The sequence below is a fragment of the Heteronotia binoei genome, chromosome 2 (genome assembly GCF_032191835.1).
Source record: "Heteronotia binoei isolate CCM8104 ecotype False Entrance Well chromosome 2, APGP_CSIRO_Hbin_v1, whole genome shotgun sequence".
Taxonomy (NCBI): Eukaryota; Metazoa; Chordata; class Lepidosauria; order Squamata; family Gekkonidae; genus Heteronotia; species Heteronotia binoei.
Window position 1 is genome coordinate 64,638,256 of NC_083224.1, and position 72,089 is coordinate 64,710,344.

Sequence of the window (72,089 nt, forward strand, 5' to 3'; positions counted from 1 at the left end):
ACTGGAAAGAGTTACAAACCTGCTATGAAATGAGGCAAAGTCCTCCTCCTAAATCAGAGTGGGAGAGAATGTTGCTTCTCAAATGAGTTATCTCTTGTCCCCAACTCCAAATTTATTTAAGACAAACGTAACTGTAATTATTTTAGAAATCCAGATTTTTGAAAGCAATAAAGCTGACCTCAGAACGGTCCAGCGTGGTCTTGGCTCAGAGTCCCTGAACCACAGCTTGATCTGCAGAAACCAACTGGTGAAGAAACTTTATGACAGCATGAAAAGAAACAGTATCACTGCTAATGTCTGCAGATCAAGTTGCTGTTAAAGGCATAGGAGCCATATAGGGTTGCCAGCCTCCAGGTGGAGCCTGGAGATCTCCCACTTTTACAACTGATCTCCAGCTGGCAGAGATCAGCTCCTCTGGATAAAATGGCTGATTTGAAGGGTGGACTCTGTGACATTGTTCCATGTTGAAGCCCATCACCTCCTTAAACTCCAGCCTCTCCCAAAGCATTGAGAAGCAAGAATGAATTCCAGTCACATCCAGGTTGCTCAGTCATCCAGAAGAGGAAGGAGACACTATAGAGGCTGGTATTTCATCTCTCCCAAACCAGCAGAGGATAGAAGGAAGAGATGGCACTTGACGGCGCTAAAAAGAAGATGAAGCACTTGCCTTATTGCTCAGCAACGATCAATGAAATGGAGTCCCAGTCCTCCAATTGAAGCCAGCTGGGTGACCTCGGACCAGTTGCTGTTCTCTCAAGAGCAGTTCTCTCAGAGCTCTCTCAGCAGCCCTACTTACTTCCCAAGGTATCTGTTGTGGGGAGAGGAAAGGAAGGAGATTGTAAACCACTGTGAGACTCCAAGTGAAGGATGGGGTATAAATCCAGCTCTATTCTATCATGAGAGTCAGAGTGGTGTAATGGTTAAAGTGTCAGATCTGGGAGAGCCAGGTTCAAATCTCCACTTGTGCCATAGAAGCTTTCTGGGTGACTTTGGACCAGTCACATTACTCTCAGCCTAGCCCTGACCTGGATAGCTCCAGGATAGCCTGATCTTGTCAGATCTCAGAAGTTAAGCAGGGCCAACATGGAGGCAGGCAACAGCAAACCACCTCAGAACATTTCTTGTCTTAAAAACCCTAGAGGGCCACCATAAGTCAGCTGTGACTTGACAGCAAAAAATCCACCACACCACCTGTGTTCTGAGCAGGCACTTGAGAAGACTTCTGTTCTCCATTTTGAAACTCAAGAGCTGACCTTCCCGAACAACTATAAGGCATTTTTGAGAGCTGGGAGTCTGCTTTTGTACTGTGTTTTACTAACTAGCTCTAGCCAAAGCATCATAAAATAGTGATCACGCATTTCAAAAGACTGGATGCTCAGAAACACACATCCCTGCTCTGAGAAGGTGCCCCCCACCCTCCATTGTTTCCAATGGATTAAGCCCAAACCAGAGAATCTCTGCGGTAGAAACTGGGGGGGGGGGCATTTTTGCAAGCCCAACAGAACCAGTGCCCAGCAAACCTAGTGTCTTCTATTCATAATATTAAAAAAGGTTTGCTACTACTCTTAAATACATTGTGTCACCAAGCAGGATAGGGATGAAAAAATGAAAATAAATGGGGGTGGAATGGAAAACTTAGGTGAAGGGAGACAGAAATGAATGAGAAAAATGTGGAAAAGAGAAAGAGAAATTAAGAGAGGGAAATATTATTTTATCTTGCTGCAACACCCTAACTACTGCTTTGCAAGATCTGGCTGAGCTGGGTGCAAGGAAAGGAAAAGAGAAAATGAACTGTAGGCTGGCAATTACTGTAGCAGCTATCAGTGTGCTGGCTTGGTTGTATGACTTGTTCAGCAAGTTTGCTTCAGCCTTGGAGAAGGGAAGCCTAACTGATTCTGGAGTGCTTTTCGCTATACTCAGACTTCCCTCCGCTCCTCATGACTGCAGCCAGAGCTGAATTTTTAAAAATATAATGAAATACATTTGTCTGGATGCAGCATGATGCTGGCTTCAAGCCCCCCCCCCCTTTCAAGGGCCTTCTTCAAGCTGCACCCAGGGCAGAGTGCACCCCCTCCCCTGCCTTTGGTATGACACTGATCAGAAGAGATACTGAGATGCTTTACAGATGTGGCATTCATACTTCCTACAGCTTTACTCTTATAATACTACAATTTCCTGAAATAAGGCATGCATTATGAAGGGTAGGCTGCATTCCTAAATATGCAGTAATCAGCAATGTGTGTGTGAAAACAACTGGAGGGGGGGAAGCTGCAGCAAATGAGGCTAACAGTCCCTTCCTAAGCTCACTAACATCCAGTACTGACCCTAGGGTGCATGCACCCCAGGCAAGCTCCCTACCTGCCCCGCCTCTGCTGCCCCCACTGCTGCTTGCCCACCTGTTCGCCACGGCGCTGCAATGCAGTGCTGCGCTCCATCACCTCCCCCACCCCCGGCGTGATCAGAAGAGTGCCATGATGAGGCTCAGCCCTACCCATTATGACAGGGCCTGGGCTTCTTCTTAGTTCTTTGAAGAGCACGCTGGAGGAGGCTTCTCCCCTCTCACTTCCAGAACCGGAAGTGAGGGGGGGGGAGTGAACCTCCTCCAGCACACTCTTCAATGAACTTAGAAGAAGCCTGGGCCCTGTTGAAGTGTGTAGGGCCAAGTCTTGTCATGGTGCTCCTCTTATTGCACCGGCAAGGGGGGGGGGGGTGAAGCGCAAAACTGCGCTGTGCTGGGGAAGGGAATGGAAGGGGCGGGCAGTGGTGGTGTTGGCTGCAGCAGGGGGGGGGAGACAAACTTAGGCATTTGTCTTGGGCACAGTGGGGAGGCCAACTTGGCGCCCCCCTCCTGGTGCCCTAGGCAAATGCCTAGTTTGCCTAGTGGGCAAGCTGGCCCTGGTAACATCCTTCTAGTCCATTGACTTCAATTGACTTAGAAGAGTTTAGCTCTGCTTAGGGATGACACTGTAAGTTTGGGAATTAGCTTGGCTGTTCTGAAAGCAGCATGTGATGACATTTCCCTCCCTCCCTCCCTCCCTCCCTCCCTCCCACTCACTAGGCAGTTCCAAGCCTCAGTATGATACAGAAGCAGGTTTATGGCACATGCAGCTTTCTGCAAGCCTGGAAGATGGCAGTGTGTACCATAGCCAGCCCAGAAGAGATGGTGGCAGTGTTAGGCACCCCTGAACATAAGCCTGGGAGTGGGATATTGGTAGAGGGTCAGGATGCTATGGGCCCATCGGACATCATAACCAGTCCCTGGTGTGAATATGTCTGAATGCTTTAGAAATAATGCCTATATTTCATGCTTTGCACATTCACTGTAGGAAACAGCTGGTTTTCATGTGAAGTATGGAACGACTTTGAATTAATATTTATCTTGTACCTTGCTGTCTCTGGAGTCCAAGCAGGAGGAAAAAGGAGCAAAGTGCCAGTTATTATTAACATTAGTCATCCTCCCAAATGAGAAAACAATCAAAGGCTTTGCTGCTCTGGGCTAATAGACTGACTTCAGATTAAACAGATTTGATGGGAATCAATCAGTTGTGATGGAGCAACACCAAGAGTATTTTAGTTCCTAATTTTGTTCTATGGAAGGAAAGGAAATGCCGGCAGTCGTCCTTCTTTCCTGACACAGAGCAATTAGAGAGGAAATGTTAACTGCGCCACTTGGGCTTCAGGCTATTTCAATTCCTTCTTTGACTGGGGCAAAGCCCACCCCCCCCACCTTTACCAGATTATAATAGAGGAGATTTACTGAGCAATTGATTATAAAATATTAATAGTGGAGCCTGACAGGAGTGAGAATTGTTTTGCAGCACTAATTATACTGAAAATAACATTCTGAGTATTTCTGAGAAAATGTTCAAACCAACATATGACAATCATAACAGTCACAAATAAATTTTGAAATTGTTAAAGACCCCCAAGCTTAATGGAGAAAATTGGGGGGGGGGGATTGCTTTCCATATACTAAGCTAGACATATACAGGGCCAGCCCTAGACTGTCTGGCACCCTAGGAAAGGTTAACTTCTGGTGCCCCCCCCTGCACTGATAACATCACATCGGGGCACCCAATTCAGTGCCCCCAGAAGGCTGGCACCTAGGCAATTGCCTAGTTTGCCTAGTGGCAAGGTCAGCCCTGGACATGTATTAAACCAAGGAAACTAGAGGTAGTGTCATGAATCAGTGGCAGAGCATCAGTTTGCATGTAGAATGTTCCTGATGCAGTCCCAGGTATTTTTGGGTGAAAACATCAGGCAGCACATGACATGAAATACCACTACCCCAAAGCCTGGAGATCTGCTGATAGTCACAGTAGTCAATACTGGCATTGGTGGATTAGTATAAGGTAGTATAAGCCAGTTTGGTGTAGTGGTTAAGTGTGTGGACTCTTATCTGGGAGAACCGGGTTGGATTCCCTGCTCCTCCACTTGCAGCTGCTGGAGTGGCCTTGGGTTAGCCATAGCTCTGGCAGAGGTTGTCCTTGAAAGGGCAGCTGCTGTGAGAGTCTTCTCAGCCCCACCCACCTTACAGGGTTTCTGTTGTGGGGGGAGGAGATATAGGAGATTGTAAGCCACTCTGAGTCTCTGATTCAGAGAGAAGGGTGGGTATAAATCTGCAATTATCATTCTTTTGTAAGGCAGTTTCAGGAGAGTTCAGTATTGCTCTTTGCCTTCACTGACATGCCTTCACTGAATGAGAAAAAACATGACATGTTCATGTGAAGTCTACACAATTGGATATCACATCAGAAAGATAGTCCATAGTTGTAATATAAATCAGGAGTCCAGTAGCACCCTGAAGATTAACAAAATTTATTCCAGCCTAAACCTTCATGATTCAAAATAAATGCATCATCCAATGTAATGAATGTACACTTTATGCATCTGAAGATGTTAGTGCTACTCATGACTTTTTTCCTGGGGAAATGTGGCAGAATGGAGTTTTGGAACCTCTTTTTGTAAACAAAATTCTCAAAAAAAATGTTTAAAAGTTAACCCATGTGTTTCTCCTTCATTTTTCTCTTGAGAGTTCTGGCACCTCTTTTTCCAGAAAAAGGGTCCTAATGCTACTCAGCTGCAACGGTGTTCTGTCCCCAACCCATCCAGTTATTCAAGCAGGTTACGGTAGTTCATGGCTCTGAGAGCAATTTTAGTGTAGTGGTTAAGTGTGCACTCTTGTCTGGGAGAATCAGGCTTGATTCCCCACTCTTCCACTCCACATGCACCTGCTGATGTGACCTTGAGTCAGATCAGCAGATCTATTCCTCTCAAGAGCAGTTTCTGCCAGAGTTCTCTCAGCTCCACCTATCTCACAAGGTGCCTGTTGTGTGAATGGGAAGCGGAAGGAGATTGTTAGCCACTCTGAGACTCCTTCAGATAGTGAAGGGTGGGGTATAAATCCAATCTCCTCCTCCTCCTCCTCCTTCTAAAACCCCTGGTAATGCCTTGCTAGGGGTGGGCAAAATGGGGACTCTGTTATTGTCACCCAGTAGAAGAATTGCAGATTTATACCCCACCCTTCTTTCTGAATCAGAGACTCAGAGCGGTTTACAATCTCCTATATCTTCTTCCCCCACAACAGACACCCTGTGAGGTGGGTGGGGCTGAGAGATCTCTCACAGCAGCTGCCCTTTCAAGGACAACCTCTGCGAGAGCTATGGCTAACCCAAGGCCATTCTGGCAGGTGCAAGTGGAGGAGTGGGGAATCAAACCTGGTTCTCCCAGATAAGAGTCCACACATTTAACCACTACACCAAACTGGCTCTCTGTAGTGCCTGTTAAACTTTGAAGGGCTCATATTGTTGTTTCCAAGCCTGAAGAATTCCACACACCTTGTTGATCTGACGTTTTGTAAACAGCTTTTTTGGGAATTGGAATGTCGATTGAGCATTTCTTGTCTGTGGACCATTGTTTTGTTTCCCATATTTGTTGACAAATTATTGCTAAAATTTTGCTGGACACTATTTTTTTGATTTGCAATAGTTCTATTGATATCCCTTCTGTTCCTGGTTATTTGTTTCTCCCAATTGCTTTGAATGCAGCTTTCATTTCACTTTCTAAAACTGCAGGTTCTTCTTCAAAAATTCTTTTTTGAAGGAATCTGTAATCTTTTAAATCTCTTTTGCATAGTTCTTCAGCGTATTGTTCCCATCTTTTCTTTATTTTGACTTATTCAGTTAATGTATTTCCATATTGATCTTTTAGTTCAGTTTAGTATTCAGTATTTACTATTAAGTTTTAGCTGAGTTATCTAAGCTTAAATACCAGAAAACAATAATCTACAATCTGGAATCTGGATCATTAGCAGGTATAGCACTAAGGGATTGCTGTCTGCTGGCACTCTTTGAAGGATAAGATTTCATGTACACAGCCCTTTGAAAATCTGCAAAACTTTTTTTGGGGGGTGGAGGGGAAACAGCCTTAATTTGCACTGCTATGATTCTCTGATGTCAGTAGGCACTCTTTATATCATGGAAGAAAAAAGAGCTTTTAGAACAACAACAAAAAAGCACTGCATCAGGGTAATTCTGACATGAAAAAGGATAATTTTGCATAAGTAGATAATGTATTTACATAGTGGACACAACCCAGAAATACCTACATGTACAAGGGGACTGTGGGTGACTACCACATCTGGTGGTAATTGGAAGGTCATGCACATTTGCATCTGTACCCAAAGGCAGATATTTGCATGCTGCTAGACAGTGGCGGACTGGGTCTAAAAATATTGGTTGCCAGGAGATAAAGACCTTCTATTATATTGGAACCAGTGTTCCCTCTTAGCGGATTTAGCGTGAGCTAGCTCACAGATTTTTGGCCTCCAGCTCACACATTTTGGTCTTAGCTCAAGAAAAATGGCCCCAGAACAAACTACGTAATTTATGCAGTAGCTCACAACTTTTAATGCCAGTAGTTCACAAAGTAGAATTTTTGCTCACAAGACTCTGAAGCTTAGAGAGAACATTGATTGGAACTTGTATTTTCAAGCTACTTAAAAGGCCATTAACATTTTAAACATATTGTCTAATGTTTAAGGAGGGCCACTTCATCAGGGGCCCACAGGGCTCACTTGCCATTGGGCAAGCTGACACCCTGGCCAGTCCACCACTGCTGCTAGAAGTGATTAATAATGCACGTTATTATTAGCACTAGGCCCAGCATTTGCCCAACTGCAATGGAATCCAGTGCCAGTTTATTCACATGGATGGATGATCAGTCTATATGCTGATCTCTGGTATAGCTCTTCTGTCAACCTCCCCCCAGCCAAATCCTTCACAGTTGCTCTCAGTGTTGCTTTATGTATATGTTGGCCAGGAGCAAATGTTTCTCAGCATACTATTTGAAACTGTTTACAGAAGGCTGGATTCAAAATGTCCTATCTATGAATGGAAGACACTTTCCAATTATGGAAGAACACCTTTGGATCAAACTCACAAGATTAAGTTTCTGCTCTGAGCAATCATACATTCATCGTTTCACTCAATTCAATGTGGTAAGCAGTGATGTGTGTTCTGGAAAATTTTCCAATTTTTCCCTTGAAAATTTTATACCCCACATATGGAAATATAGCCTGTCTATTATTGTCATGGCCATTGTGCTGCAAATGAATCATTTTCTTTAAACTTCCTGATTTAAATTTTCATGGAAAACCCACTTTACTGGTGATAAAATTACAGTTGCACCACTCAGTTTATACCTACTAAATTTAACTGATTTGGAACCCTGATACAAATTCATTGAAATCTGGTGAAATGTCATGGTTATTGATCATGAATTTATATGCAGGATTGTCTTTAAAATCATACTTACCACTATGAGCCTTCGAAATAGCTGACTGCACTGGTTCCCATCTGATTTGGAGCTATGTGGGAGAGGGAGGGGCAGGGATGAATGGGAATGTGATGTCATGACAACAATGTGATGTCATGTCTAGCAAATACCAGGAGTGATGTCATGTTGCTGGTATGATGTCAACATGATACTGTAGGAATCAGACAAAGGGGCAAAAAGGAAAGGTCCTATGTGCAAGCACCAATCGTTTCCGACTCTGGGGTGGCGTTGCTTTCACAACATTTTAATGGCAGACTTTTTACAGGGTGGTTTGCCAGTGGTTAGTCATCTACACTTTCCCCCCAGCAAGATGGGTACTCATTTTACCGACCTCGGAAGGATGGAAGGCTGAGTCAACCTCAAGCCGGCTACCTGAAAACCCAGCTACCGCCGGGGTTCAAACTCAGGTCGTGAGCAGAGCATAAAACTGCAGTATTGCAGCTTTAACACTCTGCACCATGGGGCTCTTAGAAATCAGACAAAACTGTATTGTAAAATCATAGAATTTTGCCTGAATCCTAGAGTGCCACGTCAGTTTCATGCCAGCGAAGTGATGTCACTTCTAGTATTTGTTGGAAGTAATATTGCACAATTAGCATAATACTACTTTTTAAAACATCCTCCTGCCAAGCCCTGGTGGGCTGGTGAGCATCAACGAGTGTATCCCTATTTGGGGCCCAATTCAAAGGCCTGGTTTGACCTTTAAACCTTTAAAGGTCTGGTTTATTGTGTCATTTGAATGCATCATCTAATAAAGAAAAGCCAGTTCTATTCACTACAATTTCATGTTTCAATGTGAGAGGGAGGATGACATATGGGGAACAAACTTCACAGACAAAATCAAAGACTTGTTCCCAGGGGTGAAAGTGACTTGCATTTCTTACTGGTACAATCTCTCTAAGTGGGCTCACAGCAGAAGGAGGCCATTTTCAAACTGGTATTCCATACTTGCTATTACCACCTTACTGGTGCTTTTGGTTGAATACATTCATGATTAAATTCTTAAGAAGTATATCGCACTTGTTGCTGCTGTTTATGCCTTGAGCTCTTGGAGAATAATCATATATAATTTGAAATGTGGGGTATAAGGTGAACATCTTTTCTGTGCTCCTGGAATGATGACCTTGCCCATCTGTGATCTTGATTTATTCCTGCCTTCCCACACATTTAATGTAATAATTTAGTGTGATTTTTCCTGATATCCAGGGCTTCTTTTTTTGAGCAGGAACGCACAGGAACAAAGTTCCGGCTGGCTTGGTGTCAGGGGGTTTGGCCTAATATGAAAAAAAGCTCCTGCTGGGCTTTTTCTACAAAAAAAGTCGTTTGTGAAACAGTGACATCAGGGTGTGTGGTCTAATATGCAAATAAGTTCCTGCTGGGCTTTTTCTATAAAAAAAACCCTGGTGATATCCTTTGCAAACCAATGAAATTACAATTTGGATAAATATATCTAATATTCTGCTTTGGTCTTCTGAAGGAGATATCTGCCCTTAAAGTCTTCAAGCAGGCATTACCAAGTGTCGTGAACATGAATATTACAAATGGATTCAGTGACATTTTGGTATATGCTGAGGTGAAAAATTGGAGTGTTGTCTCTCACTTATTGCATTTCTGGCCCCATCTATCATAGTCCTTTTAAAATGGCAACTCTACTGGCCTGATTGACATGGGATAGATTTCCTGCCATGAAATTTTGAGGTCAATCCATCACTTACATGTGATTGACCTCCAAGACTTTAAACACGTACACCTGGGAGTATTTGTCAGAAAGCCCTTGGTACTGGGTCTGATCTTTTTGACATGCCACATACAGGGTACAGACTTAGAAAATGTCACCAGTTATAAAAACAAATATCATTAGACTTTTTTTTTACTTTTCTATCATAAAAATTTTGTGATTAAATATATTCAGCCTACTGGGACCCATTGAAGCCTCACCTTTTCTTCTCTAATTGAACTAGGAATTAATGAAGCTGGCATCTTGGTGCTTCACTGTTGGCCCAAATGTTACCTTGAAAAGCACAAATTGTTGGTTTTGAAGTTTTACAGTAACACACTAAATATATGTATGCAGGGCTTTTTTGTAGAAAAAGCCCAGCAGGAATTCATTTGCATATTAGGCCACACACCCCTGATGTCACCAATGTTTTACACAGCATTTTTTGTACAAGAAGCCCAGCAGGAACTCATTTGTATATTAGGCCACACTCCCTGACACAAAGCCAGCCAGAACTGCATTCCTGTGTGTTCCTGCTCAAAAAAGCCCTGAACGTATGCACCATTCCTGTGCTTTCTAGTTAACTGAGAAGCCCCAGGCAATATGGGAGGATCCCACACTATAATTCTTTCCAGGGTTAGCCCCCACCCCCCCACACACACCCTTGGGAAATGAAGCAAATGATCATGAAGAGGAGTTGCCTAGTAGGCTTTTCCTGCACTACCTGAAGCTTCTTGAGTTTTCCAAGAAGCAGAAAAAGGTACCTGCCAACCTGCAGGATCTATTCAACCATTTCCATTTTATATTTGGTTTCTGCTGCAATTAATGCATCAGAAACTTTTTCAAAATGTATGTGGTTGCAAACAGCTTGATATTGTGTTTCCTGGAGATATAGAGAGGCATTGTAATTGAGTGAAGCAAAGTGTTTTCAGGACTCATCATAAAGTCTGTATACCTGATTCCTGACACAGCTATTGTAAGATGTGCTTTTCTGTGTGAGGGCTTGGGGTTTTCAATTGGATTGTATGTCTGGCTTTTCAGCAGACAATGAGGCAGGCAGCAGGTCTCTGAGTGGCAGCTACATTGCTTTTCTGTCATACGTGTCTGATAGCCATTGATCAGTACTGTAAGTCACTAGGGAGAAATCAAGCTGAAAGAATATCTGCAGAATATTATACAACCTACTTTACAAGTGTTGGGTTAAAGTAGATATTGAGCCCAAAGAAGCCGGCAGCCGACATTCCCTTCTGCCTCATTAGCGAGATGCTTCGTATGAATGTACAAGTGGAATTGGATGGTTTGCCAGAGTGAACATTTAAAATTTCTTGTGCTATTTCAGACCCTGTTGGATAACTGTGCTGGGAAGGATAGCTGGCAAATTCTACAGTGAGCAGAGGAAGGAAATATAAATGAAAATGGCATGATGATTGTGGATACAAAGAGGTGTTTCCTTGTTTAATTTTTGCTTTAGTGTTTCACTAAAAAAAAACAAACAGAATAAATTAACTTATGTTCCCATCAATACAAAAACAGAGCAAAGAAACATGGTTACCTTAATGGACAATAAATCAATAAAAATGTTTCTAGATATATTTTGACCACATTTCCTATTCTGAAACTTCACACAGAATATAGCTATCAATAGTGACAATTCAGATTTTTCAAATAAGAAATCTGAAAATCTTGTACTCCATTTTACAATACCCATTGTCTCTTGATTCAAACATCCTATGATGTTTGCACTGATGCATTGATTATTGGTTTGAATTTTAAAAGAGTATGTGTGTGGCTGCACAGTTATCTCAACATGGTAGTCAGCCAGGTAGCTCCTAGTGACACTCTCACTATCGACTGGTTTTCCAGGTGGCCCAGGGTCCTTATGGATAGGTAAAATCATGCATCATTTGAAATCAGCTACATTTTGAGTTTGTGTTGTGTTTGCATCTGGCATTTATCATGTTGCTCATAACTTATTGAACTGAACTGCAGATCCAGGGCCATACTGCAAGAATGCATGAATTATCCTAATCCAGAACACTTGCTTAGTATAGCCATGCTCAGTTTGGTAGTTTAAGACTAAACAGACAAGACTAGAATACTAAAGAGCTGCACTGTTTACTCCCTCACCCCAATCTCTTACCAGGGTTGTGACAACCAAGGAAATCTCTTTTTAATATATATATTTATTGGTGGGTCAGGTGGATAGTGGCCAGGGCAGCTGCAGAAAGCAGTGCAAGGACTTGCATGCACAAAGCACTTAACAATGTCAAGCACTCAAGAAAAGGTGACTTCCCCCCCAGGTATTTGAAGGTGTTCCTTACAATTTGCAATCAAATTGTAATTAGAACAGATAAGTGTCTGCATATCACTGGTTATCAGCAGAGACATTTTGTGGTTTTTTCCTCCACTTCAAATCTTATTAAATGCATACATTTGACCACAAATACGCTATTCTACCTTCTCCCCAGTAGATAAGGCTTCCATTTTCCATGTAAATGCTTTCTCAGCAGAAGCCTCTATAAGCAAATTAGTTACCAGGTCTCTATTTTCCTTTCTTAAATTGTTCTTAATATAACCTTAAAAGACAGCGGGAGCTTTTATCCTTTTCTCACCTTTAACACTGCAATCACCACTATCTAGAAAAATAACACTTTGGGGACAAGCCTATCAACTATTAGAATCATTTGTCTGAACTTGCCTATTGTTCAACAATCATTCTGTACAGTACATTAATCTTCAAATAAATAATGCTGTATACCATCATTTTTCTAAAAAGCACTTTTCTCTTAGGCATTGCACAGTGCTATCCTAAGCATAGTTACATCCTTCTAAGCCCATTGGCTTCAATGTCCTTTAAAAGGTATAATAATGTGAAGGATGGCATTGATAGATCATTTAATTTCTCATATAAAGATTTCTTTCCACATATCTTCAATTATCCTTCAGTTAATAGTACTTTTCCATTCAGAACTATATTTCTGTTATGATACCTGCTCTGTCATATATCTTAACATCAAGAGAGCAGACCTTTCATCTGGACATCTGATTGATGAGTTGTTCAGTTTGTCAGCCTTCTATGTAACTATTTTCTCTCACATTCTCTATGGCAAAATGCCCAATGGGGGGGGGGAGGGGGCTGAAGCAAGGTTTCTACATGCTTTTGTAATTTCAAGAAAGGCAGAAAGTGATGAACACTCTTAGCATACACTACATTTCGTCAATAACAGGAAAATCACTGGGAAAGATGTATAGTGTTCACAGACTCAGGATTTGAGTGTGTTTTTGAAACAGCCTGGATGCCATGTTTGGAAAAGAACACATAGCAACCCCCCTCAGGCCACTATTGTGCTGTGAAAAGAGTCAGACCTGAAATGGGTTAAGCTTATCTGGTAACACTAGCATATCTAAACAAGGGGCAAATGCAAATCAGGGTTGCTAGGTCTCGCACTATAACAGGAGTCTCTCTCCTAGTGCCCCTTCTTCTGTCTTTTGGAGCAGCAGTAGAAGAAAAATTAACAAAAAAATTGCTTTCAGGTCAATGGCATGATGTCATCACCTGGAAGTGATGCCATGCCTCTTTAGAAATCATCACAAACTGTATGGTTTCCAGGCCTTCCTAAAGCAGTATGCCATCACTTATTGGTTTTCCTCTTAAATGGCATCATGCTGTAACTGATGGCACCCTTCATGTCCCCACCTTTCTTGACTCCCACTGCTTGCTAGGCCAACCCTAACCTCAGGTCATTTCACATATCCCTACTAAACAACTGGCTTGCTTTTCATATCAGTGATGCTCAGTGTATATAATCTGGAGAACCATTTTATTTATCTATTTCCTCCATTTGTCGCCTACTGTCTTCCTCTGTGAGGGCTCAGATTTGTTTACGACATTCTCCCCTTCTCCATTTTAGCCTCACAGCATCCTGAGGTTGGTTAGGCTGAGAGTGTTTGATTGGCCGAAAGTCATCTGGCAAGCTTCCCTAGCAGAGTGGGGATTTGAACTTGGGTCTCTCAGATCCTAGTTCTCCAGTCTTTTAACCCCTGTAACAAATTCATACTCATGAAAAAAGATTTTCCTATACTTCAGCATTACATTCAACCTGCTATGCTAATTTTCTATGTTTGGGGAGGTGTATTCAAATACTCCCCACACATCTGTAGCCTGAAATGATATTCTATGTGACACATGCTGGGTCTCAGACAACAATGCATCCTATGACATCTCTCTAACAATTTGGCTATCTCTCTTTATAATATGAAATTACATTATATGATATTTTCAATTGATTAAGCATCATTATAAATCAAAACAGGTGAATTTACTCAAATCCAATCAGATGTGGCCAGACCCTTTAATCTTGATCACAAGGCCTGTATGGATTTAACAGGCTTTGTTTCTTTTTCAAGCATAGATGCTGTCCTTGCACTCCTTGACAGAAGCCAAAAGAAAAGAGTCAGCAAACTATAATGAGGAAAGCTGCACTGCCAGTATTTTAGGCCAATCCCCGTCAGAGGGAGCAAAAAAGAGAGCAAGAATCAACTGAGAAGCAGACTGCTTAGATGGTTAAACAACAAAACAGCAACAACAACATGAAACTGCTCAATGGGATTTTAATCTCCTGCTGCAAGAACTGACGTGCATCAATCAGATAATGGAGGAAGATTATGGAGGAGCTCTGGCAGCTTGCTAACAAGCACAGGTAAGAAGGCAGGCTGGCTGCGTGGAAGCATCACAGTGCCAGTTCTACTAATTGCATCTTTTGCAAATGCTGAACAGTGTGATTTCCCCCCCCCCCAAAAAAAGTCCTTCAGGGGTGGGATTTTAAACGGCTTTATTTTCTCCCAAATGAAAAATGAATGTTCTTTGTTCCCCCCTTGCTCCCATGGCAGCAGGAAGACATCGTAATCTATGCCTTGGAAATGAGTGCAGTGTAATTAACACCTCTCCTTAGTCTCAGACACAAAAGAGGTCCCTAAGATGAACGGCATTCAGAACAGAGCAGAAGCACATCGCTCTGGCAATTAGTGCTTTATTAGAGCTTTGAGCTCACGATTCTCACCCATGCGGCCTCTTAAACTAATGCACAGAACACGTCACACGCACACTAATAACTCTTCCTAAAGAGGATGTTTCAGCCATGCATCTGCTGCTGACACAGAGGGTTTTCTGAACCTGGAAAGCTTCTGTATGGCAATGTTGAGCCTTGCAGGTTACCTCTAAGGCAGTAAAACAGCTGCTAGGTTTTGAAGCCCTAAGTTGTCAACTGCTTGCAGACTTAGGTGCTAAGCCATGTTGGGTGTGTCCACAGGATAGCACTCATCGTAATAAAAGGAGATGCCCTTTTAGGCTTAAGGAATATGAAAACATAAGACCGTTCTATGAGCAGTCAAAAGAAATAGTGAGAGGCTTAACACCAGAGTACTTATATTGCAAAAGGAGGCAGCCCATAACCTCTGGTGGCCATAAGCTGACATTCCACTGCTCAATAAGAACATTACCTGAAACATCCCTTCTATTTCAGTTTATTGACTTTGCAAACAGTATGAAGCATGTAATGCTACTTGTTTCCACTGATAGTAACTCTCCAGGAATAGGTGTTCAGAATGGGGCCTCCTCCTTCGGTCTCAAAGGCTGGAGAGATGCAGGAGAGAAGAGATGAAAGAACACCAATTCTCAGGGAATCTGGAGTTTCTATTCCAGGTTGTCCTGGTAAAGTGGGAGTTATTTTTGTGGGATGTGCCTTTTGTTATTCTGGCTTTTGGAAGAACAAAAGAGCCAGTGGAACTATCCCAGACCACTCACCTACAGCAAAGCTTCAGAATTAGAGCAGTGAGGGTTAACAGGGTACACATATCATTGATATATCTATATTATTATGCCAATATTGTTATGTCAATAAAGGTCCTGTGGCTGTGATATATCTAATCTGCAACATGGTCCCATCTGTGGATACTTATATGAACATATATGAAGCTGCCTTATACTGAATCAGACCCCGGGTCCATCGAAGTCAGTCTTGTCTACTCAGACTGGCAGCAGCTCTCCAGGGTCTCAAGCTGAGGTTTTTCACACATATTTGCCTGGACCTTTTTTAAATCCAGAGACTGGGCCATTGACAGACATTTTTCTAAAAACCAGAGAAAAGTTTCAAGTTTGCAGATAAATCTGAAATTTAAAAAAAAAAAAATGGGGAGGGGCATTAATTCTTGATCATATGAGCAAGATTAATCCCTCCTAAATGATAACAAGATGCAGCCCCATGGTGCAGAGTGGTAAAGCTGCAGTACTGCAGTCTAAGCTCTCTCTTCACAACCTGAGTTCAATCCTGGCGGAAGCTGGGTTCAGGTAGCTGGCTCAAGGTTGAATCAATCTTCCATCCTTCCAAGGTCGGTAAAATGAGTATCCAGCTTGCTGTGGGGAAAGTGTAGATGACTGGGGAAGGCAATGGCAAAACATCCCGTAAAAAGTCTGCAGTGAAAACGTGATGCGACGTCACCCCAGAGTTGGAAACGACTGGGGTTTTACCTTTTAAAATGATAAAAACCAGATACCCTCAGTGGCAGTTGATAGACAAACAACAGTATTGCTATGCTTTAAGGCTTGGTTTCTGCCAGGAAAAGGTGTAGGGGGAGGGGGGAGGGCCAGATCCAGCAGCAACCACCCCAAAACTTGCTGTCTTGCAGCATGCATGACTCAACCAGGCCCAGGTGCTTGCTATTTTTCAACAGCAGCCATACTACAAAAGTCAATGTGGTGCAGTGGTTAGAGTTTCAGACTAGAATATGGGAGACCCAAGTTTGAATCCCACTTTACTGTGGAAACTTACTGGGTGACTTTAAGGCAATCACACACTCTTAGCCCAACCTACGTCACAAGGTTGTTGTGATAATAAAATGGAGAAGAGAATTGTGTAAATTGCTTTAGGCCCCCATTGTGCAGAAAGGAAGGATATAAATGAAGGAAATAAATAAGAAATATAGTTAAAGATGGGGCACAAATAAAAGGTAGGTTTGTGGTTGGGTGTGATGGAGAAAGGAAACATGAAAAGGTAAGGAAAGGAAACTTTGAAATGCACTAAATTTTGGAAGGCACTAAAATGGAAATCACAGAAGAGAATATCCCTCTGTGACGGAAAGCAATGGGTTAACCATAAGCTGAAGACGCACAGGGCTGCGTCAGGTGACCTGAGGGTGGGGGCAAAGTGCTCAGAGCTCTCAGGGAGGGAAAGTAGTTGAGTGAGAGAAACTGCTGAGGCAGGGGGCAGTCAAGTTGGCTTCTGACAGAGAAGGTGCCTGTCAGAGAAGTCTGTCAGTGGGGACCTGACAGAGACTGAGAGGGTCAGTTCGAGCCTGCCAGAAGGGCTGAGAGGGCAGCTGATCCTGTGAAGGAGCTTGAGGCGGAGACGGGGAAGTCTTCCAGAGACTGCAAGCTCGACAAAACCAGCCAAGAGGGCTGTGTGTGTGAGTCAGTTAAGACCTGAACTGTCACAAACACCTATAGACGACTCTGAAGATCTAGTGAGGTGGTTGAGGGAGTGGATGTGGGTCTGAGACACCAAGAAGGGCTGAGAGGAGAGACTCCAGTCGAGGGGTGAGACTAGACACATCATTCCCAAGAGGCCAGACCTTGGCTAGAGGTGGAGAGTGAGTTAAAGGGAAACTGTGAACTGTGTAACTGTGAGAGACTCAAGAAAAGATAAAGTGAATGTAAAGCCTGAAACAACTGAACAACGTATTAGCCTGTGTAAATATCTCCCATATCCCCAAGTTAAGAACTTTGTGTTACAATAAATCTGTGGTTTAAGTTAAAGTTCTCAAGAGCCTATATTTTGTGGGAAGAACAAACAAAGCTGCTGTGGTCCCATCAAATAAACAAGTAAAATACCCCGAAGAGACTGAAATAAAGAGGTCCAGTGAGGCGGGCGCTGCTATACCCTCTCAGGCTCTGCTTATACATTTGGTGGTCAAACACACACACACACACACACACACATAGACAGAGAGAGAGAGAGAGAGAGAGAGAGAGCTTTATTTACATGATATACCCAAAAGCTTAGTACATATTTGGTTCAAACACATTTATTCATATTATAAACATTAGCCAGATGGACTTTGGTCTAAACCTTGATTTTACATAAAAATGCAGAATAATATGCACAGAGAAGAAACACTTTGAATAGGTTACCAACCTCTAGTTGGGGCTTAAGTTCTCCCAGAATTAGAAAGTAAGAAATAAGAGAAGCCATGTTGAATTAGGCCAATGGCTCCATCCAGTTCAACACTGTGTCACACAGTGCCCAAACCTGGGTGATATATAAACAACAGTTCCCCTGAACTGTTCCCCTGAAGAAAATGGCAACTTTGGAAGGTGTACTCTGTGGTATATAATAGAGTCCAGGAAAAAACTGCCCTAGGCATCATCCCCAAAGCTCCAGCAAGTTCCCAAGCTGTAGCTTTGAAATCTGCACTAGCTGGATATGACAAAAATCAAGGTGCTATCCTAAGGCCTAATTGGTAGAGGCTAGCGCTGCAGGCTTTTGAGAACACTTTCAGGTCAGATGTGGGGGAAGAGAAATGCAAAGCGTGTGTTTTTTTTGCAGCTGTGGCCATCTATTTCTGTGATTCTAGCTAGACTAGTGTTTGCTGCTGTGAACACTCCTTCTTTCTTTTCTTTGCCCCAAACCCTCCCCCTTTTGATTTGCCTTCAGACATAATCATATAACCAAAGCTCATGAACTATGTGGTGATTTCATGAAGCCCCACTACAGAGAAAGCAAGATGTAAGGCTACCTGCCCTCCCTTTGGCATGTCTTGGGTAAATGGAAAAGAATGGCATCCAGCAGCTCCCAGGAGTAAATCATGGTCAAGGCTGCTAAGCAGGGCAATTACTATGTACCTATTTGCAGCCCCCTCTCAGAATAGGCAAAATGGCCCCAGTGCCATATCTGCAGTCTGTTCACAGCGTAGCAAAATTGGAAAGACCCTTTTAGATGAGCACTAATTTAGGAGTTGCAAATCTGAAGGGAAGAACCTGGCACACAGCCAGCACATGTTCTTCTGGAAATATGCAGGGTTAAAAACCCTATTTTCAGAACTATCACTAATTCTTCTTTATATCCAGATAAATAAAGGAAGCTGAGCAAATCCTTTGTGTAGCTTCCAGCTACAAAAGGCTAAGATCTAAAACAGGCAACTCATTCTCTGCGAACAACACCCCCCCTTCTCCCCCCCCCCCTTGCTGACACCAAGCATAGTTTCTGTGGAGAGAGCAGGGGTCTGCTTTCTGTTTTACTAATGGCTGGGAACACAAAGCCCTGAAGTGGTTCCTGTTGAAACACTGAGCGAGCCTGCTTCAGAAGAAAAGCAAGCGCCCACCTCATTGCACACACTGTGCTGTAGTGCTGCCTGTTGAAAGCTAGGCTCAATGCTATGCTATTTGGTTACGAATTACAATAACAGATCACAGCAGTGATTTGGATGGAAAGTTAAAAGAGGCCCTTGTTTAACTCAAGGAAGGGCAAATGATGGATTTTATAGGCTTGATTATCAGAAAGGGGCCAGTATCTCAGCAAGTGACATATACTATTGAAAAGACAAGATCTCTTGGAGGAAGGTGTGTGGGCTTTAGGATAAGGAGTTTGATTGGAGCTTGCCACTAACCTCCCTGCCCCCTGTGAACCTGAACACTTCAGTTACCATGCATAGTGAAGATTGCTTAAATATGAATCAATACTTGTTAAAATACTCCAGTTCTCTTTTGAGTACATATACAATCAGAGGTGTTAAAGAATAGCAAATAGAACATTCCTCCAAGCCTTTGAGCAAATGAAATATCAGGGGCATGAGTATCATAGCCATCACAGGTGGAGGTAGCTCATGCATTCAGTTGTGCACAATCTAGTGATGAGACAAGGATTGATGTACATGTACTTAGTTTGTTCAGCTTTCAAATGCTGTCACTTTTCACACCACTACAGGGAAAGCAAGATGTGAAGCTTCCTGCCCTCCCTTTGGCATATCCTAGGCAAAACAAAAAGAATGGCATAAAAGAATATAAAAATTATGAAACAATGAAGGTAAAACTGAATAAAGTGCACTGTGGAATAACAAAGATTAAGTGACCAAGGACAGGAACTTTATTAACTGAGAAACAATGGAAAAGGAAAAGTCTTACTTTCTTCCAAAGACGGGAGCCTGATGTATATCTCAATGGAGAAAAATCCCAAAGATTCAATCTGCCTTTTCTCCAAGATAGAATCTAAAGCCAAGCCTCTTCAGCTTATTTTAAATACATTCCTTTTCAAAGGAAGCTCCAGAGAGATTCCATTATGATATTCTAATATAGAGGTTATTAAGGTATGGATGATAATGACAGGGTCCCTGTCTTCTAGCATCAGGTGCAACTGGAAAACTAATCAAAGCTGGAAAGGGGCATTCTGAGCCACTGCCAACACTAACAAATCTGGGACATTGGTAGGCTCCATCGGCACCCAGGTTTCCCCACTCTGGCTTAAAACCCAGCTTCCATTACCCAATGAAAATGTTTTTTTTTTCTCATGTTCACACAACTTCAAAAACATCCCACCACCGTTTGATTCCTTCCCAGTGTCCCCCCCGCCCCACTATTCTTAAAAAACAAAAACAAAACTGGTTTCTCCCACTTTTTCTTTTTCTTTTGCAAGCAAAATGTATTCAACTAAACTGGAAACCTGAACGAAGTTTTTTGCATTGGTGTTCTGAGGCAACCTGCTTGCTGAAGCCCACCCTGAAAGGACAGGGTTTGGCAGTTTTAAAATTTTTAATTTGCATACCAGCATTTCAACATTTTGGAATTGGATATCATCTGTGCTGACAAAAGTGCCATCCCCTAGGGAGGCCTGGGACTAGCAGCCCATCATTTCCTTCCTGTGTTTCTCCATTCCCCACTCAAGAGAACATTTTTTGGCCTTTTTGTGGCATTTTTGAAATCATTTTTGCAGGGCGTGGATTTGCCTTTCAGATTTCTTTAGTAACCTATGCATGCCCATTTCTGTCACGTGAGGTGATACCTCTTGTGAACGCTTCTTTGATAAGTAATACACTATCTTAGGGGGCTTTCAAAAACAAAGCATTATCAGCTGCCAGAGCAAAATAACTGCAATCAGCCATTATCCTTGCTGTGGCATGGTGCAGTGAGTTGCTCACCTAATGTAAGCCAGGTAAACAAATTCAAATTCCAGGGGGAAAGCCAATCAGATGTCCTGCTCTACCACAGGAAATGAGAGCACCAGTCAGTGTAGAGACACCTGCTCCAAGTGCAATTCTCACGTGATGCATAAGGGGAGGAGACTGGAATTTAATGCAGCTCCTTCAAGCTTGCTGAATTGTTTCAGTGCCCCACTGCAGGCACACACAAAAGGAGGGAGGGGGAGGAACTGATCTACTGTGAATGAGAATGGAGAGAACTGTGACAGGGAAAATCCAAGAAAAAGTGTGAGTATGGTCACAACAAAAACACAATAGTAAAAAATGCAATACAAGCAGGGGCAACTTGAAAGGCAGGTGCAGTGTGAAAGATGCCCTGGCCTTCCAAGGATAGCATAATCCCATCTAAAACAGAACTTCATTCATCCAATCAGTCAGTTGGGTCCCCTTTAGTATTACGTGGATTTGTGAGGCAGAGCAGATTTTTCACATGTAAGAACAAAACTGAGATGTTATGCTGAACAGAGAATCTGGAAACAATGGTTAGATCCTTTGAGTCTTTTCCTCTAATGACAGTCCTTTGCTCTAGTGCAAGGAGCCTTCCATCAGTGCATGAAACTCTTCCACTGGCTCCAGACTCCTTGTGCTGGAGGAAAACTCCACTATTTGCAGGGAAGTACGGGCACTAACCCAATGGGTGGTCGAAGTTTAAAAATCATGACCCCTAGTTCCAATACATGCAGCAACTTCAGGAGAACTAGAAAAATCCCATGAACTGCTGATCTGCTTCCATAGTCCTGACGTTCATGGGTAGTCTCTTTGATCTTTATTGGCAATTGGACATGATCATTGGAGATTGGCAATTGGGCTGAGTTTCATTCTAAAATTGCAGATTCTCATGTCTGGATTGTGTCAAACATCTCCAGCATATTTCATTGAATATTGGTATTCAAAACAGAACCCCAGATCCAAATATGGTCCATACCCCAGAACTAGAGCTTAATTATTCAGACCCTACCATAATGACTGATACATTTCATATTAAGCAGCTGTTCAGATCCAAAGCAACCCCTCCTTGTATAATCATTATTTTTAATAGTTACATGCATCTTACTGCCCAGAGTGCATTTTTTGTACTGGGATTACAAATGGGAATCCATAATCAAACAAAGCTAGCAAAAGGCACCATTGGGAGATATTCATTTATTTACAAAATTAAGCCTTGAATCCTGTAAATCACCAGTGGGAAGGACTGCTGGTACAGAATCTTCCCCACCTTCCCCTCCCCTTGGAGCCATTTCAGATCCTTGGAAAGTTTATTCCCAGGGTTGAGTGACTTGCGTATACTACTAGCCACATGAGATGGATGGCTGTAGTGGGCAGGGTGAAGGGAACGAGATAGTTCTTTTGCAGATTCTCTTGTGTGAATGCAGCTCCTCTCATGGAAGAGAAAAAAGGAACAATTTAGCCCCTTCCCTTTCTTTACTACAACCACCTTACCAGTGCAGCTATCAATCTACCAAGTCCCTTGGCCCTGGGAATGTCCGGCCCCTCCCAGCCAAGCCGGCTCGCCGGCGCTCAGGCTGGGGGCCGCCTTTGCCGCCCCGGAAGGAGGGAGGGGCAACATCACCCCACATACGGGGTCTGCTGCAGGCGCGGAGCCGGGGCTATTTAAGCCCCGGCCCCCGCTCTCCCTGCACGCAGTTTCTTTTGGCTCTCTGTTAGAGCCAGGTGCTGTTGCGGAGCCGGCGAGGCCTGAGCAGCGAGGGACCCGGCGGCGGGAACTGTCCTGTAGCGCGGCGTTGGTGCAGCGCTGTGCGAAGGCGCGTGCGGCGGCTGAGAGGCGCTGGCGAGGCCGAAGCTCCGGAGTGGATTTGAGTATCGGCAGGGCGGCTGGGGAGTGCAGGGCCAGCGCGGTAGCTGCGTTGCGGGGCAGTCCTTGGGCGGCTGATTCGGGGCGGCTTTTTAGTGGCGGGTTTTGCGGGTTGGTGGTGCCTCCTGCCACCCCGGGCCCCGTTATATTGCTGCCGTCCCTTATAAGGGACTGGGTGCTGAGGTCGCCTAGTGGGTGGGGAGCTCGTGCCTCCCCCCCCCGCTTTCTCTTCTCTGGCTGGATAGCCTGGGCCTGCCTTCCAGGAGTGCGGTTTGTGGCTTGGGGCTGGGGGCTGGTTCTTTGATTACCCCCCCCCCACCCCTTAGCTTTCCTTGGGGGCAGGGAGCCGGTGGATGCGGGCTGCTGTCGTGGGGTTGCCCCGCTGTTCCGAGCTTTTGATCGGGAGCTTGTGGCGTCCCCCCTTTAGCTGCACGGTCCCAACACCATACAATTGTTGGTGGGAGGGGCAGTGAGGGAATCTTGGTGGCCTGGTACCATTCTCTGTCCTTTTGCAACTTGTGCCGACAGCAGTTATAGGATGGCACCACGAAAAGGGCAGGGCAAGTCAAAGGGCAAGCAGCCCGCCTGCCCACCTCGGGGGCGGGGCCAACTGGGAACTCCAGCTAACGAAGCTGGGCAAAGTGAACAGGTTAGGCTGGCTATTATGAGCCAGCTGGATGCCCTGGAACAGGACAGAGTTGCCAGGGGCGCTCCCATTTGGGGGGGGCGTCGCCGTGCCACCGGCCGGTCGGCGCGGCTTACTTTTGAATCGGAGTTGCTTGCTCGGTTGTCTGCGTTACAGGGTGGGCCATCTGAGCCTGAAGCACCGTCGGAACCTGATCAGGAAGAGGATCCCGAGGAGGGCCCTTCGGGCGTGCCATCGGGTGGCGGCGCATCTGGCAGCGGGGGGCCTCAGACCCCTGGAGGTGCTGGTGTCTTTCCAGGCGATGGTGGTAAGCCTCCCTTTCCGCCAGTTCAGGGGTGGCCTTGGGGCCCTATTCAACTCCCTCCTCACACGTCGCCAGTTGGCGGAGCAGCATGGGTGGCCGGACAGTTTGGGGCAGGGGAGCAGTTGAGCTCTGTTCAACCGTGGGCTTGGGGTCTTCATACACCGAGCCCGCTGCCTAGTTCAGTTTTTTCCCCTGTTGGTCAGCAGGTGGGAGCCGTGGCGCCGCCTGCTACCCCTGCCTCCCTGCCCACTCCTGGGGTTTTGCCATGGGGTGGTCAGCAGCTTGGACAATTTCAGGGGACATGGCCAGCGGTCCAGGGCAGTGGGTGGTTTTACCCCCCCAACCCTTACGCGAACATCCCTTTCCATATCCTCCCCTATGGTGATACTTCCTTGCCTCTGGGCGATCACCTGACAGCTGCCACGCGGGAGAAAATTCTCCGGGGGGAATATGTGGATGTGTTTAGCCTCCTTTTCAGAGAGCTCGAAAAGAAAAATAAGGACGAGCTCGATGACAAGGAGAAGGAAAAGCTAAAACGCAGGACGGTAGATCGGTCCTGGGCAAACTGGTTGCCCGGTTTCCTCATCTATGCCGGAGTCATTGCGAGAGCGCAGCCGGCACGTGCGGCGGCCCTTTTTCAATACATAGATATTGTTTATAGGGCCTATATAGACTTCGTCGGTGCGGCATGGCTGCAGTACGACGAGGCCTTCCGCATGAGGGCCGCTGTGAATCCTGGGATGCCTTGGGACCAAATAAATCAGCAACTGTGGTTGCAATTGATGGCCCCGGCAAAACCAAATGCTGGAGATAGGGCTGACAGCGGCCATCTGGTCCAGAGGTTGCAGCAGCAGCAGGGCTCTACAGGGGCCAGTGATACTCCGGGCCAGTCAGTCCAGTCCCGGCCGTTATGTTGGGAATTCGCATCTAAGGGTGCGTGCCCCAGGAAACCTTGTAAGTTCCGGCATGAGTGCCCGCTCTGCAGCGGGGCCCACGCACTTTCGGCCTGTAGCAGATCTACATCCAGACCGGGAGGAAGGACCCCCGGGGGCAGCGGGGGCGGGCAGCAGCCACCTGGTAAAGGGACCTACCCCCATCCGCCCGATGGCACCCCGCCATCTGGCACATGAGCAGGTGGCGCTCTGCGGCCGGCCGAACTTGTATGCCCCTGGTTACCTACTGGTGGGTAGGGGGGCTCTTTTGGTTGTATTGTGGTTTATACTGACTGCTGTTTGTTTTTCAGATGCTAGGCTCGTGGTGAGTGACATCGGTTCTCATCTGCGGGCACAGCACGGTTTTCAGTTTTCCCATTTGCCGGACGGTCTGGGGGGGCACCCAGCCTGGCCTCAGTGCGGGGCTACTGCTGGCCTGGGATCACGCCCCTGCTGTTCTAGTAGGCTGACCGGTATCGGCCAGATGGTGTTTTTGGAGTTGGGCAACCGGGCCTTTTAGTGGTTAGGGCAGGGGGTTTCGGTTGGCTCTGGGCCACCCGGTGGGGCGCTAATGCCTAAGCAGAGGCTTGGCATTGGCGGTGGCTGGAGGAGGTTTGGCCACAGGGTTTTCCAGGGGAGCACCTATGGCCTAGCACCGTTGGTGCGGTGGTCTGCAGGAACCGTAGATGGGCTACACGGCTCAGTGCGGTGATGCGGATCACTCGGAGCCTCACCTGGTTGGATCCTTCCATGGGGATCGATGCCAGCCCAGATGGTGATGGCTGGAGGCCTGGCCGCTCAGCTACAACCCGAATACGGCGGGCTTGTGCTGGGGGCAGGGTGGCTCGCCCTTTGGACAAGGCGGGGTCCAGGTGTTGACCCCAGGGCTTGTCTGGTTCAGGTTTCACCCCCTGCCAGTTACAGTGTTATGTGTTTAATAAAGCGGCCCGGTTTTAAACCCAATTCCTGTGTCTGCCTCTTCATTCCGACTGGGGGGGCAATGTCCGGCCCCTCCCAGCCAAGCCGGCTCGCCGGCGCTCAGGCTGGGGGCCGCCTTTGCCGCCCCGGAAGGAGGGAAGGGCAACATCACCCCACATACGGGGTCTGCTGCAGGCGCGGAGCCGGGGCTATTTAAGCCCCGGCCCCCGCTCTCCCTGCACGCAGTTTCTTTTGGCTCTCTGCCCGCCCACCCGTCCCTTTCGGTAGTACAGGCGTATGCTGGTCGCCTTATTAGGGGCCAGGTAGGAATTTTTTCATCTCCACACAATTGGCCATTGTGGGGGTGTTTTTTGCCTACCTTGTACTGCCGGTTAGTTTAGTTGGGTAATGGTAAGGGTTAAGGTCGCAGGCTGGAGGAGGTTTGGCCACAGGGTTTTCCAGGGGAGCACCTATGGCCTAGCACCGTTGGTGCGGTGGTCTGCAGGAACCGTAGATGGGCTACACGGCTCAGTGCGGTGATGCAGATCACTCGGAGCCTCACCTGGTTGGATCCTTCCATGGGGATCGATGCCAGCCCAGATGGTGATGGCTGGAGGCCTGGCCGCTCAGCTACAACCCGAATACGGCGGGCTTGTGCTGGGGGCAGGGTGGCTCGCCCTTTGGACAAGGCGGGGTCCAGGTGTTGACCCCAGGGCTTGTCTGGTTCAGGTTTCACCCCCTGCCAGTTACAGTGTTATGTGTTTAATAAAGCGGCCCGGTTTTAAACCCAATTCCTGTGTCTGCCTCTTCATTCCGACTGGGGGGGCAATAAACTTGCTCAGGATCTGAAAAAGCTGCAGGAGGGAAATCCTGCTGTCCTTCTACACTTGAGTCACAGAGTCCAGCTGCTGTGCTGTTCTTTCCCTTCTTTCAACACAGAAACAGTTTTTGTTGTTCAGTCGCACAGTCAAGTCCAACTCTTTGCGACCCTATTGACAAAGTCATGCCAGGCCCTCCTGTCATCTACCATCCTCCGAAGTCTGCTCAAATTCATGTTAGTTACATTAGTAATGCTGTCCAGCCATCTCATCTTTTGCCATCCCCTTCTTCTTTTGCCTTCTGTCTTTCCCAGCATCAGGATCTTCTCCAGTGAGTGCTCCCTTCTCATTTGGTGGCAGAAACATTAGGGAACCTTATAAATTCTGCAGAGCTTCCAACATCTATCTCAAATTGAATACTTACTTTGATCCAATGGATGACTCCTTGCTCACAGCAAGTAGTTAAAACCCTGGAGTCATTAAAAAGCAAACCAGACTGACAGGATATCCTTTCTTCACATTTTAAACATTAGGACAGGTCTCTTACTGCTGTACTGAAAGAAGACAACAATCTCAAATGGTTGCTTGACAATGGGTACAGAAGAGATTACTATGGGCAGATAGGCCACTAGAAAGGATGCAGGTGGGTTGATGGCCTGGTGTTTCCCATGGTGGTCATGCATACTTAAAGGCCACCCCTGCTAGAGCTGCCCCAGTCCAAAAACAGCAGCAGTTGTAAGTCAGAGGCATGTGGAAGGAGGACTTATGATGGTAAAGAACACATCATCCCATCCCACTCTCACCAGGGCCAAGGTGGGCTGGGGGTAGGCCTCTTTTCCAGGGTCATTTCTCTCCCCCCGCCCCCCCCCCACACATCTGCCCCTGGATATGGGTGCAATACAAGACCTTTACATTCACATATTAAGCAGTTGACATTGGCAGCACCATTTTGTTAGTACCAGTAGTCAAACCTTTATTGGCATTGTAACTGTAGGTACCTCAGTATTCATATGTTTATAATAATAATAATAATAATACATTTTATTTGTATCCCGCCCTCCCCACCTAGGCAGGCTCAGGGCGGCTAACAGCATTTCATAAGATATACAATAATAGATAAAACCGTAAATTTAACAATATAAAACATTACATTTAACAACATTAAAAAACAGTTAATACAATTAAAATAACTTGGTCTGACATTGTCAATGGTGTTTGACGCTAGTTCTGTCAGTTTATACAATCTATACAGTTTACACAGCGGTATAGTCTTTGATTAGAACCGTGTTAGCGGATCCTTAGTTAACAGCCTTCTTCAGCAGTCCGAATATGCAAGTTTAAAGAGGGTAGTCTTGCAGGCCCTGCGGAACTGATCAAGGTTCCGCAGGGCCCGCACCTCCTCAGGAAGCTGGTTCCATAGGGCAGGGGCCACGATTGAAAAGGCCCGTGCTCTGGTGTTCTGGAGTTTGATCTCTTTCGGCCCAGGGATAGTCATTAGATTTTTCCCGGCTGACCTCAGTGCTCTCTGGGGTTCATATGAAGAAAGACGGTCCCTCAGGTAGGCGGGTCCTCGGCCATATAAGGCTTTAAAGGTAACGATCAACACTTTGTACTGGACCCGGTATATAATCGGCAGCCAGTGCAGTCCACGTAGCCCCGGCCGTATATGTTCCCATTTCGGGAGTCCCAACAACAGCCTGGCTGCCACGTTCTGCACTAGCTGCAGCCTCCGGGTCCGGCACAAAGGTAGCCCCAAGTAGAGGGCATTACAGTAGTCTAATCTTGAGGTGACCGTTGCGTGGATCACTGTTGCGAGGTCCCGGCGCTCAAGGAAAGGAGCCAACTGCCAATATGTTTAAATTATTCCCTCATGAACAGCGTCACCTTTGTACACAAGCAAAAAACCCATCTGAAATCTGAGAGAGAATGTAGGGGAAGGTGACTGTCTGGGTATAGACAACCTGTGACTCCTCTGCAAATGCCCTTCACTGTAGGATCAACAGTAAAGAAAAGGGCTATTTCCATGCATGGTTTAAGGCCCTTGACATCAGTCAGTAGACCAAGAGTTTCCTTCTCCTTATTTGCACATTTAAAAATTCAAGGTTGCAAAATGGCAAACCAAGCTAAAGATTTCAAAACATGGTCTAATGAGCTCTTGCCTGGACACACAAATGAGCAATGTGTTTACTTTTTTTTTCTTTTTCAATTTTAACTGTTTTTATTGCATTCAATAGTAATTACAGAAATACATCAATATTTTGAAAATAAAGTATAACATCTGTTCCTGTCAGGGATAAGTACAAAGATACAGGGGCTAAAAACAAAATTAATAACATTGACTAAAATAAATCTGCTCAATGAGGCAATACATCTAAAATTAAAATTGCACGATCTTACAGTACTAGTAAATAGTATTAATCGCTTCCAGTTGCGAGGAAAATTGGCTGTAAGAAGCTAAATACTCCAGGAAGGGAAGCCAGACTCTAAAAAAGTTAGGTTCATAAGAATCTGAATTATTTTGTTTAAGAGAGTCTGTGATTCTGTCAAGTGCGCAGAGTTCCAGTACCTTAGTGTGCCAGTTATAAACAGATAGAGAGCCTAGAGATTTCCATTTGGAGGCAATTTTGAAACATATTGCGGCGCAAAGGTATTCAGCAAGCTCATAACTGTAAAATTGAGGTATGCGAGGTGACCAAAGATTCAGAATTGCATTATCAAAAGTTAAAGAAAATGAGAAGTGAAAGATCTGAGAAATTATTCTTCGTATTTTAACCCCAAAAGCTTGAATCACTGGGCATTGCCACCAGCAGTGGTGTTGGGTGCCTATAGCATTACAACCTTTCCAGCAAAGTCTAGAAGATTTAGGAAGTATGTAGTATAATTTGCTTGCACTGGAGTACTATCTGGTGAGAGTTTTAAAGATTTGAGTTCTTATTTTAATATTTGGAATCTTGAAAGTGTGGGATGACCAGATTTTGTGCCATTGATCAAGATAAATAGATCTGCCTAGCTCATGTTGCCATAACTTAGTGTATTTGGGGGGTTATGGTAAATACTGTGAAAGAAGAAGTTTATAAATAATAGAAATAGAATGTTTGTAAGTTAGATATGGTTTGTAAATGATTAATTCAAAAGGGGTTGGTTTTGACCTTAATCGTTATTTAACTTTCCAATTGGATATAAAGTCATTCAATTGTAAATATTGAAACCATTGTAGTTTAATTTTCCCTTTTCGTTCTAAAGTCTGCTTGTCAAGTAGTTCACCATTTGCTGTGATATCAATGAGTCTGTTAAATTGGTTGGAAGTCCAGGGCCTATAGTATGGGTTATTAAAGTTATTAAACTTTGATTTATAAATGTGGTAACAGGAGAGATATCAGAAGCAAGTTTTTTCCTAAGTTTGTCCCATACTTTTAATGTGGAACATAAAAAGGGATTATGAGAAGCTAATTTGGGACATTCCCCAGCTGTGTTCCAAATAATTTCTTGCAAAGTCATATTAGAGGCATATGATTGCTCAATATTAGCCCAGTCCGGTAGATTATGGGTATCAAGCATCTTGAGTAAATGTGATAAATGAATAGCATCATGATAATAAAAAAGATTAGGAACACCTGAGCTGCCTTCTGAGATGAGTTTGCTTAATGTATTGAATTGAATTCTCAGACGTTTGGAATCCCAAATGAAATTGCGAATCATAATATGAGCCTTTTGTAGTGTGACTTTGGGAAATTCCATTGGTAAAGTTCTGAACAAAAAAATAAATAGGGGGAGAATAAAGGCCCTGATGAGGTCAATTCTTTCTTGCCATCTCCATCTTATTTTTTTCCATGATTGAAACTTCTCCCTGACTTTAGACTGAACTTTGGTCATATTACAACAAAGCAGCACAGAAAGATCAAGAGGAATAAAAAGGCGTAAGTGTCACCACTCCTTAGAGACCCACTTATAACTGAAGGTTTTTTTAATAGCTTGTTTTTGCTGTGGAGAGACATAAATCGGGTATAATTCAGATTTTTGATGGTTTAAAATTAATCCAGAAACTGAGCCAAAAAAATCAAAAAGTTTGCAGAGGGCAGGTAGTGATTTGAGAAAGTTAGTAAGATACAGCAATGCATCATCAGCGAACATTGACAGTTTATAAATATTATCCTTAATCGAGATGCCTTCAATTTCAGGAGAAGATCTGATCGAAAGGGCTAGTGGCTCCAGGGCTATGATGAATAGGAGCGGGGACAAGGGGCAGCCTTGACAGGTTCTTCTGGTATGGGAAAGGGGTTCTGATAACAGGCCATTAATTTTAATGCTTATTCTTGGATTTTTATAAATAGAAGAAATTGCTGTTAAAAAAGGATTTCCAAAATTCATAGTCTGTAATAAATGAAGTAAATAATCAATTTCTAATGTGTTGAAAGCTTTTTCTAGATCAAGAGAAAGAATAATTGAATTAATTTTAGCTAACCGTCCATAGTTGATTATATTTAGGGATTTTCGAATATTGTCTGTCATACATCTTGCAGGGACAAAACCTGATTGGTCCTTATGGATATATGAAAAAATAAATTGATTAAGGCGGGAAACTAAAATTGAGGAGACTATTTTAAATTCTTGATTTAGTAAAGCAATAGGCCTATAGGATTTAACATCTGTATGCTCCTTACCCGGTTTAGGGATCATTATTATGGTGGATTCTGCCCAAGATGGTGGTAATAGTCTCTTGTCCAAAATATCATTACATACTCTTGCTAGGTAGGTGGGAAAGATATGTAAGAAAGATTTATAATATTCGCCTGTTAAACTGTCCATTCCTGGAGATTTCCCATTTTTGGTTTTTTTTTTTTATTGCTTCAGAAACCTCTTCTGTAGTGATTGGGGTGTTGAGAATATCTCTATGGGTTTGTTGTATGGTAGGGAGGTTTTCAACTGATTGCAAAAAGGACTTGATAAGGTCTGGCTGGGGAGAAGTTGAAGAGTAAAGAGCTTTGTAAAATGAAAAAAAAATTGAGAATTTGATCATTTTTTACAAAAGGGTTGCTTTTTGAGTCTCTAATCTGTTTTATAGGTTTTTTTTGTTTTTTGTTTGCTTTCCAGGTTAGATTCCTAAGAGCATGGGAGCCATGAATAGTAAAACATTGTTTTGTTTTCATAGGGGTTTTATTGTATGTTAGAAAGTTCCAGGGTATCGAGTGCTTTGTGTTCACAAAGTAGCTTTTTGTAAATTTTAGGGCTGTTAGATTTTTTGTGGAGATTTTCTAATTGATGGATTTTTTTGATTAGCTCAGCTTTTAAATTTTTTTGTTGTTTTTTATAAGCTGATGTAACAGCAATAATTTTGCCTCGTAAGACTGATTTCGAGGCATCCAAAATTCCAAAATTCATATTCATAGTTATAAGTGGGTATCTAAGGAGTGGTGACACTTACGCCTTTTTATTCCTCTGGATCTTTCTGCGCTGCTTTGTTGTAATATGACCAAAGTTCAGTCTAAAGTTCCCCTTATCGTTGTCCTGAAAATACTCATTAATAGAAGATTCAATTTCATTTCTTATATGTTCTTTTAGTAAGATGGAAGAGTCCAGAACCCATTGCCTATGATTTTTAGTACTTGTAGTCCAATTTAGTATTGCAGAGACCCATGCATGATCTGTGAACAACTTAGGACCAATATCAGAACTGATAACATTGGAGGATAGGGCTGAAGAACCTAGCAAAAAGTCTATTCTGGTGTGCACCTGATGTTTTGCAGAAAAATAAGTGTAGTCTTTGGTGCTGGGATTGATTAGTCTTCAAAAATCAATAAGGCCAAATTTTTGGAGTAGAAAATGAAGCTCAGTATAGGGATTGTTTCTGAGTTTCTTTTGCAGATGCACTGTGAAGTGAGATCTATCAAGGTTTAAATTGGTTACATAATTGAGATCAGTACCAATAATAAGTTCTCCATGAGCAAATAAAAAAAGATGGGAAAATGTTTCAGTTATTAATGTAATTTGGTTGTCATTAGGAGCATAGACAGAGGCTAAAGTTATAGGCTTGTCATCAATGAAACTTCCACCCCCCTTCCCAGATCACTATCCCTTCTGTCCAAAAAACTTAGAAACTCAGAAGATAAAGACATCCAGTCTGTCATTAAAAAAACAAAACTTAGAGAGCAACACCAAATCATCAACATTGGAGCCTCCTGCAGCCCGCCACATCGCAGCGTGGCTGCAGGGGAGATTCCCCCCACACACCGAGGGAGAGCGGAATCTTTGGCGCGCTTTCGGGTGCATCTGGAGGGGGCGGGGCTTCAGCAGTTATACTGAAGCCTCCGCTCCCTGTCCCGTCAGTTCTCTCCTCGTGCTTGGCCCTCCCGCCCGCCCTGTTTTGTTATGTAGGCAATTGCTGGTCGCCTCTTTTATGGAAGGGCCGGGTAGGAATTTTTTACTCCCCGGCTGTTTGGTGACTGGGGGGTGTTTTTTGCCTACTCTGCATAGCATATCAGTGGATTGAGGAATTGGTCTTGGGTTGGTGCCTTCGTATAGATTGGTCACTTTTCAGGGCAGGTTTTACGGGGTTTATGGCACCATGCGGCTTGGGGAGGACCAGTTAGCCTCCCCCATTTGGGGAGTTAGGGGTCTGGCAGGATCAACCTTTGGGTGTGGCCCGAGGTGTGTGAATGCAGACTGTCCTGGAGACTCGATTGGATGGGTGCCTTTCGCTGAGACTCACATCTGGTGTCTGGGCCCTCCGGTGCAAGCCTCCCTGCTGGGCCTGCCTGGCAGGAGCTGTGGCACACAGCTCCGGCTGCGGGGCCAAGTCTCTCACCCACTGAAAAAGGCAGGGGAGCGGTCTGAGGAGACCCCTGGCCCTGACCTGGCCGCAGTTTGGTTGCCCTTGCTGTTGCTGTGTTATTTAATAAAGTGGCCCATAGTTTCACCAATTGAGTCCGTCTCTTTATTCTGACTTGGGGGGGGGGGGGGCAACTGTTGTGTCTTCTTTAAAAACAAAAACTTTCTGGTAAAAAGCCAGAAACCAGACCTGCATCTTGCAGTAGTTGTCCCTTGTGAAAAAAATAATATTTAACCTGAGCTCATTGTGGCACATATTGGGAGTCTGTAGGCAAGCACCTTGCCCCCTAACTGTCTTTATATGAGCTTGAATAACGAATAAGCCAACAAAGCTAGCACTTTAGACATAAGAAACAAAGGAATAGAAGCTGATATTCACGGAATGATTCCAGTCAAGTTTCTCCTCTCATGTCTTTTTTCTTGAATTCCAGCCATCCCGAGGTGTAAAATCTGCTCCATTTAGGTGGTGTGAAGATGAGATCCAGCTTTCGTTTTGTTGTTTTGCGTTGAGGGTCAGAGTCCAAGTCAAGTTTTAGAGTGTAAAGTAGGTCATAACCACTTTACACTCTAGGTCATAGTCTAGATCATCTGCCAGGAAGGATTGAGAGTTGTGACACACCATTAGTTTGCCCGTCAGCAGCCAGCGATATTTTATGTTTGCTTCATTAAGGCGGATGGTGATAGGCTTCAAAACATGTCTAATTTGTAGAACCTCTGCAGGTAGATCCAGGAAAGTTGCAATTTTAATATCTTTGTAGGGAAGCCCGTTTTAAGACGTGGCCTCCTTCAGGATAGTACTCTTTGTTCTTATATCTAAGAATTCTGCCAGGACATCTTGAGGTCTGCGTTGGTTAGGAGAACTGGGTGGTCCAATTCTGTACGCTTTTAAAATGACCGGAGCTATCCCATCCTCAAGTTGCATAATAGTCACCAGTCAAGTAGAAATAAAAGAAGAAAGTTCAAGGTTTCCCTCCACTTGTTCCTCAAATCTCCTGAATTTCAGGGAATGTTCTTTGGGGCATTGTTCAAGAACTAAAATTCTTTCTCTCACCCATGCTTCTGCTTTTTGAAGGTACTGAATGTTATCAGAGTTCGCCATTGCGTTCTCAAATGCTGCGTTTGCTGTATCAGTAACTTTTTGAAGAGCGTTTTGGATGGCAGAAAGTTTCTCGTTTACTGGTTGAAACATGCCATTGATGACTGTTTTAAAGCGTTCAAATAAGTCTTGCATGTCTTGGAGTGGAGGGTTAGATGGGTTGGTTTCCATCTTGTCTGCTGCAGCGGCCATTTTAGCTTCCACCCGGACCTGAGTCATGATTTTCTTTAAAGCACTGTCCTGTTTAAAATAAGCCTTGACTGATGCTGGTTTCGATGGGGATTGTTTCTTGTGAGTTTCCAAAGGGTTCCCCATTGAAAAAAAAAACAAGTAAAAGCAGCTGAGAAGAATTTTGTTGGCATTAAAGTCAGTAGGGGAAGAGAGATCGCCTAATGTGCATCTGCCATTGCAACGACTGACGCCATGCCCCCAGCACTGTGTTTACTTTAGGGAGAATATACTTTCTGGTTCTGTAAGTGGAGAGTTTTATTTTCTGTCATTGCAGAGTTATGCAAATATTCAGCCACTTTTAGTCTGCATTTTAATATACTTTCCTTCCTTTTGAAGGACATTCTATTTGTAATTTTACTAACCTTGGAGCTTTGGGACACTTTAAAGAAGCTGATAATAGTGTTGGACTGAACCTCAGATTTTCAGTTTCTGATCTTTTGACTAATAGAATACTGCAGCTCAGATGCATTACACATCTCCCTCCTTCTTATTCAGGCTTGAGAGAGGCTTTTTAAAAAACAAAACAAAACCCTGAAAGTCTCCTGAGTTTAAATTCCCAGAGGCTGGGCATCAGAATGAAAGGAAGAGTGATAGGTGATCAAACATACTGCTGACCAAGGGAATGAGATCTGGCTCATTTCAACTGCCTTGTAATACTAAAAAGGGGGGGGGGGTAAAGTTCTTCTCCCCTCATGCTCACAGACTTCTGAAGACTAACTTTATTTGGCAGCTAACAGTGCTCATATGTTTGAAAATTAAGTAGAGCTTGTAGATTTTTATTTTATTTTTTTGTAGAATGTTTAGCCAGACCATCTTGTTCTTTTGGGTACATGGAGCACCATTCTAGTAATAGTACCTACTGCTTCTTGCATTGGTGAAAAATGCCAGATGCTGGGGGGGATTGACTTTCTCTGTTGGTCTGTACAGTGTTCCCTTCAGTAACTAGATTCCTTGGAGTACCTAGGAAGAATTAGCAGCAGCAACAGCAGTACTGTCATAAACTCAAGCGGGGTCTGTTTGTGCTGGCATGCATGTAGCATGTTTATCTGCATGTAAAGTATATTCATCTTCTTTGTGCCACCACCACAAGTTAAAATCCAGCCTCTCATGTCACCAGTGACTTGGGGAAAAGTAGTAAAAACTGTCTGTGAGCAAGTACAAAGATCAGAGTTTCCCCAATTACTTCACCCCTTCTGTGTGCATGCAAGTTTGAGCATGAGTGAGTGCCTAAGGCATGAAAGGAGTTTGAATCACAGTCTGCTCTGTCAAACTCTATTGCTACAAATTAAGCTAGAGTATAAGACAGAGTATACGTTAGAGTATAAGATAGGAAAAACAACTATCATACCTACTGGTTTACAAATCTAAGGAAATAACAGGAAAAATATAATACTAAGTTAAGCTTGAAAATACAGAAGATTTACCTCTGACATTCCCCCAGATATCCATGGAATAAAAGCATACAAGGCCGTCACATAGGAGTAGGCCAGGTAGGTGGCTGCCTAGGGCACCACCTGGCCTACAGAGGTACCAAGAACCCCCTCCCCCAAGTATGCGCTCTGGAGCCTGCCTTCCCTTGCTGCAGAAGTCTTCCACAGCAAAGGAGGGCAGGCTTCAAGTGCATGCAATGCGCTGCCACTCTTGCCTTCTTGGATCTGCACAGACCCAGGAAGGTGAGAGTGGAGGGGCGGTGCAGTAGCATGTGTGCTCCTCAGGATCTGAGGAGTGCATGCGCTGCTGTGCCACTCTCACCTTCCTCGGTCTGCCCAACATAGGGGTGGGGCCTAGGGCACCAGAAATGCTGGTGCCAGCCCTGAATGCAAATCTTGACCCTCACTTGCTCCATGTAGGGCAGTGGTCCCCAACCTTTTTTGGCCCCAGGGACCAACCCCAGGGCTGGCCTACTGACCACGGCCCCAGGGCCAGCAGGGTGGGGGCAACCAATTCAGCCACCCCCTGCAGCGCCTCCCCCAGGTTTCCTCCCGTGTTTCCTTTGCCGCCTTCCATGCAGCCTCACTGCCTCCTCCCCCCATTTTCCTCCTTCCTCCGCCACCCCCATGCAGCCTCACATCCCCCTCCTCCCCCATTTTTCTCCCCCATTTTCTCCTCCCTCCTTCACCGCCTCCCTGCGGCCTTGCCCCCTCCATGCAGCCTTACCTCCTCCTCCCATTTTCACCATTTTAAGGCTGGAGAAGGGGCCGTGAAGCACCTCCCAGGCCAACCCCCCTCAGCCAATTAGCGGGAAAACCACAGCAACAGCAGCGAGCAATGCTGCCCTTGCCTCCTTCCCTTCCCCGGCCATAAAATGGTGAAAATGGGGGGAAGAGGAGGAGATGCTATGGGGGGGGGGGGGGCGGCGAGGTTGTGCAGCCCGTTGCAAATAGACCATGGCCCGGTGCTGGTCCCCGGCCCAGGGGTTGGGGACCCCTGATGTAGGAAAATCCAGCTTCCAGTATTTGAACAAATAATGGACATTACCAGGGCCTTTTTAAAATAATAATAATAATAAATTTATTCTTATATCCCACTCTCCCCCGCCAAAGCGGGCTCAGGGCGGCTCACATGACATGGTTTACACCATGATTACACTAAAATCCAATCATTACAATAAAAGACAATTAAAATAGTTAAATACATTCAATTCAATTAAATAAACAATTAAAAATTATTAACAGCTACAAATTAAAGTGCCACAGTTCAGTATATGTATAAGATGGCTAGGTGTCATTTCCAGGTTCCATCTTAAACACGAGTTGACAGAGGGTGGTTTTGCAAGCCCTGCGAAACTGATTTAGGGCTCGCAGGGCTCGCACCTCCTCTGGTAGTTGGTTCCACCATTGGGAACCAACTATTGGTGGTGCATGTGCAGAGTGTAAAACAGAGTGCTGTGCAAGAGTATACTCTGGGAAGAAGGTGAGCCACACACCAGCACCTAGTATAAAAGTAGTGTATTTACAGATTATATACAATACAACTAGTGCAGTGAATAACATTAAGCTGAGTGACAAAGTGCTACGCCAGGAATCAACTCTCGACTGAGAGGAATACAGTCTGGCACTGTAGTGCTTATATATACATGTCAGCCAATCATGGCAGTCCATACAGTTGCTGACTTCAGCAGGTACTTTCCCCTGGTTACAGTCCAGCCAGAACCGGCTTGCTGACAAGGTTGATCTGACCTCACCTGTCAGATAGATCCACCTGCTTCTTCTTGCTTCTGTCATGCTGTGGAAGGAGGACTCAATACACTGACAGAGCCATTGTGGAGAAGGCCTGCTCCCTTGTTATCTTCAGTCTGGCCTCCCTTGGTCCAGAGATTCGTAGTAGGTTTTGGGAACTGGATCTCAGTGCTCTCTGGGGAACATATGGAGAGAGGCGGTCCCTAAGGTAGGCAGGTCCTCGGCCATATAGGGCTTTAAAGGTAATAACCAGCACCTTGTAACGAACTCGGTACACAATTGGCAGCCAGTGCAGCTCCCGCAGCCTAGGCTATATGTGTTCCCACCGTGGCAGTCCCACTAACAGCCTGGCTGCTGCATTCTGCACTAGCTGTAGTTTCTGCGTTCGGTACAAGGGCAGCCCCATGTAGAGGGCATTGCAGTAGTCCAGCATCGAGGTGACCGTTGCGTGGATCACAGTTGCCAGGCCGCCGTGTTCCAGGAAGGGGGCCAACTGCCTCGCCCTCCTAAGGTGGAAGAAGGCGGATTTGGCAGTGGCAGCTATCTGGGCCTCCATTGTCAATGAAGGCTCCAGTAGCACTTCCAAGCTTCTGACCCTGCGCACTGGTATCAGTGACGCACCGTCAAAAGTCGGTAGGGAGACCTCCCCTCCTGGCCTGCCGTGACCCATGCAAAGGACCTCTGTCCTCACTGGATTCAGCTTTAGCCCACTCAGCCTGAGCCAACCCACCACGGCTTGCAACGCCCGGTCCAAATTTATAAGGACATTGTCAGTCCGGCCGTCCATCAATAGATAGAGCTGGGTGTCATCAGCATACTGGTGGCAACCCAGCCCATACCTCCGGGCAATCTGGGCAAGGGGGCGCATGTAGATGTTAAACAACATTGGGGAGAGAACTGCCCCCTGAGGCACCCCACAATTAAGTAGGTGTTTCTGGGACAGCTCTCCTCCAATTGCCACCCTTTGTCCCCGACCTTCAAGGAAGGAGGAGAGCCACTGTAAGGCTAGCCCCCGAATTCCTGCGTCGGCGAGGCGGCGGGTCAGCAGCCGATGGTCGACCATATCGAATGCAGCCGATAGGTCTAACAGCAGCAATACTGCCGAGCCACCTCGGTCAAGATGTCGCCGGAGGTCATCCATGACGGCGACCAAAACCATCTCCGTCCCATGGCCCGGGCGGAAGCCGGACTGGCATGGATCTAAGGTGGAAGCATCATCCAGAAATGCCTGTAACTGCAACTCCACAGCCCTCCCTATAATTTTGCCCCAAAAGGGCAAATTTGAGACCGGCCGATAATGAGCCAATTCGGCCGGATCTGATGTAGCTTTTTTCAGGAGAGGGCGGACCACTGCCTCCTTCAGGGTTGTTGGAAAAAAGCCCTCTGAAAGAGATCTATCTATGATGTCCCGTATAGGACATCTTAGCTCCTAAGAAAAAGCCCAGCAGGAACTCATTTGCATATTAGGTCACACACCCTGACACCAAGCCAGTCAGAACTGTGTTCCTATGTGTTCCTGCTCAAAAAGAATAAAGTCCTGATTGTTACAAACTTTTTAACTGTTCCTGCCTTTGGTGGCAGGAATCCTTTAACCTAATCCAAATGTAGAGAACTGACTCCCATGTGGAAAGGTGAACCCTGATCTCCCAAACAGCCAAGGGTACACCTTCCACAACTCTCAGTATTCAGATCATGTTTTACAACAGCTAGCTATCTTGCCCTTCTTGGCAGGTACAGAAAATTATTCTCTCTCTGTGGAAATGCATTTTTGCACTGTGACCTCATAGTGCATTTTATGGCTCTTTTCCCTGGGAAAACAAGCAACTGTCAGGATCGCAGAGACTCCCTAATGTGCTTCAAAGCATCTTATATCTCTGGGGCATGATAGTAGCAACAGTGTATCACAAGTTTTTAAACAAAATTTATATAATCGTTACAAAGTAATGATAACCCCAAATCATCAACGTCCCACCCTTTCTTTTCCTTTCTCCCCTTTGAACAAAGCAGCAGTCAAGTTGCACCTTTAAAATCAACCATTTTTTATTTAGAACGTAAGCTTTCATGTGCTCTTAAGTACACTTCATCAGACAAGGAATCCAGCACAGTGAGCAAAGCCATACATAGCTGAGCAGAGCCATACATAGCTGGTAGGCAGTGGCTCTGCTCAGCATGTATGGCTCTGCTCAGCTATGTATGGCTTTGCTCACTGTGCTGGATTCCTCATCTGATGAAGTGTCCTTAAGAGCACATGAAAGCTTATGTTCTAAATAAAAATTGGTTGGCTTAAAGGTGCAACTTGACTCCTGCTTTGTTCAGCTGCTTCAGATCAACATGGGTGCCCACTTGGATCTTTCTCCCCTTTGGTTATCCAATATTTCCTCTACCCCCTCTTCCAATTTTCTATTTGTTGCACATTACTTCATCAATGGTAAACAAATATATAGACATTAAACAGGAAACTAACAGGAAAGATAAGGAAAGAAAGATTATATGGGAGTCACCTTCCAAAATGGCTCATCAAAAGCCATGGCAAGTCTCATTTGCTACATTTGCCTCTCCAGCCACAGTGAGGGCTGAACATGGTCCAAAGCCTTAAAGTGTTGACCTATACACTAGTGTTTTTCTGCTTCTTTTTCATTGAACATCCTTCTTGATTTGCATATTGAGTGTATGGTTTCCACAAGGAATGCTGCATGTATGTTGATATTCTTTATTTAATAACGTGCATCTACTTGACATCCTCCATTCTATTGTAAGCAGTGTTCCCTCTAAACTGAGTTAATGTGAGCTAGCTCACAGATTTTTAGTCTCCAACTCACACATTTTTGTCTTAGCTCAGGAAGAATGACCCTAAAGCACAATAATTTATGCAGTAGCTCACAACTTTAATGCCAGTAGCTCACAAAGTAGAATTTTTGTTCACAAGATTCTGAAGCTTAGAGGGAACATTGATTGTAAGTACCAAATTCTGTTTTAAAAGAATTGAACACTGAGCCCACACAAAAAATGCACACTTAGCATATCTATGTAAAAAAAGGGAAAGCCTTGTTTTATTTGTAATGCAGGTTGAGCACAAAATTGGTTTATAATTCGGGTTTTCTTGGCACCAAATTCAGATTGTGGGATAGGTGCTGAGTATGAACAGCTTGATTGTGAAGGAGCGGGTTCTGAAAATGCATTTTAATCTGACCATTCTATTCTGTTGAAACTTATCAGCTTTCAGAAAATTGTTGGCTTTTTAAAAATATTTCTCCTGCAGTTGCCACCATCACTATTTCTCTCCGGATAATGTGACTTTTTGTAGAGTGTCTTTGCCCTAGTCCATGTTGCGTTCGTAGCTGATAGCCATATATTTCGTCTTTGCCTTATTGATGAATAAATCCTTTGCTTTGCTGTGTCTGCAGGATCTTTTCTTCCAATGAGCAATGTGTTAAACTAAGCAGGGCAATATCATCAGCAAAATTGAGGTCATCCAATTGTGTTTTATCAATTGTGTCCCTGGGAACAAAATCATTTATTTGAGATGCTCAGCTACCTTTTCCTCTTTACAAATCCTCCCAAACTGGCAAACAGTTTTCTTAGATTATGTTCATAATTTTCAGTGCTCTCTCATGTATCCTTGTTCATGCTCATAAGCATGATGTTGCAAATCTTTTTATATGACATTTCATCTGTGTCGGTTATTTCTGATTGTAAAGCATCAGTATCCAAAACAGAGTCTTCTCTGAAGCAACAAGATAAAGCTTTAAATACTCATTTTTATATTCTACATTGATCTTGCCACAAATACTTTTGGGGTTTAAAGTGTCATTGAGGGTCATGCTGGTTGAGCATTGTATTGGTAATACCAGTATACCTGTCCCAGCCAGAAAGAAAATACATCTAGGCAAAAGTGATGTGACAACTCTCGTACTGAATGCCCTAATTCATTTTTTTCAGAGACTTTTTGAGCAGGAAGAGGCAACAATTGGATGATCCAGATGAGCAGCTGAGAGGCAGAAACAGAAGTGACAAGATGGAATTACAGTTCCTCCTCTCTGACTAGAAGGGACCCTAGTGTGCAGGGCTGGGATCAGACATTTGAGAAGTCACCAATGAGAAGGTGAGTCTGAGGTTCTGTTCTGCAGCAACAGTGGACAAGGACAAGTTCCTAGAGAGTTGCAAGTCTCCTGAGCCAGTAGGCCTGAACTGGAACCTAGGTAAATAGAAAAAAGATTCATATGAAAAATATACTTTAGCTCTATATAAAATCTCAAAGCCTGAGATGAAAACAATACAATGGTGCCATGACCCTGGAAAAAGAACTAGAGTTCCCAAGGTATTGAGGGCTCTAGTTATGGCAAAGAGTGAATTATTCTATACTGTCACAAGACTCTTCTGTGCAAATTCCTGGGCTGATGTATTTCAGGATGGCTTCAAAGAAGTCATTCAGTACATCTACAAACTGCTGAATGTAATTGGATTTTGTTGAACCGGGTAGCTAAATTATAAAGGAAAGTACACATAGTGAAATAGGTCTAAGTCTGGTCATATATAATTAGGGATGCTATCAAATTTTGCAAGCTTTGTGGTTGGATTCAAATATTCCTGTTTCAGTTTTGCTTCTCTCTTGTACAAATTCATCCTATGAGAATTTGCTGTGCCATTTCCTGTTTTCTCATGATGATTTTTTGCCCATAAAATGCATGCATCTCTCCACATTATTCATATAGAATAGTCTTATATGCATAAATGGTATACATTGTATGTATAAATACCACATAAATTGCATAAAGGTGTGTTAAAGAAACAAACCAATCAGTACTAGCAACATAAATAGGAGGTCCAAAATCATTCATGAAGACAATGAATGGGTACAAAAAGAACTGGAAAGATGCATATTCATCCATCCTTACATAATTTAGGCAGCAGAAACAGTTCCTGTTGTTCCACAAAATATAAATCTTTTAATATACACTAAGTGGAGACTTTGATTAGTGTGGCTCTTGACTGGCTTCTCCATTCTGCCTCATCAATGTTAGCCATTATCCAGAGATGGAGATACAAGGGTTAATAGTACTGGCATGTATCCAATGAAATGTCAATTGAGTTAATCTCCATTTAAGTGGCATTCCATAAATGCAAGGCTCTTTGTGCAAGCAGTAGCACTAGACAAGGCAAGATTCTTGTGTAATTGTGAGTGCTTACCAGTTTCAGCTTATTCATTGTTACAGCTTGTGTATGAACACCCTCACTGAGTGTGCAGACATACTTTTAGACTATCTTTCTAGCAGTAGTGTTTTCACAATAGCTTTATGCTAGTGGAACTGAATGAAAGGATACATTTCATTAAGTCTGCTGAATATTCCCTTCTTGAAATGATGGTGAAAGCTAGAACAATCTGAACTGAATACTTAAATATACTTGGAGGGTGTGTAGAATCAGAGGAGATCTCCTGTGAATCTGATATCTAGCTTATACAAGGTCTGTTCTATACACTCCTGGACCTCCTAAACCTGCACCTGTTGTTTCCACAGAAAGCACTTTCCTGGGGGCACTTTCCTGAGTGCTGTAACTCAGGCCCCATAAATCTGATCCTCACCAAACTTGGAGGGCAGGTAGAGAAGAGTCAGTCAGAAATCCCCTTTGAATTTTGTGTCTCTAGCATGCTGGGGTTATTCTACCATATCATAAACCTTACAAACTGAACTGATTCATCTGGCGCCTAAAAGCTTATGATGGTTTGTGACTCACAAACCAAGCACATCATGGACCATGACCTGAAATGATCCACATTTTCCTGGTTCTACCCCCTTTGTTTTTTTCTCTTCCATGACACAACAATAAACCAAATAGTAAGCATGGAACAAATAGTAAGCATGGGCATTAGAAAAAATTAATGAGTATATAAATTCATGTTAAGGGAGAATGAGCTTCTCACTATTTTTCAACAACTTCTACTGTAATTGATATATATGGAGAATGACAAATCCCCTTTTGAAACAATATTTGAACCAATGAGCCTATGACACCATCTGCCCTTAACGTCAACTCAAAAACTCAGCTTGGTACAGAGCACCATTATTTGGTTACTATTGGGCAGTAGGCAGAGCAAGCATATTAGATTCATTCTGCAGTCACTCTAATGGTTACCAATCAGTTACTGGGTTAAATTCAAGGTACATCATGGATTTGTACCTATATTCAGGACTGACTCTCCTGCTATGCTCTGCCACAACAAATTTGCTCATCTCAGCAAACCATTCTGAGGATCCCACCTTGCAAATGGGTAACATCTATAGCTGTCTGTACCTGAGTTTTCTTTGTTGTGGCTTCCACTTTGTGGAATGGCCTGCCTGAAGAATGTCTGCAGTATGGGCAAAACAGAAATGTTCAGGTGGGTATTTCTATAAAGGAAATAGGATTGTAGTGTAATTGAATGGTTCAGGATATTGTATGTATGATCTTATTCTTATTACATAGTCTTCTATTTTGGTAATCCATTCTCTGCATTATTTAAATGACTATAGGCCAGTGGCCTTGACTTCTGTGATAATGAAGTGTTTTGAACAATTAGTTCGAAAAAAATATATTATTTCCTGCCTTCCTGTTATTTTTGATGAATATCAGTTTGCTTACAGGAAAAATAGATCTACTGAGGATGCTGTTAATACTGTTCTTTATACTGCTTTATCGCATTTGGATAAAAAGGGGACGTATGTTAGAATGTTGTTTGCAGATTTTAGTTCTGCTTTTAATACAATATCACCCCATAGATTGTTGTCTAAGCTTAAAGATTTGAAGCTGTCGGACTCTATATGTGAGTGGATTTTGAATTTTTTGTCAGGTCGTTCACAAAGGGTTAAAATGGATGGATATATTTCCTCCGTGAAGATCTTAAATACTGGCACCCCTCAGGGATGTGTCTTGAGTCCACTTCTTTTCACTATTTACACATCTGATTGTGTTTCCAGCAGTCTGAGTAACAAAATCATTAAGTATGCAGATGATACAACGTTGGTAGGGCTCATCTCTGAAGATGATGAGTCTGCGTACAGGAGGGAAGTTCAACAGCTGTCCCTTTGGTGTAAAGTAAATAATCTTATTTTAAATATAAATAAGACGAAGGAAATTATAGTGGATTACAGGAAGAGTAGTTTGGACACCCAGCCGTTGTTTATTGATGGTGTTATGGTAGAACAGGTGACAGAATGGAAGTTTCTGGGAATTACCATGAAACAGGATCTAACATGGGGGGCAAATACTTTAGCTCTAGAGAAAAAGGCCCAGCAACGACTATACTACTTAAGACTCTTAAGATCACTACAACTGTCAGGGAGTCTGCTGGTTGCCTTTTATCGTAGTTCCATTGAGAGCATTTTATCTTATTGCCTCTGCGCGTGGTTTGGGAGCTGCACGGAAGCAGAGAGAAGGGTGCTCCAAAGAGTGACGAGAAGAGCACAAAAGATTTGTGGATGTTCTCTCCCCTCATTGGTGGATCTGTATAATATGGCATGTAAAAGGAAGATACAAATGATCCTAAGGGACCATACACATCTGGGCCATTTGCTTTTTGAGATCTTACCGTCAGGTAGACGATATAGAGTGTTGAAGGCTAGGACAAACAGATTTAAGGACAGTTTCTATCCAAGTGCTGTGGTTAGGTTAAATGCAGGGTTATGAAGGATTATCTGTTTTAGATGTATTTAATGGTTTAAATGGTTTTATGAATGTTTAATGGTTTTATGAATGTTTATTTAAGGGTTTAAATGGTTTTAATGGTTTTATGAATGTTTATCCGTTTTAGATGTATTTAAATGGTTTTAATGGTTTAAATGGTTTAATGGTTTCAGATGTATTTAAATGGTTTATGAATATGTGTGTTTGATGTGTTGGTATGTTTGTGGAAGAGCACCTCATTTCGTTGCTCTCTTTTTGTTGAGAACAATGACAATAAATTCATCTATCTATCTATCTATCTATCTATCTATTTATGGTATGTAATATACTTTTTGTTTACACTATTTTCTATTTTCGTAATCTTAGTCCTATTACATTGTTTATTAGGTGTCCTATGCTGTCTGACTGCATTGTTTTTATATTTGTAATCCATCTTGAGTCTCAGTGAGAAGTGGGCAATCAATCAATCAGTCAATCAATCAATCAGTCTTGTGAAGGTGTCCCACAAATCTGCTATGCTGGAATCAGTCAATGGCAAGTTTTATGCTGTGTGAAAGCAGTATGGATCCATTATAAATTAAGCAACCAAAAGAAGAGACTTTTAAAGAGCAAACTATGCAAAGGTCACATTTTTATGTCTGGATGTCATGTTCATGGGAGCTTACAATAAAAAAAACCTGATACGATGCAAAAGATGCCAGTGTCTTTTTTTTTTTTAAATAGAACAGCTTTTCATTCGACAGCAAAATTTTATTGGACCAATTGAAATTCTCCAAGTCTTCTTCAGGGAATAGCTCAAGGCTGCCAGTTCCTGAGTGCTTTTCACTTTCTGTTTATCATGAAATAATTTCCCAGTGCTATGTTTTCTAAACTGCATTGAGAGAAACAAAGCAACGGGTCTGAGGGTTGGTTTCAACAGACGGCAGCCTGGCGGAATTGCAGGTTTGACCTCATTTTATCCTCTGAGTATTTAGAGATTGCTTTCATGCCCAGCAACCATATGAGAAGAATATAGATTCTTTCCTGAGTACATTGAACTTGGAAACAATAAGTGACCTCTAAAGTTGAATTCTACAGCTGCAAGAATAGAGAAATTATTATTTCCCCCCTCCTTTCAAAAGTGATGGAAACAAGTGTTATATCGACACAAAGAATGAACAGCTGTTCAACTAAAAATAACCAATAAAGTGGAAATAGAAAAGCTATTTCCAAATTATACCCCTTTGAAGAAATCATTATACCACTCCGTGCTTCCTTTATTCCACCCCCTATCTCTTGCCACAATCTAACAGCAGCAACAGCAGAACATAAGGGATTTGACAGAGAGTTGATAGGAAATTGTTGTTTCTTTGCAAACATTTTCTTGCAAAATGCAGTTCATATACCAACCTTGGCTTCATGAACATTCAGTATACGAAGACAGGAAAGGAGAAAATTTTCTTCTTATTACTGCCAACCCCATTTAATATTGTTTAGTACAAGTTGTGTCCATTATATATGTCCTGGGTTCAGAGCAATGTTCCCTCTAAGCTGCAGAGTCTTATGAGTAAAAATCCTACTTCAAGAGCTACTGGTATTAAAGTTGTGAGCTACTGGCATTAAAGTTGTGAGCTACTGCATAAATTATTGTGACCTGGGGCAATTTTTCCTGAGCTAAGACAAAAATGTGTGAGCTGGAGGCTAAAAATCTGTGAGCTAGCTCACATTAACTCACCTTAGAGGGAACACTGGTTCAGAGCCAGATACCCTCTGCCTGAGAGTCATAAAGTTAATCTTGGTATTCCAGCAAAAAAGTGTTTAAGATAGCAATGTTGCACCAGCACAGTGACATAAAACATTGTGTTAGAATACATGATGCAGTCACAGATGTCATCACAAATGCTTAGTTCAGGGATGTTAGTCTATAGCTAAGTATGTTTTTGGAATTTTGGTGAAACTAGTTAAGAGAAAGTATTCCAAGAGGAAATAGATATATAATATCATGGTGGGTGAAGACTTTTTTGTTTTGTTTGGCATATCCCCAATAACTGTTATTGGCCCTCCTTTGTGGTTGTGTTGTTGTGTATCTGTTTTTGTGTTTATATGTTTTATTGAATTTGTGCAGGGCTTTTTTTTTATATTGAAAAAGCCCAGCAGGAACTCAGTTACATATTAGGCCATACTCCCTGACACCAAGCCAGCTGGAACTATGTTCCTGTGCATTCCTGCTCAAAAAAAGTCCTGGAATTGTGTAAATCTTTTATGTATACTTTATTTTAAATGCTATATTTCACATGCTTTAATGTTGAAATGTTTTAATGCTTTGATGTTTGCTTTTGGGGGACCCTATTTGAATAGAAAGGTGGCATAGAAATGTCTTGAATAAAATGTCTTAAATAAATAGTATTACCTGATGAAGGTTATAGCAAGAACTAGTATTCTAAACATCTTGAAGTGATGTGTTCATGGAAAGTCAGGAATGCTCAGATAAGGGTTTAATGGTTGTTTTCACACTGGCAGGAGACCAGGGAGGGCCTTCTTCTGTTTGTCACCACTCTGGTAAGGGTCTGTCTGAGAGGGCCCAGAGCACCCACCCACCCTTGCCTTCCTTCTTGTGTTACTCTAACACAGGCTTTCCTGGAGCCGGTAGGCATCAGTAGGCCTAACATCATGACAGTTGCAAATGTCATTTCCTAGCATAAGACCACTGCTCCAGTCCTTAGAATCTTCAGTCAAAGGGCTTTAGGTAGCAGTGCTGTTTAATCCATGCATTCAGGGTTGATGGTCCTGATCCTGAATTCAGCAGATGATTAGTTTGAGTTACTATAGCGCGGGCCAAAGGCTGCTGAGCACGCAGGGACCTGAAGTCCGCCTGACAGGAGAGGTATTGAGGATGAAGGAGTGCTCTGTGTGAGCTACAGAAAGGACAGTTAGGGCAGAGTTAATAAGACATTCTGGCTGTTACCCAGGCAACCAAATCCTAACCTGGAAGATTTATAGCCAAGACACATCAGAAAGGACCATTGGTCTCTGTCTCTCACTCTCTCTGTGTGTGCGTGCATAGCAATTTCAGAACAGGAAGCTCCAAGTCCAAATCTCAGCCATTAGAGCAATATGGGTTAATTATCTAAGGATAATTTGTAAAGCAAAAAAACTGAAAATGAATATTTTGCTCTATTGTTTATCTTCTTACATTTCTTGTTTAAGTGAAAAATTTCATACCAAAGGCCATAAACCAGCAATTTATTCAGATTAATTTTTGATGCTCTCAAAGTATGATCAAACATGTGGGGGACCTGTAAGGATTTGCATGGGACATCTCATTTTCATTTCTACTATTTCCTCTTCTCTTTTCCTGAAAGCCCCTAGAGCCCATTTTCCTGCTTTCTTCTTTCCTTCTCATGTGAACTTACCTTTATGTGCTTCCCCCCTGTCTTCATCATTCCTTCTTTCTTTCCTCCTGGCAGCCTCTTCCCAGGAAAATTCTGACTAAATTGTGCAGTGCCCATTGCCAGACTATGCTGTGTGGTGCTGGCAGGGCACAACTGAATGGTGAGGAACAAGCAAGCACTGGTAGGGGCACCTTACTTTCCCTTGTATCTCCATTCCCATACTATTCTCACTTTCCTTCTTCCACAATTTTCTGTTTCCTTCTCTCCTTTCCACCCACCCATTAGCCTACATTTTATCTGGCCCCTATCTTCTGCTCTATTTATCACTTATTTACATAATTTGTACCCTGACTTTATTTACAATGGGGAACCAAAGTTGTTTAAATTATTCTCCTTTCTCCCATTTTACCCTCATAACAATCCTGTGAGCTAGGTTAGGCTGAGAGTGTGTTACTGACCCAAAGTCACCCAGTGAGCTTTCACAGCAGAACAGGGATTCAAACCTGAATCTTCTAGATCCTAATCTGAAATTCTTAATTACTAACCCTCACTGGCTTTGCTGTTGAATGGTAGCAAGCAGACTGGCTTATGTGAACCATGCAGGTCATTGTGGTAGCAAGTTGCCTGATAGTTGCTGCTGGGTCTGGCCATGATGAATCCTTCCTTAAAGGTCAAATTAGTCCAGGAAGGAATCTTACTCCCTCCCCATGCCATTTACTGACAGAAACCAAGGCTTAGAATTATAGAATCATAGAGTTGGAAGGTACCTCCAGGGTAATCTAGTCCAACCCGCTGCACAATGCAGGAAATTCACAAATACCGCCCCCCCCCCGGTAAATTCACAGGATCTGCATTGCTGTCATATGACCATCCAGCCTCTGTTTAAAAACCTCCAAAGAAGGAGAGCCCACCACCTCCCGAGGAAGCCTGTTCCACTGAGGAACCGCTCTAACTGGCAGGAAGTTCTTCCTAATGTTGAGCTGGAAACTCCTTTGATTTAATTTCAACCTGTTGATTCTGATCCTACCTTCTGGGGCTACAGAAAACAATTCTGCACCATCCTCTATATGACAGCCCTTCAAGTACTTGAAGATGGTGATCATATCACCTCTTAGCTGCCTCCTCTCCAAGATAAACATGCCCAACTCCTTCAACCTTTCCTCATAGGACTTGGTCTCCAGACCCCTCACCATCTTTGTTGCTTTCCTCTAGACCCATTCCAGCTTGTCTATCTCCTTCTTAAAATGTGGTGCCCAAAACTGAACACAATACTCCAGGTAAGGTCTTAACAGAGCAGAGTAAAGTGATACTATTACTTCATGTGATATGGACACTATACTTCTGTTAATACAGCCCAGTATTGCATTTTCCTTCTTAGCCACCACATCACACTGTTGACTCATGTTCAATGTATGGTCCACTAAGACTGCTAGATCCTTTTTGCACATACTACTGCCCAGACAAGTCTCACCTATCCTATAACCATGCATGGTATTTTTCTTACCTAAATGTAGAACTTTACATTTATCCCTGTTAAAATTCATTTTATTCGTTTTAGCCCAGTTCTCCAGCTTGTCAAGATCATCCTGGATCCTATTTCTGTCTTCTACTGTATTTGCAACCCCTCCCAATTTAGTATCATCTGCAAATTTAATAAATAGTCCCTCTATTCCTCCATCCAAATCATTTATAAAGATGTTGAAAAAAACAGGCCCCAGAACAAATCCTTGAAGCACTTCCCTTGTCATGCCTCTCCAAGAGGATGAAGAACCATTCACAAGCACTCTTTGGGTGTGATCTGCCAACCAGTTACAGATCCACCTAATGGTAACAGGATCCAAACCACATTTTACCGACTTGTCAGCAAGGATAGTATGTGGAACCTTATCAAAAGCCTTACTGAAATCAAGATAAATTGTATCTACAGCATTCCCCTGATCCCGCAAGGTAGTCACTTTCTCAAAAAAAGAGATCAGATTAGTTTGACATGACTTGTTCTTGAGAAACCCGTTCTGGCTCTTAGTAATTACAGCCATTCTTTCTAAATGTTCCAGGACTTACTGTTTGATTATTTGTTCTAAAACTTTTCCAGGTATAGATGTCAAGCTGATGGATTGGTAGTACTGGTACTGGTAGTATTTGAAGGCTGGCAGTACTGTTATGGTTGCTAGCTATGACCACTGAGGGCATTTGTTTCTTAAAACTACATGTGTTGCTTGTTTTTATCATTTTGGAGGATTTTAATTCCCCCAATGTTTTATTTATTTAGCAAAACTGGGCTTTTTGCAGGTTTGTGGTTTTTAAATTATTTTAATGTTTTATTTGTTTCTCTTTTTAAAAAGCAGGGGGAAAGAACAATAAGAGGAAAAAACTCAAAACCCAGCAACTAAATAGGTTGTGTTTAAAGAAAAAATGCATATATAGAGACAAAAATATAGCAACAGTGGTGGCAGAATTACACGTTTCTATAAAAGGTTTCCAAATATCTAAAAATAAGTTCTTATGTTATTGTTTTCTATATGCCATGCATTCAAATACTGATAGTGTTTTTTATCTTTCCAAGTTAAAATACGAGTCTCTCAGCCGTAGTAAGAACTAGGAAGGTCTATTTTTGTTGCCCATCAGTTACCCTTCAAGAGATGGGCAGATAGTTTAAAAGTAGATAAACATCATCAAAAATCTATGAACATTCTAGTACAAAATTAATATGAGTAATAACTTTTTATATAAAAACAGAATGACTGGACATGCCTAAAGTATATATTTCAGGGACATGCCCTGTGAGTTACATTGTTAAGTTAGACATTTTACTTAATCCTTTGTTAGAGTCACTATGGTATCCAATATATCATAAGCATAATTTTTTGCTCAGTAAGTTGCAACTCAAGATCCATGGGGAGGGTAGATATACATTTCAAGGCCATATCCCATTTTTTGGCACAGCAAGGTGCTCTATCTCCTTATTCCAATAATTCTTGAGACTCTTTTGGCAAGTTTGTTCATGACCCTAGTCTTTGGATTTAGATATTCACAGATAGGATGATACTGAGAATTAGATATATTGATTCCTTGTCATTTGATTTATCCTGACATATCCAGATTTTAGTGATCCAAATCCTCATAAAAATTAAAATGTATATATATTTGGTAGTTTTATTCCACTCCTTTATATCCTCACATTTTCCCCTTCATCATATCTTTACAATAAAGCTACAAGGTAGGTTAGGCTGAGACAGAATGACTAGTCCAAGGTCATCTATTAAGTTTCACAGGAAGCTGGGTTTTGTAATTTGGTGCCCCTGGTCCTAGTCCAACTTTCTAACCACTATACCACATTTTAATCACTGTAGTTCAAAAACATTGCATTGCAACTAGTTAAACCAAGATGGCAAGGGAATGAGAAGTAGAGGAAGTTATAACCTATAGTGAAGCTTGTTGTGATTGTAAAAATGCTATGCAGACAATTATGTATAGTGGGAAAACCTTCATTATTGTTCCTATGATCAGATGTGTAATTTTGCACTTTCTGGTGGTTTTTTTAAAAAAAAAATAACTATAGAAACTGGTCTGTGCACAACCATTGATGTAGCCTTGTTCAGGCATTTGATGTCACCTTCTTATTTCTGTCCATGGTCCTGAAAGCAAGCCGGGGAACTTTGTAAACAGAGACCACTTATTTCTAGCTCCAGCTATGGCAAAACTCCAGTTCATGTTCTATTATTGGGGCAGACAAAGTACAGGTCAAAAGGCACAAACATAAGTTCTTCACATTTTCAGGGACAGTGTCAAATATTGGGATAATTGACCTCATTAGGTGTAAGGTATGTGTGTGTGTAAGTGTGTACGTCTTAAATAGTTCAGCAATGGAAACTGGAAATGGCATTATCTGCACACAGCAATAAACTCTCACTAGTGAGGTCATTTTGGTCCCATCTCTTTAAATGTTACCACTTCAGCTTTAGACCATTGTGCCTGTTATTTTGCTCCAAGGCTTAGCATCCGTATGTAACTAATAGTTCTACAATGTACCTCGTTTCTATATATTTGTTTTACTGAACATATATCCAGCTCAGAAAATGCAAAGATAGACTATTCACTCACTGAATTTACATTTTCATATACCCAGCTAGGAAAACGTAAAGACAGAATATTCACTCACTGAACTTACATTTTCATAGAATTCATGGATCCTCCACTATGATTTTCCCTCAGGTAACACCACCTTGAGGAGAAAAAACATACTTCAATATGGTTGTCAAGTCCCCCACAGCCTCTGGCGGGGGACTGTTATTCTGTGTGCGGCATGATGACATCACTCGGATGTGATGTCATCATGCCGGCGATGTCATTTGTGGGCTGATCTAGGAGAGTCCAGAAAACTCTATGGTTTTCCCAGATACTCTAGCAATTTGGGAGGGGGAACTCTATGGTACCATAAAGTTTTCCTCCCAAATTGCTAGAGCATCCAGCGCACAATGTCGCCAGCATGATGACATCACTCAGAAGTGATGTCATCATGCCAATGATGTTGGGGGAGGATCTCCCCATTAGCCCAATGTGGGCTGGCAGGTTGCGAACCTCCAGGGTGAGAGAACACCCACCCGGCCCGGGAACTTGGCAGCCCTATACTTCAAACTCCTGGCTCTCTCTTCTTCAGCCGCTTCAATTTTTTAGGTTGTCATACCTAATTTGTGTTCTATTTGCGTTCATGATTTCTATTGTGTTCCCCTTACCTACCATCCTGGCAAACATTATGGGATCCCAGCAGAAACTTCATCAGACTTGTCATGGCCAAACAATAAGCACTTACCTGATAACTAGAACTTTGTGATTTTGTCCATGTTAAATCCATTTTGGATAGGCACAAGGTACTGTTCTAAGGTTGAAGGTAAGCAGGTAAGTCTGTTAAGCCAGGAGTCCCCAACCCCCAGCCCCTGGACCAGTACCAGTACCGTGCTGTTCTATGGTTGAAGGTAAGCAGGTAAGTCTGTTAAGGCAGGGGTCCCCAACCCCCGGGCCTTGGACCGGAACCAGTACCATGGCTCATCAGCAACTGGGCCACCAGCCTCCCTGCCCCCTCATGGCTCATCCCCTCTGCAGCAGCAGCAACGAGCAACTGCTGAATAAGGGCAGTGCCGCTTGTTCAGCAGTCACTCCCCACTGCTGCCATGGTTTTCCCTGCGGATCAGCTGATTGGCGGCGGGGGGGGGGTAAGCTTTTAAAGAGCCTGGAAGGCACTTTCCCAATTTAACATCATAAAAATGGAAAGAGGAGGAGGCGCCATGGGGGTGGGGGCAGGGCAGAGAGGCTGCACGGGGGGAAGGCCAAATTCAGTTCCCCCACCCTGCTGGCCCTGGGGCTATGGTGGTGGGCTGCCAGTCCCTGGTGCCAAAAAGGTTGGGGACCTCTATGTTAAGCTGCCTGGAAGTGAAAGTACATTGAAAACATATGGAAGCCATGTTGCGATCTTTACAGGATGAACTGTTATGATTGCAACCCCAAGACCACTTCCTGTGAGTAAGCTCCACTGAATAGACCTGAATAAAATTCTGAGCAGAACTGCTTAGAATTGCTCTCTTAGACACTCAAACTAGTGGATTTGATTCAGTAGTGCTCTAACACAAGCAGAAGACACTTTTGTTTACCCATAAAGAGTGTATATTTCTGATTCCCACTGATTTCCTTCATTCTACACACAACTGTAGTTCTCTAAGGGTCCTCTTAAGGGTGGCTTTTCAGAAGGTATGATGTGCTGCAGCAGAAAGGAGTAGGCAGGAAAGCCCTAGATTTGTAGGCTGCAGGCCACAAAGCCTTTATACAATAACAGGACCATATTCAGGACCTTCTGCTACACTATTAGTGCTTTATCTAGGGGGAAAAACTCCTTTATGCTTGCCCTATGCTAAAACAGTTGCTTTCAACAGATACATTTGCAATTTGACGCTGAAATTAAATTTTGGTGTCTGTACTCCTTCCTGTTTCTAAAAGGAATGCTTTGAACACTTTACAAAGGGCGAAATGTGGATCAGGAAGTGGCAGCAACTGTAGGACCAACTAGATTTTGCTGGCCAGTAGGATTTTTCTTTTTCCTTCTTTGTTTCTTATTCTTCTCTTGCAGTTTTTTTTCCCTGTGGATGTTAACAAATTCTCAAAGCTGCATTTTTTTCAGTCATCACACTGGTTGATCTTTTCAGTTTCTCATTACTTCATTAAGTCACACAACTAAATGGCTGCCTCCCTGTTTCATATATCTAGTCATTATTTCTTTAGTGGGGTATACATTGTGATAATTTTTATTCAAAAAAGCATTTCAGTGACATTAATATGGATGTAGGGAAAGTTGTTACTAAGTTATTAATGTGCCATGAAAAAAAACAATGAAAATATTAGTTTATTAAGCATAACAAATCCCAAATACATTTTAAATTCTCAGAACCTTAAAAAGATTAAATTCTGGTTCTGTTCATGGTCCTAGAAAAGGCCACATTGATTTCTACTGGACCAAAATTTCATGAAAACAAGAAGTCTGGCTCTTAGCAATGGATCTCTTAGCACTAAGTATTTTAGGGGAAATGTAGAAGAAACCACAAGGCAATTATGAGCAGGTAATTCAACCTGTCATTTCACTTCCAATTAAAGATGTTCCCAAAGGCTTAATTCCAGGAGATCTGGAGCCTTAAGTTGTCTCTCTCCATCAACCATGACTACATTCAATTTCCTTCTGAAGTAATTTATACACTTCATAATTCCATATCAAACCACTACACATAGGGTAGTGCTCCTTATTACCACTCTGGGGCTATTTATACATAAAGCAGCAAGAGAAATTAACTAAATAAATATAAATATTCCATATATGAAGATTTCACTGACAAATCAGCTTTATTGATCCAAATCCTACAGCTATACAACTCAGCCAAAAGAACCAGTCTAACTGCAATCTTAAGCAGAAGTACAACCTTCTATGCCCAATGGGTTTAATGGATTTAGAAGGGTATAACTCTGTTTAGGACTGCACTGTAAATCTGTGAAATTCATTGTAACCTGGCACCTATTCTTAAATTTTATAAATCATTCTTGTTCAGCCAGCTAGTGCCATTACCACTGTGTTGACATCTTCAGTGGATTCTATTCCACTTGTTTAATGGCAACATAACAATTATAGTATCTAAGTCATAAATATGTAGAGCTTTAAGTTAATTATTACTTATTCTTAAAGTTATTTCCTCCATCCCTCTTTATATTCTGTATCTCATTATATATGTTGTAAAGATACATAATTTACTAGTATGTATTCTATATAAATGTGTGTTTCTTTTAATCTAATTCTAATTTTAAAAATCTAAATAAACATTTAAAATCAGATTTTGAAGCCAAGAATTGATTTCAAAAAGTTGACACAAGCCAATCCATGACTGACTCTCTCATGCCCTTAAAACTCCATAAATAACATGTGGAAGATGACAGTTTAGATAGGGGTTCTGGTGCTGAATGAAGAAATCAATGGAAATACTTTCCTAAAGAACATAAGAGAAGCCATATTGGATCAGGCCAATGGCTCATCCAGTCCAAAACTCTGTGTCACACAGTGGTCAAAAAACCCAACTGCCATCAGGAGGTCCACCAGTGGGGCCAGGACACTAGAAGCCCTCCCACTGTGCCCCCCCATCACCAAGAATAGAGAGCATCCCTGCCCCAGAGAGTTCCAACAAAAAGTTGGAGTTTCTGTTAACTGCAACAGAGAAAAATTGGTGAGGGGTACCCTGTAGCTTCAGGAACCAATTTAATTAGGACATGCATATTAGTGGAAAGTACATTAACTCTCCCTTCTCCAACCACCATGATTCTGATATGTGTGGCCTTGCAACTTATTTGCTAAAATTTTTTAATTTTTTTTAGAGAGAAAGGAGAGCTGATCACAGAACTCCTACATCTTCAGTCGCTCTTATATGAAAGCAAAACTTTGAAATTTACCTCTTTTGATTGGCTAAATACATGAGGTGAAGTTTATATAAACTTTATAAAATTATGGTGTTGTAAGTCAGCTATTGTGTAGGTGGGGTGTTTTCCAAGGAATATGTAGAATTCATTAGTAAATTAAAAATGGGGAGGAAATATGAGACTTCGGATATTTTGAGTGTCTTGGATTTTTAGACTATCCTGTGAAATGTTTGCACTTTCTCCCAGTTTCATGTCATATGCAAAGCTGATGAGCATACCTTTCGGTCTTTCATATGAAGATGTCAAAAATAACACAATTTGTAGATAACTGTACCAGGAACCTAGCTTGAAAATTTTTTCTAACCTATTTCAGTCCATTAATTCTTTTCTATTGCCTTTGATATTCATTATTAATTTCACCATTAAAATTATATATCTAAATTAGTTTTAATTAATACCTGTTAAGTGCACATAAGAGGGGTGTGGAGCAATACCTCGTCTCCTGGGAGGGTGGTGCTTGGGTGTGCATTTTAAACATTTTTTCCCTCTGATTTATGAACAATCAGGATGGGAAATGAAGTTAGCCCATGGCTTTCCAGACCCATTTCTTAATGAATGCTAATTAATTTAGCAGGAGAGACAATGGGATGGGCCAGTTCACCCAACCCCAGCCCCCACTAGCAAGGAACATAGCTTCAGGGGTGGCAAAATTCTAGATAGGATGAGGAAGTAATTCTTTAGAGACAACAGGAAAAGAAGCCTTGACCTGGGCTGACTGGGATCAAGGGGGAGGTAGACACATTTGTTAAAACCACCTTGCAAGGGGAAGGTGGGCTCTCTTTCTCCTAAGATAAAGAGCCTATCCTGATTTTAACATCTAGTTAGGACACATTTTAGAGAGAGGGACAGAGGATTTGCATTTTACCAATTTCTTTTGTTCTTTCTTTCTTCAATCTGATGTGTTACTAAAAATACACTTGTAAACATTTTCCTTTTAATAAGTACTAAGCCAGGCAGAGGACTTGGATGAGATACTTCTGGGGTATAGTAAAGAATCTATGAAAATTTAAGTTCAGTGAGGAAAATGTAAAGACAGACCATTCACTCACTCAGGACAATGGAACCCCAAAGGCTTAACCAAGATATCTCACCGCACACACTAAGTCACTTGGTTCTTATTTATACCAAGAAATTAAACTTCGTTGGTCTTAAAGGGGCCACTGGACTCAAACTTGGTTTTCACATCTGTTATTCACTCCTTTATTATCTGTATGCCAATTTGCTGCTTTTTATGTCCTACCATATCATTATTCCAATCTTGCTGTATTTATTGTTCAATTACTTATGCATATTTTAATTTTATTAATTTTATTTTTTTATTTATATTGACTCTAACCATCTCTTCCTGACAACTAAACCCCCACTTGCATGTAATAATTCAGGAAGTCTGTTTCAGTGTATGTGAGGAAGTGTGCACATGCTGAGTCTCTGTTCTCACATGTACCCAGGGTTGAGCTTGGTTTGTCTTGGGGGTTAGGATTAGGTAGCTTTCTACCTTTGTAATATCATTTTCTGCATTGTTTGACATGCCAAGCATAATTATTTGCTCTGTTTCAAATTGCTATAATCCTAGTCTTATTGCATCATTTATTAGGTGTTTCATGTGAATTATTGTATTGATTTACACTGTGTAACCCATTTTGGGTCTCAGTAAGAAAGGTAGACCACATACAAACTAAATAAAATAAAGTGCATAGGATAAGGCTGTGAGTAGGATTCTTTTCTAAGTGAACAAATGTAGGCGGAAGCAACAGTGGTGTGATCTCTGAGGTCTTCACCCTGCAACTTTCAATCTTCAGAGCAAACACGAAACACCACAAGCCTCCCCTCTGTGAAAAGATTTCTGTGGGCTAGCATATATTAGTCAAAGAAGATTTGTGTTAACTCTGGATCTAAATTTCTTATTCTCCTGTCAAAAATAATTTCCCCAGCAATAAGAGTTCTACAAGATTCACTATTGTGAAACACAGTCCTGTTCTCTTTTTTTTCTTCTGAGCCTGCTACAACATCTGTTTTTTATCCCTTCATTCCTTAATCTAATGCTAATTCTGTTGTAGCCAATTAAATAAAAAATTCAGCCTTGGAAGATCTATGACACGCTTCACACTGCTTATCTCAACTTCCTCCTTTTTTACTAGAAAATTTACACCTGATAGATGTGTGACAGATTTCACACCCTAATGCTGATTGTTAGTTCTGTGCCTCTCTGAGGTCTGCACTATAGTTGGCCTAATGGTTGCCCCAGCCCTGGGTGGATCTCATCTGTGAATCCAACCCCATGCTTCCAAAACAAGAAGCTACAAACTTTGCTACAAGAGGTCATCTCTAGCAACCAGCAGCATTGCTGCTTGGCTGCAGGGATGTCTTTGCCTCCCTGGAAGGAAAAGGGATGACTTCTGCTACCCGTTTGGGTGCAATTCTGAGGGGGCGGAGCTTGCTGCTGTAATAGCAGCAGCATCTGCCCCCTACCTCAGTCTTCGACAATCGGCAGAGCAGGAGCATTTTCGGGTTGCTCCTTGCTGATTGTGTCAATTTTGGCCAGGAGTTTTGAGCAGGCCCTGATAAGACCGGGAGGGAGCGCCTTTCTCACTTCTTCTCAGCCACGTTATTTGTGGCCGAGCGTGTCAGTTTTGGGCCGCAAGTTTTGATCGGGGCCCTGATAAGACCAGGGAAAACACCTTGCCTCACTTCTTCTTAGCCACATCAGTTGCAGGAGATCTGGGCCCTGACAAGGCCAGGAGGAGCACCTTAGCTTGCTCCTTTTCAGTCATGTCAATTTCGGCTGCATTTCTTTGTGGGGAGATTGGGGCCCTGACAAGGCTGGCCTGGAGCTCTTTAGGTGGTCTGTCCCTGACTGGCTTTGGCTGTGGCAGTGCTGGTACTGCAGGCCTGGACATCTGGCCTGGCGTTTGGGCCATGCTGAATGCGGCATGATCAGAGAGGGAGGAAGAGGATCTCCTTTGCACGGCCTGTTGTGACTCTCCCCTCCTTCCCCCCCCCACCCAATTTGAGTTGAATCACCTATCTTAGGGTGGTTTAAGGAGGTACTTGGGGGTCTGTTAGGCTGTTTCATAGCCTGGAGTTTTCCTCGCTCTCTCTCTCTCCCCCACACACAATTTTTGCTTTATCATTGCAGTTTGTAAAGGGTGGGCAGTTAGGTGGTGAGCATCCCTTCCCTTAGTATTAAGGGATCTTAGGTTTCTTTTTTGGAGCGTCATACTTTGTCGCTGGTGGGCTAAATTGGGTTGGGGCAACCATATTTGCCCCCCTTGTGACTTTCTTCATGAGAAGGAGGGCAGCCATTTTAGGCACTGTAGAGCAGAGGCCATTTTGGCTGTAGCCTGTATCAGGTTGCTTGTGGCCTTTATTATTCAGGTTGCCATTTTAGGTGCTGTCTAGCAGGGGCCATTTTAATACACTTTTGTGTGGCCTTATTCTTACTTGGTATTGCAATGTGTCAGGTAGGAAAGGGATGGGAGGATCCAAGGGAAATTATCCTGCGCAAAGTTCAATCCCCAGCATCTCCAACTAAAAGGGTCCAGGCAAGTAGGCATGAAAAAACCCATCTTAGGACCATGGAGAGTCACTGCCAGTCTGAGGAGACAATACTGACTTTGATGGCCAAGGGTCTGATTGAGTATAAGCAGGGCTTTTACAGATGATGAGGGTGATGACAGGGTTAATGCAGCTATTTTGCAACAGCTTTGGGTGTTGGAGCAGGCATCTGACATTTCTCCTCCACAGGGCTCAGATTTTGGGGGAAATCCTGAGGTTATGTTTCAAGTGGATATTTTAACCAGGTTGTCTATCCTTGAAGGCAGGTCTGCTGGAAATGTCGCTGGAGAAGCCTGAGGATCTGATGGCTCAGACTGAGGTGCTGGTCTACTTTGTATGGATGCTGGAACAGGGTCAGCACTGGTATTGGTTGGATCGGAGGGTAAGGCTGTAAACACTATGCACTCATATGCTGGGCTGGGCTGGCTTGGCCGTGGGGCCCATGGGGCCCTGCCGCTGTGGCGGCACCCAGTGTTGCCACAGGGGCTTCTGGTACCTTCCCCTCTCCTGGCACGGGTACATGGCAAGCTGGGGCTTGGCCAGCCAGACAGTTTGGCAGTAGGCAGCAAGGTATGTCAGGTCCCATGTTGGGGGGATGAGGCTTTTCTTCTCCTTCGAGTGCTTCTTATGGGTCTGTCCCTCTCTTTTACTGCATTGCCTTTTGGGGACTTAGCTTCACCCTTAGGTGATCATTTGTTGCCTAAAACAAAATATAAGAATTGAAAGGGTTAATATGTGGATATCTTCTCACTACTGTACCGTGACCTGGAGAAGAAAGACAAGGAGGATTTAGACGATAAGGAGAAAAAGAAGTTGGAAAAGCGGACAGTGGACAGGACCTGGACCAATTGGCTTCCAGGGTTTTTCATATATGCTGGTTTGACAGCATGCTCTCAGCCTTGAAGGGGTGCTTCACTGATCCAGTATGTGGATATTATTTATAAGGAGTATACAACGTTTAATGGGCCCGCTTGGCTCCAGTATGACTAGGAGTTCCGAAAGCGGGCTGCCTTGTACCCTTCCCTACAGTGGGACCACATCCGCCAGCAGCTTTGGCTCCAGGTCTTGTCCCCTGTGCAATCGAACTTGGGTGACCACTCTGATAGTGGACACTTGGTTGCCAGGACATTTGTGACTTCTTCATCTTCTTTCTGCAGTTCGGAAGGGCAGGCAGTTCAGCCCCATTTGCTTTGCTGGGAGTTTGGGTCCCAGGGAGTGTGCAGTAGGAAGGGTTGCCAGAACAGGCATGAATGCCCCATGTGGGGTAACTCTCACTCCTTTAGTAACTGCCCCAGAGCCTGGCCACATAAGGGCAAAAGAAGCAGGATGGGGGTGGAGGTAATTACCAAGCTGGAATAGGGGCCCAGTCCAATAAAGGTGGGACCTCTTTATCCTGGTCCAGCTGCTGCAGGAGTTTTTGGAGTCTTTTAATGGAATTTCTTTTTGGAGGGCAGACATGAAACGAAGCAGAGCTTTAGGTCATGTCTGATGCTGCTGGGTCTTTAAGTTTTGAAGTTTATTTTGCAGACATTGGTGCACAGATATATGGCCAGATTCATGGGTTCAGGCGGGTGTGAACCGAGATCTTATGTTTCTTGAGTTCTTTTCCATTCTTGTTGCTGTTTGGTTGTGGGGGAGTTATATGGCTAATCATTTTTGGTGTGATAACATGGCAGTGGTACATGTCATTAATTCCCATTCATCCAAATCTCAATGGTTTATGAAATAGGTGTGGGCTTTCACTCTGTGTTGTCTGTGACTTAACATACTGTTTTTAGCCAAGCAAGTTCCAGGGGTGAATAATGGGGTGGCTGATGCTCTCTCTCATGAACAGATGGAGAGATGTCATCAGCTGGCCCCAGAAGCTGATCGAGAGCCAGCGCAAATGCTCCCAGACCTGTGGCTGATTGGAGAGCTGAGGCCTGCAGAGCGATAGGTCTAGCCATAGTGCACAGCATCAGGAAGTCTTAGGTTAGGGGTAGGGTATCGCATTGTTCAATCCCTCCTGGTGGAGCAGTTGCTCCACTACTGTGTTTCTTTAAAAGTTAATGGAGGGGCTGTGCGATCCATTAGGGGATGCCTGTCTGCTCTGGCTTTTGCTAGTAAGGCATTGGGGTCTTCTGCGGAAGATGCTGGAGGGCTGGGCTAGAGAGGCCAGGCCTAATCCTGACTCTAGGAAGCCTATTTCCCCTTTGATTCTTAGGGGCTTGAAGGGGCACAGTGTATGCATTCTCTTTTGAATCCACCCTGTTTCATGCTGCTTCCTTGGTTGCCTTCTTTGAGGCCCTCAGAGTCAGTGAGCTAGTGGCACACTCCTGAAATGATGTTTCTGGTAGTGCTTTGTTGCCACAGGTCCTGAGGTTGGTGGAGAGTAAGGCGGTTACCGTTCGACGCTCTAAGACTGACCGGTGTCACAAGGGCACCATTTTGGAGCTGGGCACATGCTCTGAGCAGGACTTGTGTCCTGTTTCCACTTTGGCTGCCTATTTGGGAGTATGCAGTCCTAGGGATGGATTTTTGTTTTGTCACCACAACAGCAGTCCGCTGACAAAACATCAGTTTTAGGTTGTGACTTCTTGGGCTTTAGCTAAGCTGCCTTAACTCCCTAACTTAACCCCTAACTTTGTGTGGTTTGTAACATGAATTTTATGGTTATTGTTTCTAGTTTGACTGTTTTTTCTTTTTAGATGCTGTTGTTCCTGGCCAGAGGAGCCGAGTTCTCATCTGTGGATACAGTTATGTGTTTTGGGCTGCACATCAGGCTCAGAGAACTTTGGTCAGGTCTTAGCTGGGACTCAGTCAATGGGTCACTATTGAAGGACGTGGGTGCCATGGTCTTCATTGGTCTGGCCTGCTGCCATTGTTATTCTATGGGAATGCTGGCCCTCCTCCCCAGGTCCTAGTTATTCATCTGTGTAAGAATGACCTCAAGCTAGTAAAAGGCAAGGTGTTGGCCTTGCAGGTCAGGGATGATTTTAGGGCCATTAAAGTGAGATGACCTGGGACCATTATAATATGGCCAGATATGATTCCCTGCCTTGTTTGCCATAGTGTTTGGGACCCTGCAGGCATCGAGAGGGCCCATCACAAGGCTAGCAAGGAGATTAGGAAAGCCTTAGAAGGGGGGGTTGGGCCACTACCTGCCCCATCTGGCTATTTCTCTTAAATTCCCTTACCTCTACATAGGGGATGGTGGCATCTCTCTGAAAAGGGTAATATGCTTTTCTTGAGAGATATTTGGCAAGTGCTGCGGGTGGCGTTGGGCCTTCTGGTGAGTGCTAAGACCTAAGCAGAGGCTTGACTTTAGTGGTGGCAGGGTTTACTGTGCTTATAGTTCTGTGTGGCTAGGGGATGACCAGAAAGCATCCCCTCTTGGGGGGTTAGGGGTCTGGCAGGATCAACCTTGGGGTCTGATGACCTGGGGTGGGAGAATGCAGACCATCCTTTAAGGCTCGACTGGAGGGGGCCTTCCATTGAGACATGCATCTGGTGGTTGGACCTTCTGGGGCTTGCCTTCTTGCTGGGCTGGGCTGGCCTGGCAGGAGCTGTGCCACACAGTTCTGGCTGGGGGCTGGGTTCCTCACCCATTGAATGGCAGGGGAGGGGTCCGCAGTTTCAGTACTGGAGGGTGTCTTCCATTGAGACGTGCGTCTAGTGGACAGACCCTCTGGGGATTGCCTTCTTGCTGAGCTGACCTGGCAGGAGCTGTGGCTTACAGCTTCGACTGGGGGCTGGGTCCCTTGACTGTGGAATGGCAGGGGAGGTGTGTGTTGAGACCCCTGACCCTGACCAAGACACAGTTTCGGTTAGCCGTTGCTGTTTGTTACTTATACTTTAATAAAGTGGCCCTTAGTTATACCCAATACCTTGCGTCTGACTCTTTATTCTGACTTGGGGGGCAATTTCTGACTCAAAACTATTGCCTTTTGGCATTGATTTTCTGTATCCATGCAAAATACAGTGCTTTGTGAGTTAACCTGTGATGATTTGGAGTGATTCTATGCAATCTTTACTTACTCCATGAAAATATCTTAGTCCTTTGGACTACTGACAAATCATATGCTAGCACTGTAAGATAACTGAATGACTGAATGATTGTATTACTAACTCTGGGTATTCCTAGCCAACAGCTGTCTGTTTTAATTTGTATTTTAACTGTTTTATATATTTTAAACAATTATGTATTTTTATATATTATAATCCACCTTGACTCCACTAGTGGGGAAAGCGGAACATAAATCAGCAAAATTTTAAAAACATAGAGACTGGAAGCTGTCAGAGTTGTAAGTCTGTTAAATCTCTCCCATACTACATCAAAGTTACTTAACCCAGTAAATGACAATTGATTTTTCTGTATTTACCCACACAGCTCTGGGGAAGGTCTCAGGTATGAATCCTTCAAGTACCCCAGGGATGTCACACTGTGTCTGCCCAGTTCTTAAACCATGATTTGGACAGAACTGTTATAATGTATTTGGCAAGAGTTGCAGTTCAATGAACCAAAATGTCTTAAATTCTATCATTTCACTGTAACAAATATGGGGCTTTATATATAGAGATAGGTGTCTCAGCCTTGGAGCCTGTGGTCTTAGCTCATGAATGTATGAGTTGTGAGCAGTGCTTTCTATAAAGAGAGTTTGCCAACTGCCTTAAACCCACTTGGCCTGTAACAACCTCTGAAGGATTGACTATGTAAATGATAAATGCTGCAAGAAGATCAGAAAGTGAATATCCTTATCTACATGGTCTTCAATTGTCAATGAGTCAGCATAACAGCTCTTCTTATCTCCTAAACTGGCCTTATCTTAGCTCTGGTAGAAATTGCTTAATCTGAATCATAGTTTGGCCGGGGTACTTTTCCACTTTACTGGCATTTACAGCAAAGCCTTACCACAGTATTCAGTTCCAAAGACATTTCCTTCTCTAGGCTGAGCCTGAATTGGTTTCTAAGCTTTCAGTCTAAATGATAGGATGGCGCAGAGAGAGAGAGAGAGTGCAATTGCATGAAAACACCATCTCTCTAGAGAATCACAAATTACAAATAGGATTACAGTTCCCAAGTGATACTACCACTCTAATACACATTAAACAGTGTGAGATGCAGCTATTTGACTCCCCTTCAGTCCCAAAATATGGCAAATAAAATACACTTATATGCTGTGATCTTTGCAGACCCTGTTTTCTCATACAGAAAAATGCAATTCCTCTTAAAAGTGGTCAGATTTAATACACAGAAACTGCACAGCATACAGCCCATGGGGCAATTTTTCATGGCCAAAGAAATCACGAACTTTTTCTGTTTTTATTAAAAACATGTATTTTTTGAGTACTGCTTTCTATATGTGTACTTCTTTCTTTGGGTTTGCAAGGAGAAGTGTGGCAACATGGTCAAAATATGTTGTGACATTTGGAGAGTTCCTCCAGGATTAAGGCTTTGGGGACCAAGCAGACTGGAAGACCACACTGCTTTTTGGATCTCCATGAGTGAGAAGACCAGGCTGAAGTATCTCCTTCGGAGAAGAGGCAATTGATGATAGGAAAGCCAAGCCCAAGTCAATGAGGTAAGGCACCAAGGCATACATGAAGCTGCCTTAAACTAAACCTGGCCATTGGTTCATCAAGATACGTATTGTCTATTCAGACTAGCAGTGCCCCTCCAGGGTCTCAGGTCAAGGACTTTCACATTATTTACTATCTGATCCCTTTTACTGGGGATTCAGGGGACTGAACCTGGGACCTTCTGTATGTCAAGCAGATGTTCTATCACTGAGCCATGGCCTCTCCCCCAAAAACATAGCAGAAGATGGTTTTGGATACATTGACCTATGGGTTATGGGTCAAGTACATTTCCAATGAGGGCTGGCAAAGCTGGAGGGTCAGAAAGTTAGAGAACCTTGGGTCAGAAAGTCAGGGAACAAGATTCCATTGAAGGTCCTTGGTTAGACAGATCCTGTAACTTTGATCTTTACACAAAACCTGTTACTCTAAAACATATATAAGCAGTAAGCTCTTTACTTTAAAAAATCACATATTTTCCAGTTATTCCCTTGACTGTCAATGACCTCCTATATCTTTTAAACAAGCTGTTGGTCAATGCATGGTGAGGGGCTGTATATATGAGAGCAAGATTCTTACACACTTTTTGCCATGCACTGAAAACCATCTGCCACTGGATTGGTATTCATGATTAGACTTGTGTGTTTCTTTTGCTATTATAATTATAACAATTATTAAAATGGGATGTTCTGTCATTATAGTAATTAATATTAAAATTGATCAAATCCCCCATCTAAACTGCTTATAATGAAAAATTAATTATTTTCTTTCATTTTGCCCAGGTTTTTTTGTTACTGAAGTCTCTGGCTCTATTGGTTTAACTTTTAGAAGACACCCATTATTTTCCTACTTAAAGGCACAATCTATCATAGCGTTCCTGTGGTAGGGGGAGGAAGAAAACAGGCTCTCAGCTTTCTTGTTGAATGTGAATTGTAGCAACTAGAACCGAATATGTGTGTCAAGTATTCCAATTCTGAAGGATAAGGGGCAGGACTTTGTCTTCCTCTCTCTCCATTAAATTTTTTGATGTTCACAGACCGGTTGGTCATAAGCAAATAAAGAAAAGATACAAAATACATAATTATACAGCATTTACCATATAGGATATCATATTAAATGTCATCTTCTCTCAATGTCTGCTGTGTAGTCTGCAGCCCCTGCTTAACTTCTGCTCTCCAGCTCTCATTCCACACCCAGGCAAATTACCGGAAGGTTCTTCTGCTGCTGCCTACCCAGATGCCTTATCCTCCCTGTGCCAGTAAATGTACTTCTTTTGTCTGTTACTTCCTCATGCTACTGTTCTTCAAGCTAACTAGCTGCAGTACTATATGAGTTTCCAGGCAGGCAGCTGTGTTGGTCTGAAGCAATAGAACAAAGCAGGAGTCAAGTATCACCTTTAAGACCAATGAAGTTTTATTCAGAATGTAAGTTTTCGTGTGCTAGAAGCACACTTCATCAGACAATAGAGAAAGTGGGCAGTGAATTAGTATGCAAAATCATGGAAATGTTTTTTAGCAAATTAAAAGAATCAAAAGTTAGGGTCTGGTGATTGCCAGCCTGGGATGACTGGGCTAAAACAACAAAAACAAGGCAATATATGTCAGAATAGCAGATTGATGTCTTCGTCACTGGGTATCCTGTGACCTGCAATAAATAAGAGTCTGTTGGAATGTTAGCTCTGGGTTAAAAAGAGAGCATAAGTTCATTCTAGTTTGCCATTAGAAAAAAAGAATACATTAAAATATAGTGGAAGATGGGTTAGTATATGTAATGAGATAAAAAGCCAATATCCCTTATTTGAGTATGTCTATAAAAAAACATTATTCTGATACACTATTCTAAAAGAGAAATATATTGGAATACTGAGGACTTTCACCAAGCTATATTTGTTGAACGTAAGTTTAGTATATGTAATGAGATAAACAACCAATATCCCTGTTCAGTCCTGGGGGAGCTGTTTTTTCCAAGTTTCATAATAATTTGTAATTAAGCAATTTCCCTCTCCATTCTGTTCTTGAATTTCCTTTGCAGCAAAACAGTAACTATGAAGTCTGGAAGTTTAAAATGTTCTCCTGTGGGTTTCTCAGTTTTGTGATTCCTAATGCCTTTTCGTATCAAGTTTCCCACAGACTTTAATGTTTGATATGGGTGCCTTTCATTGCATAAAATGGAATACTATCTGTCTAAAATTTGGCAGAGTGGGTGTCCTCATGGAATACCACAGCCACCTTGAGTCTTGTCCTGTTTGGGACATCATGAAAGTTGAGACCCAAAAAAGGAAGGGGGGAGTCTTCCATTATTATTATTATTCACTAAATTTATTAATTGCCTCATCCCGGCCAATGCTGGGTTCTAGGCAATGTACAACAAGAATACACATAAAATCAGTAAAATTGGTGAATTAAAAGCAATTGCAACTCAATGGGCATTCTTTATAATGTGCTATAATTCTGCTTTCTTGGCATTGGGAGCACTCCCCCCTTAAGTGGAGGGGGAAGGGGGGTGCCAGTCCCATTGAATCCAATGGGAAATTATAACAAAACAGAATTATGGAAATTAAGTGACCATAATGAAAGAAACAATAATGACTATAAAGCCATATGAAATAACCCAATAACATAACAGTCTCTTTTGGAATTAACAACAAAAATGAACCAAACATTACAAACTCTTATGCAGAAGTCTATTAATCATTTATTTAGAAGTCTGTTTTTGCCTCACCCACCTTCATTATTTCCTCACTACAACCCTGTGAGGTAGAGTAGACTGAGAGTGACTGATCTCAGGTAACCCAAAAAGCTTCATTTCTGTGTAGAGATTTCCATCTGTGCCTCCCCGGTCCTAGTACAACATTGTAATCATTACATTATGCTGGTTTGCTAGCTATTATATTATAAACAGAAGCCTTCTATTAACTCCCACCCCCACCCCCACCCTGTCTTTGCAGCAGACAAATTCTGCATCTAGACAAGAACGTATACATATGTATATGACCAATTATACAATATGTTCTTCAAATGGAGATCTTCACAACAGGCACAATGTTTTTGACAATGAGAAATCATTACTTTAATGAATTTCTGTTTAAGTTAGCAATTCACTTATTTCTTATAAACATTGGGAAAAACTAAGCAAGGTCACCGCAATATATTCCCAAAATATGTGTAACCCCCATCCACTATGAAATTTGTTATGCAGCAGATTTATTGCATTAGGCCATACTAAATTAGAAAACATGATTTCATGGATTTATTTTTCACCACACTTTCCTAATTCCTAGTAGAAGCTTTTCTTTACTTCTGTCTCCTACTCCTCTTTTCCAGCTTTAAATCAATTTGTTCTCAAATTGTTGGGAAGGGCATCAGGAGCTGTTTTTGTCCAGGTAAAGAAAAGCATTTGCAGGAACATTATTAGTTCTTATTTGTTAATGGATTAAAAGGATAATAAAAGCCTATCAAAAGCTATTGAGGACCTTGTAAAGCAGATGTTGCTAATGGGCTTCCCACAGAGAGGTGAAGGATTGTTTGTGCTCATTCTGTACATGGAGTGGGGGCTGTTGGAGAGACTAAGTATTTTGGTGCTTAATTCATTTGAATTTACATGCTCTATCTCCTATGGAGCAGTGTGGCATCAAAAACCAGCATTCCTTTGATGACAAGGACTGCTATCTTTTTCTTTACTTTTGCTTTCTGCTTTTGTGCCAGCGGCATAGATTTTATATTTTCCAGTGGTCACATTCTTCATGCCAGCACTCTCTGGTGCAAGTGTGACATGAAAACTTTTGCACTTACTTTGTTTGTTTGGCTATTTTATCTCACTTTTCTTGTACAAAGCAGGATTCAAAGTGGCTTATAAAACAAACAGCAGCAACAGCAACAACAAAAATGAACTGTCTAAAAACCAGAATACAATTATCTTGGCATAAACTAATTTAATTCGTTTGTAAAGAGCTTCCAGAATTTCCATGTTGTCACATATGCATACTGGCCTTTAGCTCTGTCCAACATTTTTTCTCTTAGTTCTGTGGATCTCAGGAATTCACTCACTTTAGTATTATACTCCTTTGATTTTTTTTTTAATGAACCAACATAGCAACCTGAATTTTTTTTTGTTGTCCTCAAGATAGAGCCAGAGGTCCACAAGCAACAGGCAGACATTATCCAAACTGCAAAGGCAGGAGAATTTCCTGCCCCAAGAGACAGACATGGATGAAAACACCTTTCCCCCTGCTTAGCTTTATTCCAAGAGACTCGCTGTCCCCTCTCCTCCATTCAGTCCAGCTGTTAATTAAGGTGACTCAGCAGCTCTGGCATGCCGAAGGCTGGACTATTCCTGCAACAACTTGCAGGTTACAGCTTTCCTTTTACTTCATCAGAGCTGCTGTTTTAGGCCTAAGCCAGTCTCTTCCTTACAGGGTGTCAAACTCATTTGTTATGAGGGCCAGGCCATGTGTGTCATAAAATGTAATTCCAGGTAGTGGAGATACAACTTTATAAAGGACATAGACAAACACAAAGATTTTTAAAAACTTAAAATAAAACATGCTTAAAACATTAGCACTCTTGTAATATTTTGTTTTACAGTCTCTCATAACTGATACCTCTTGCTCTGAATTACTGCATCGAAAGCTGGTGACAAATGACAATGTCTGTGCTGTAGCAATCTTGAGTATGCTGTTCAGGTGTCATTCAGGTGTATATCTGTAAGTTGTAAACCTGTTTTTTATTTATTGACATTCATTACAGAAATCTCATAGTCAATGCTTTGAGCCTACTACCCAGAGGAAAACCTGAAATGACTGGGCATCGCAAGTTTTTGTACATAAGTTGCTTCATGTGCCGGTCAAGAACATGTGAAGGCACTATGACACATACTGAGGACTGAGTTTGTCTACAAAACTATAGTCTTCCCCAGAGAAATAACTACAACTCCTATGTGGCAGTGCAGTATCAGCCTACTATCTGGGGAGTCCAGGTTCAAAACCCCCATGTTTACAAAGGAAATGTGCTAGGTGAACTTGGTCTGGACACACAGTCTAATCTACCTCATTACAACATTCAAAACCTCACTGGTTGAATTATCACTCTCACACAATAAGTGTTTAAATGAACATTTAGTGTTCAATTGATAACTGATAGAACATACACCCTCTCACCGCTCCCCCAGTCCGTCTTCCTATAGCAAAGTCTTAGAGGCACCGCCTTCAGCCACTTCTCACAGTCAGGAACTTGGGTGGAGTTGGGGGCGTCGTTCTGCACAGCTTCTCATAGAGAGAACAAGAAGTCTGTATTTCCTGAATTTTTTTACAGTTTTGTTGGTTTTACCCTTCATCAGTCTTCTCTCAATGCTGCTTTAACTGGAGCCACAGTATAATGAGTTCAATCATGGATCAACGCATGCATGCACAAATCTGTTACCAGCTCTTCAACCAGTGAGGTTTTGAATGTTGTACTGGGCTTGATACACCGGTAGCTGTGTCATTGTATTAATCTACCTCATTGGCTTGTTGTTATTCCTCATCTAAATAGTTCACATTGCTTTCCTACTGAGAAAGACTGGATCATGAGGACATGAATACAGTGAAAAAGAGGAGGGGAATCCAGTTACACCTAGGAGAGCTCTCTCTCTCTTTCTGTAGCAAGACAAAAAACTCATACCTTGAATAAAACTTTCTTGATCTTAAAGGTGCTTTGTGTCTCTCCCTTGTGATTGAGGGAACTGGGCAAAATAAGCTCTCACTCTTTTCCTCCCCCCTCAGAGGGGGAGGAGGGGGAGGAGTCAATGGAGGGAAGAGAGGTTTGGCTCTATAGCTCCTTTGCAACTGAGAAAGCCTGGCAAAGCAAGCTGTGATACAGAAGGAACAAGAGAGAGGGAGAAAGCAGCAGACAACAACCAGTTGCTCATGGGCCATATAGGAGCCCTGTGGTAGAGGATCCAGCCCACAGGTTGCATGTTTGACACAGCTGCTTTAGAAATTGCCCGAAACTATAATGTTTTTGGTGAGTACTAGAGTGTTAATTCCAGCATGATTATGTCACTTCCAGACTGTATGATGACTGCATCCCTATCTGTATGTTCCTGCCTCCCCATCTCCTGAAAATTGCAAGGCCATGCTCAGAAACTTGGCCTTAGGAAGGAGCCATAGGAAGGTCTTACATTGTATAGTACCTCACAGAATGGTAAAACCAAACTAAAGTAATGAGAACAGGAAAATAGTTAATGTCTGTGGGATTTTTCATTTTTTTAATTGTATACAATACAATATACATTTTTTAAATTTTGTTATCCAGTTTCTTTTCACTGCTATAGATTGTACTGCTTTATTGTATGTAATGTATTTTTGTGCACAGCTCTAATTTTGTAACATATTGCATTGTTCATTGTATGT